The sequence below is a fragment of the Labrus bergylta genome, chromosome 4 (genome assembly GCF_963930695.1).
Source record: "Labrus bergylta chromosome 4, fLabBer1.1, whole genome shotgun sequence".
NCBI classification, from domain to species: Eukaryota; Metazoa; Chordata; class Actinopteri; order Labriformes; family Labridae; genus Labrus; species Labrus bergylta.
This window is the reverse complement of record NC_089198.1, coordinates 25,450,181-25,522,269: the sequence shown is the minus strand read 5'-3', so window position 1 is coordinate 25,522,269 and position 72,089 is coordinate 25,450,181. Positions and strand designations below refer to the sequence as shown.

At 38.8% G+C, this 72,089-nt stretch overlaps 2 protein-coding genes across 7 annotated transcripts; one reads left to right on the top strand and one right to left on the bottom strand.

Moving 5' to 3' along the window:
* The first annotated feature begins 11,404 nt into the window (after positions 1-11,404).
* LOC109985001 (pituitary adenylate cyclase-activating polypeptide type I receptor) lies at positions 11,405-44,413 on the top strand. 6 transcript variants are annotated; one of them, XM_065954226.1, is made up of 15 exons: positions 11,405-11,641; positions 15,672-15,831; positions 20,298-20,394; positions 29,665-29,775; positions 29,879-29,979; positions 30,065-30,162; positions 31,055-31,187; positions 33,063-33,216; positions 33,420-33,480; positions 33,913-33,982; positions 34,108-34,199; positions 35,338-35,421; positions 36,975-37,104; positions 39,318-39,359; positions 39,662-44,413. In XM_065954226.1, the coding sequence occupies exons 2-15, from the start codon at positions 15,790-15,792 to the stop codon at positions 39,884-39,886; spliced, it is 1,440 nt and encodes a 479-aa protein (XP_065810298.1). In that variant the 5' UTR covers positions 11,405-11,641; positions 15,672-15,789; the 3' UTR covers positions 39,887-44,413. The 6 variants fall into 6 exon arrangements, with proteins under 6 accessions (XP_065810298.1, XP_020490855.1, XP_065810297.1 ...); XM_020635199.2 differs by lacking the exon at positions 11,405-11,641 and adding an exon at positions 11,669-11,829 and having other exon boundaries at positions 39,675-44,413; XM_065954225.1 differs by lacking the exon at positions 11,405-11,641 and adding an exon at positions 11,669-11,829.
* A 224-nt stretch (positions 44,414-44,637) lies between these two features.
* On the bottom strand, positions 44,638-71,640 carry LOC109984987 (pituitary adenylate cyclase-activating polypeptide type I receptor). The gene is made up of 13 exons (XM_020635175.3): positions 71,349-71,640; positions 70,539-70,647; positions 57,918-58,025; positions 56,412-56,512; positions 55,960-56,057; positions 55,249-55,381; positions 54,781-54,934; positions 51,699-51,759; positions 51,491-51,560; positions 50,861-50,955; positions 46,815-46,944; positions 46,132-46,173; positions 44,638-45,892 (listed from the first exon to the last, which is right to left on the bottom strand). The coding sequence occupies exons 1-13, from the start codon at positions 71,460-71,462 to the stop codon at positions 45,746-45,748; spliced, it is 1,362 nt and encodes a 453-aa protein (XP_020490831.1). The 5' UTR covers positions 71,463-71,640; the 3' UTR covers positions 44,638-45,745.
* Positions 71,641-72,089: the final 449 nt, after the last annotated feature.

Here is a 72,089-nt window from a genome sequence, read left to right as displayed (position 1 = left end):
AAGAATGTATATAAAAAGCATCAACAGCACTTGAAACAGACACATTTTTAACGGTTGATTGGCCTGACCTCAAAGAGACCTGATTGTGAATTGTTTGAACAGGGCAGAAACTGGCTTTGAATTCTGGACTACCTTTGCTTTTCTGTCTTGCAGACTGATTCAAAAAAGAAAAAATCTCTGACATCTCAATACTGCTCATAGCCGACAAATACTGTATATATGAAGCACCACCGAGTCTTTTAGTCTCCATGACAACTGAGGACGTTTTGTTCCTTGATTCTTCTGATGCTGTGGGAGCCACATTTATAATGGTTGTGACTGATGGGCTGCATGCTATTTAAAGTGTATGCTTTGCGCCACCAACATGTGGATTTAAAACTGAATACATTAGACAAGAGACTGACTATTTTTAAAACATGTATGAATTGATTTAGCATTATATAAATCAGCCACTTGTTTTAATACACACTGTTTTTCTCACATGTACATCTAAACCTCAGAACCCTGAATGTACTGTTCATAGTCACAGAAACATGCATTTACTGTCCATAACAACAATATCATTTCTAAAAATACATTTATTATAGGGATGCACCGTTCCATCCGTTTAACATCAGTATCACTCAATATCCGCCCTGTTGACAGATTTCAGCGTATTGACAAATCATGTGTCATGAACCAATGTCAGTAGCCAATGTTTATCTGTTGTTTCATATCAATCTAAAGCTGGCGAGCAAATACACCTAACTACTGATTCAGAGAAGAGGTTTTTTATTGGGCAGAGGAAGTCACTTGTTGGACAAACTCTGATATGTTACCGTGGTCAAACATGGGAGACATTGTTGACATTGTGTCTAACATCAAAAGTCATTAAAAAAAACATCGGCATTCTCTAAATTAATTAAATATTCATTTTAAACATTAGTATCAGTATTAGCCCTGATTTTCACAATAAGTGCATTTCTAATTTGTGACATTAGTCATGAAATACATATTCTAGTTCTATATTTATATATGCATACATTTTTTAATACATTCATTGAAGTAAAATCTGTTGACCTTTTTTCAGCATTGTTGTCCTTGATTTAGCTTTACGTCTGTTTTTTCTTCTCTTTTTTTAATCTTCCTGTTATTAATGTTTGGGACTGCACTTCATCTAGAGCACAAACAAATCTAAAAGAAAGTCAAGGCTTCTTGTATGGGCACACACATACATCATTTAGATTCTAAACTGAATCACTACTGAGTCTTAACTTCGATAAGATAGAGCCACAGAGTTCAAACACATAAAATATGCACTGTAAAGTTTTCACAATTCTTTCTTTTTTTTCAACTCTTTCTCTTATCGGCTTGAATGAATTTAGTCAAATCAAATTCACAGACTTGTACTACTAATGTCTGTCACAGGGTTCATGTTGGATATAATTTGAGGCAGCCTTCAAATCATTTCTTTGAAGATAAGCTTTGATTCCAATGTGAACTTTTGGATCGTGTGCCAACCTTGATCAAGCTTATAGGTTAAAAGACCCTTTGTAATTGACAAAGTATTAGTGATGAAAAAATCAACAGGCCTATATTTTAAAATCAACCAAGACGACTACAAAGATATGTTTAACAGAGGATGACATTTCAGACAAATGAATGGTAGGAAATCTGCATGAAGAGAAAGTTAACAGTCATTAAACCATTTAATGACTCAAGAGACTCTAATGATTACCAGCATGGCTGCCTCCTCAAGTCTCACTCAGGGTGAAAATGTGACAAAATCATAGGTGCAGTGACAACCAGGAAGATCAAATCTGCTCGAGCTGTTGAATTTGAATGTATTTACTTGATAGTGACGATAAAATTTAACATCAGACAAGGCATGAAGCTATTGTTTTGTACGGACAGTTAATAGCTTTTGCTCATTTTCAACTCTGCAGCATCCCTAATTGGCCTTAACATACCGTTTAGTTAATTATACAGCATTTAGTAAGAAAAACATACAACACTAAAAATATGAAGACACAATAAGAGTGATTTAAGTACAGTGTCAGAAACGACGACATTTTGGAAAGAAGAAGAACTTACATTTAAACATGATTCTATAGCCATGCTATAAGATGCTGTAAGACTTCATAAAGGCACTTAATGCTAATGCTAGCTCGCTACAAATGTGTTACAAACCCATTACAAAGATACTGTTATCATGTTTACCATTGTCCTCATTTAAGTTTAGTATGTCAGCATGCTAACAATTGAGGCCAATAACCCGGTCTTATTATGCGAAATGTCAATAAATTGGTCAGACCTACTTTTATTTGCTTGTTCGTGAGTGATTCAAATACAGTCCCTAATAAAGTGCTGCTCTATTGGCCCATGCTAACCCCTTCCAATTAATTTAATGACCTTTAGTTGTTTCTTCATCTGCTCAACAAACGAAGGCACTGCCAACAAAACCTTCTTGGTTTCTTTCAAGAATTTAGCCACAAAAACAAATTTTTAAGCCAATGATGGCGGTAAATAAAAAGTAATGGCATGACCAAAATTATGAGGGGGAACCTGAATCTCCCTGTTACAGCTGTGGCTAGTCATACTTTTTAATTCATTCGTTATAGTTAAATCTTTGTTGACCTATTTTTAATCTCAATTAAATAAAACATGAAGGATATTTGATGTAACAATCACAGATTTATAAACAAGCCAAGAAATAGCTGCTGAGATATTATACCCAAACTGTTGACTGCCTATTTAAAGGTTCCATTGAAGAAAAAAAGTCAAGGGATCCCAAATATGGTTGATCCTCTTGGTACAATGAATATTTGTACAAATTTTGTTAGGTATGTCCAAAAGTTGATAATTGAGGTTTGGACAAAGTGGTGGACCAACAGAGAAGAACCTGACCCACTCCAGAATTTGTAGAAAAGGAAGGAGCCAACATTTAACAAAACACAAATCAAACAGACAGTTTTTCTAAATATGTCCTTTAAGGAATGGTCAACTGATAGATATCTCATGAGGATTGTTTTATAAAAGACGATCGCCAACAAGTAGCACCCAGCAGTAGTTCAGTATTATAATCTCAGGAGCTTAAGGAGATCTCAGTCATCAAAGGAGGCTGAATGGTCATTGTAGCGTATTGAATGCTCCAGCTGCTCGAACAAAGCCCGTAGGTCACGCAGCTGGCTCCAACTCGCCTTATAATTAGTTGTCGGTGATTACTATGTTGCACATGGCAACCATTTATCAACCGAACAACTGCATAGTGATCATTGTGGCTGAGCCTACTCAAACCAGTTTGACATACAGTATATCTGAAGATGCAGTGAATGAACGTCTTGAATAACCAGTGTTGTGGCACTCTTGACAAAAATGGAAAAAGAAAGTGACCTTCTAACATGTACCACTAACTTAGGTCAGTTAATTCTAACACACATTGCAATACAGCAATAGAAAAGACTAGCTTTCTGTTTCCATTCTCCATCCTCATTCAGGTGAATACTGCAGCACCTGAATCAGGTTTCTTCGTAGCTCCCCACCTCTGACTGGAGGTGGAGAATTACTCGAAATCAGTCATTCTCTCTTGGTTTTAATGTGTACAGGAGATGCATGCATAATGTTCAAAACAAACCATTAAGTGTAGGCACAACCTGCGAAATGACATTTGGAGATTTTGATGTTGTTTCCTGCCATCATTAGTTTGGTGATGACTAAGAAGTGAAAGTCATCGTACTGAAACAAAGACATCAATGCCACTCTGAATATACACTTTAAGTTATTCGAGAGGTTCTTCTAGTCTGAATTTCTTTTGAAAACTGCTCTGATGAGCAGCGTTGCATATATTTCCGCATCAATGTCCTGCTATTAATTTATCTCTTTGTTTACTGATGGCACGTTTTGGTATATTTTTTCTCAATAAGCCATTCAAGCTGTTGTTGAGTTTCCATACAGTAGGTGATAAAAAAAGGGTAGATGTTGTTTTCTTAAAAGATGAACTTTGGTTGTTATTCAATGTGAGTATTTCATGAAATATCAGAGGCACAATCAACCATAACTGTACTTCTCTCTTTGATGGTCCATGTAATGTTTCAAATCACAACAGTGCAGAGAAGAAGAAGAGCCTTGGGCCAACTAATCCCTCATGTAGTGGTTTATGTATTTTGGCTCATAAAAGCCCCAGATCAAAGTTTGTCTGAGAGAGATCAATTCAGCAAAACAAAAAGCTGATTATGAGTTTTCTAAAAAAAAAAAAGATTGTTACAGAGGCCTGTAAAAGATTGATCACTTTGAATGAGCCCAATATGCAAATATTGCATTACAAAAATAGCCATTATTAGGTTATTATTATTATTAGCAGTCATCATTGTCACAACAGAAAGAACCAAGGCAACGTAAATCTGTTTCGTAACTCAGTGTCCACTTGTTTTGAAAATGGTAAGAGTCCTGGCCCCACATGTCTTAAATACTAAACTAGCAATGTGTGAAAACATGGTAATAGAACTGGAAGGGGATGTGTGTGTTTTTGCCAGTAGCCAAATAGCCAGACATGTATTTCCTAATGTTCACGTTTAGAGTTTAGGCACAAGCTTCGATACCAAGTGGGAACCTGTTGTAAAGGGAAGCCAGCTCAGGAGTGCCAAAACTGCAGTTCCTCGAGTGTCCACTTGAGGCTGGCTCCCAAAGACCCGTAAGTCCCATAAACTCACGCAAAATATATTTTTTTTGATTTGGGGCAAAAAAGATCTGACTTTAAGCGGGTGCATTGCAGCTGTTTGTCAGGAGGCTAAAGGCCTGCCTCGGTTCCTCCTCGTTGACTAACACCGAACTTCCACCAGATACGTGTGCATTGCGTGTCCGCTCCAGTCTGTTTCGGCTGCGTGCACCCCCGTCCGCCAACACCCACTGGCTGCGTTCTCCGTACGGAGAGCACAGCCGTCAGCTGGAGTGCCGAGACAAAGGAATTCCAGTGATAATTAAACAAACTAACTGGCGACAGTGAGCGATAATACGATGCATGTGGTATAAAGCTCTATATAAACCTTATAAAAACATAAACAAACACACAAACGGTCATTTTTCTGAACACGGAGTGTTTTATTTTGAAAATTAACCGGATGTTTTAATGTTGTATCGGTGTCTGACTTCCCGTCCCGCTTGTTCTTTTATGTGCTAAATTGATGCAGCGGGATCCGGCATCCTGCAAAAATAGAAACCTACGTATCTGCTGCGGAGGGCACCGGACTGCCGGAGCTCAGACAGAGCTGAGACGCAGCGCAGCGGACACAGTGAAAGCACACACATTGAATAAAATTAAAGCCTATCACCTCCGGAGCGCAGACGGACCGGACACGCATCTGGGGGAAGTTGGCCGTATATCTTGACCGAAGGTTTTGTTGAGTTTGTTGTTCCATTTCCAAAATGGCGACCCTCTTTATTGGGCATGAAAACTACACTTCAGAAACCAATGGGCGACATCACTGAGACTACAACCATGTTTTAGTCTGTGATTGATATGTATAAATCAGATTTAAGGTGGATTTTTCAGGGGCACGATCATTCCTACAGTCAGGCCTGACCAGGACTATCTATATCCCAATGCAAGACAATACTTCCAGGCACAGCAACTTTTAGCAGTGCAACCAAACAAACTTATGTTGTTCTAATAAAGACGTCAGTTAATAGTTAACCTTTGTCCATAAACAATGATTCGATTTTGTGCTGCACATGGCACAAATGGATTTCCACATAGCAGGAGACCACAGTTAAAAGGGGCTGGTTGTGTTTGCAGAAGAGTTAACTTTGTTCTCTCAATCCTCAAAAGCCCCAATTGGCTGCTCTGTCCTCTCTATTAATTTGTTTAATCACTGATTGTTTCTGTTCCTGACAGTTACAATTTTTTTTTTGTTGGTCTTTGTTTGAGAAGTCAACATCAGCTCTTTAATCAGTCTTTATTTCCCCTCGTAAAAGCTGCAATACATGTACACAGTATCAAACAACAGAAAGCGTTGAAACATTGAAGCACATAGGCTCTCACACTCATATGCACTCACCGCTCCCCTGCTGAGACTACTGACGTGGGATTCGTCATCCTCCTCTCCCACACTGTTGAGAACACTTTGTTAAGCTGCTTTTCCCGACATCCTACAATTATATCAGCATGCTCTGAGAAGTCACTACACCATGCCAGCCACACAATCAACAGTTTTTTAGACATCAAGGACAGCATAAAAACACAAGGCCTCAGAAATACCCTTGACACATTTCAAACTTTTTACTCACAGCATATTAAATCCTTTTCAAATTATTATTTAATATCTTTGGATGTGTCTTTAAGGAGTCCAGAAATAATCTGATAAAAACAGTGTTCAGAAACGTTACCAAAGAAACCCCAGCATTCATGGATATGTGTTTATAGCAAGTGTGTGTGACCAATCTCACGTTAGTGATTTAGAGCTGGTTTGTGCTCATTCCTCATGAAATGAAGAACACATTTCGGCATTTTATCCTCCCCGCGACTCACTGGCACATCTCCATGTGCATTTTGTTTTTAAAGAGCAAGAAGGAGGGCGAGAGCTCATAACTGTGAACTGACAGTTTTCCATCAGCCTTTTGCTCATCTCACCATCTGCCACTGCGAGAAAATATTAGCCGCTTCTCTTCAGGAAGATCAGCAACCCTCCTCCTCCTCTTCCTTCATTTTTTGTGCCATGAAGCCACCCAGCAGACTAACTGTGAAATCTGAACCCTGCAACGTACAAACTGTAATGAAATGGCCGGGTGGAAGCTGCCAATGGTCTTGGCAGCAATTTGTTTGTTTTGGGTATTAATGTTAATTTATCCCAATCAATGATTTGTAAATGTTAAAATGCCAAACACTGGACCTTAAATATTTAAAAACACTTAATATAATGACCAGAAATGCAGAATTGGGTCTGTTTTTGAGTGACAGTTGTTTTTCCACTATCATTGCCGTAAAGTACAGTTATTCTTCACTTTTGTATTCTATAAATAAAGTTAATTATTTTACAAGGTCATTACAGTAAAACTCCAAAAGAATTGACTCAGGCTTTGCAGATTATTTGTTTCTTAGCAAACACTAATATTCAGTTACTTTTAATATTACATTCAGTCATTCGACCCCAGTATGATTTGGTAAAAGATAAAATTCCAATTTGTGCTACTGCCCACCCTTAAAAGTCTCTATTTAATTTCCTGCAGCGAGGATTAACTCCACCAAAATGAATTGATACAAGAACCTTTGTCTGCATATTAACACGTGTATCTTCACTCCTATCTGCAAGAAATCCAATCCCTTCATCTACAGCCAGTTCTTTATATCACAGCGTTAGAATAGTTCGACTGGCCCAGCCATAAAGCCTGTGAGTAAACTAAGAGGCTAAGGCAAATGTTGCAATTCATTCAGTTTGAAAGCTTGCCCTTTTTTTTTAACAACAGAGCCAAAGAAGTAATGGTGGAATGCACTCAGTGGAAGAAATCAGTAGCTCCTGAACATTAAGGGGTAGAAAACTTCACACATAGCAGTAAACACTTGTAGCACTGGGCAGAGTTTAGTTTGTTGTAAAACATATTTCAAATGTATCAAATGTATCAAATTGATTGATTGATTGATTGATTGATTGATTGATTGATTGATTGATTGATTGATTGATTGATTGTTTGAAATGTATAGTCTGAAATTTGTCTTGCATCACAGCGGCTCCATTTGCAAACATAAAAATTAAGAAAAGATACAGACATTCAAACACCTAACAAATGATCAGAGGCCTTAAACTTGCTTTGAGATTCAGGGGATTCTGGGATTCAGCTCTGCATTTAATTTTAGAATTGACTGGTCAGTCTGACCTTATCCAAACGTTGGACCCTGTATCTCTGGTTTGATGGTCATAGTTCATGACTATTAGTTTATGTTCCTACATAGAGCATTTGAGGCAAGTATTAATTTTTTTTCTAACTGTGCCATTGCATGGTATGTTGAGGTATATTTCTTTGCATGTTACCTGCAACAACAAATGAATGAATGATATGTTATCAGTTGCAGGAGTATCCTCTTGATATGTGTGTGTTGGTGCATGTGCACAATAAAAAAGGAAAAACTCTAGAAAATATTGATTAATAGGCAATAGATCACAAATTAAAAGTAGAGCTGTATTTTGTACCCTAAAGTTTAAAAATCATCTTCATTGTGACAAAATGAAAGTTCTTCACAAGTGTCTTTTATTGCTGTTATTTAAAGCCAAAATTCAGAAAAAGTAGGCAAGATTGAGAGTGTCATATTTGCTTAGATGTTAAACTGGTGACACTGACCCTAGATGTCCATGTTCAAAACTATGGCAAGATTTACATGAAGTATCCTTGTGTTTGAATCAGTAGACAGCTGCATGATATTAAAAGCTTTGTGTAATGCAATGACTTCCACATGTGTTCATGTCAGAATGAACCATATTTGCCCAGCATGAGAACACACACATGAAGTTTTTATTGTTAAACTTCCTAAACTGAAACTTGACCTCAACCACAGGGCAGTGATTAATTTTTACATTTAACTTGTGATCATTGTGCATCTTCTTCTTACAAAGTACTCTCTGTGTCTTTCCTAACGTGCACAGTTGATTGATTCATCCCCCATTGATTAGATCCTCAGTGGGAGAGCGATCTGTGGGAGGAGGATGGAGACGTAAGCTGAGGGGTAAGAAGGGAGGTCTTGCCTGGTTCCCCACAGTGTACTCCTTGAGATCAGATGGGTTTGTGGGTTTCTCACTCGACCACTTGGAGCTTCACTCCCACATTCAGTGGAAAACGAGTCACCATGGAGATCCAACAGTGTGATTGGTGTGTGATGGCAGAAGTGAGAGAGACAGACAGAGAGAGTCAAATGTCCCGTGGAGAGCCTCATTGAGTGTTGGGTGAGTGGAGCATACACACCTTCAAGAGACTCTGTTATATCAATAAAGCACTGGAAGCATGAAATCCCTTCTTTTCACAGCTGTATTTGGCTCATTTTCAATTTCCTGACACTCATATTTGCAATCATGTATTGCATATAAGTAAATTGTTTAAAGTGTACAGTTTAAATATTTGACAAAGCCAACTGTAGTTTTGGATTTTCATTCAACCTTATTCCACATGAAACCCACGTTGCCTTTGGGTCAGAGAGACCATTTTAGGTTTGACCCTCTCAGGCATTTCAATTATGGTTCCCGGCGTCAATGTCATAGTGTCCTTCAGTGAATGCCTGAAACGCTGTACCGATAAGTTTATGCTGCGAAGACAAAATCAATGAAGACATTACAAAATACCAAAATATAGAGACATGGGAATTACAACTATTTTTCTTCAGTTTTTCTCACCTTTACGCTCCAAACAGTCTAAATGAAATGTTAATTATCACAGCAGTATAATACAAAAATAGATTATAAATTAGAAGTCATAAACACTTGCATTATGCAGCTGTGTGTGTACCATGGAAACAAGGATCTAACAATTGTCTTCCCTGTACTGTGCTGCAAAAAAAAAAAAAAAAGACCTACAGATCGCTTAATGCTATAGCTGACTCTTTTTTTTTTTCATTTCTCTCAATGGGAGCATTTTCATGGATGTCCTTGAGGCAAGATCCAGTAACAGCATTAAAATATTCTGGGAATTGCAGCGAACATGCGTCACCACCCTTCATCCAATCAGACGTTATATTGATTTTTTTTTTTTTTCAACATTTAATACATTTTGATTAGGACTGGTGTGTTCATGGATGTTATTATGGCCTCTGCTTTTTCTGTTCTGTTCTATCTGAATAACCACATCACATCATTGCAGGCTTTAATACTTTTTTATGCCTCATTGATTTATTGCCAACCCATCAAAAGACCCGAGCCCGGTGATCAATCACTCCTGCACCCCAAACACAAGCCCTGCATTGAGCTGCAAAGGAAAATAGTCTAGCCTGGATCCAGGGGCATGTCTAGGAACTGAAGGGGAGACCACACTTGGGCATCAATTGCAATGATTTATGCAATGACTCATGTAGTGCCCTGGTTTTTAGCATCCGTAAGCTATACAAAAGCAATTGTTGCATTCTTTAATCAGCATTATAAATGATTTTAAAATAAACTTTTCATTTGAAGTATCATTAAACTGCCAATTGTTATTCAAAAAAAGGTGACAGCACCTTGACGAAGAGACTAGTAGTGACTGTGTGCCTTTCGCTCTTTGAGGTTGTAATCGAGTCTTTGAGGTTGTTTCACATCTTCTAGAAGTTTCTGTGTCTCTATTGGGTTGTAGTTTTGCATTATGTTGTTTTCGTTTCCAATCTCTTCATTATTGCCTTGTGTCTCTTAATGATTGTTTTGCATGTTTGTGGTCATTTTGTGTTGTATGTGTGCGTTCTAGCTGCTCTTCATGTTTGTTTGAAAATCATGGTTGTTTTCTGTCTTTTTGCGGTGAAATTCTGATTCTTTGAAACGGTTTTGAAATTTCTGAAGGCTTTTTGTGTCCCTTTCCTCCAGTAGGTGGTGTTTTGTCAATTTCCTGATGGTACAGTGTCACAACACTTTACATGTGTTTTGTGTAATTTTCAGTTAGTGTCTTTGAAGTTGTTTTGCATCTCAATTTTTTATTGTCTCTGGTTGTATTGCACCTGATTGTGGTCAAGCTGTGTCTCGTTTATTATTTTTTCTTCTCTTTACTTTTTTTGGGTCTACTCTGTTTGCAGTTCTTCTTTCTGTCTTGTTGTAGTTGTTTTGTATGCCTTTGTAGTTTTTGCCGTGGTTGTTCTGTGCCTTTTAGTGGATTTGTGTCTGTTTGTGGTAATTATAGCTGTTGGTGTTTGTTCACATTGTGTTGTAGTTGCTGATTTTGTAATCTTGTTGTGTTCCCTTTGCATCTATGTGGTCATTTTGTATCTTTTTTTTTAATGCTGTGTCTTGCTGCTGGTTTATACAGACCTTGTTTTAGGACTGTTTATGAAGTCACCCCCTGCCTGCATCATAACAGTCCTGTTGAGATTTAATTAAAGCAGTTCTTAGTATTCAGACAGAGGAGGTTGATTATTTGCAGTTAAAATGTTGTAATGGACTTGGGCTGAGGCTTTGCTTTGCTTTGAGCCATTTGGTGCCCTGAGGCGATTATTCTGTCGCTGTCCGTGGTGCTGAAAGTAAACAGGATTGCCAGAGGCCACACAAGTAACCTCCATGGGATTTAAGCTGCTTTTTGGACTTTAAAGCACTCTGGTAGTGTACATGCGGGAACTCGGATGTTTAACTTCTCACTAAAAGTGAGTCATTCACATGACGAGGTCTCACAAATTATACCCAGCAGGGAACAGGATTCTGTGCCTCGAAGAGAGTCTGGTCTGCGCATGCGCAAATGTCAACTAGTTTTCTGAATAGTTTCAGTTCTGCAACAAATTCCCGCGCCTGCGACGCGGAGACATGGACGATGACTTCCCTCCAAGCCTAACATCCTCATTCTGAGATATTTTTTAAAAGTCTCCTCCTCCAGCTGCATCTATAGACTAAACTGTGGCCTCACTTTGATGCCTTTTTGTCTGACGAGGTGCGAATCCCGAAGGAACTGACACACTCCTCCTCCGCCTCCTCCTCCTCCTCCTCCTCGTCGTCGTGGTGCCGCAGCAGCAGCCAGCGCGGTGAGTGCGTCCTGCAGCAGCAACAGCAGCAGCACTAACGGCACCTGTCGTTTTCAGTGCGATCTTTTAACCATTTTAGGAGTGAAATAAGGTGTTCCTTGAAATAATTCGCAGCCAGACATGGCAGGGAACCATGAATACCGATGGCTTCATGTGTAGATATTCGCTCCTCTGAAAATTACGCATCGGTAAGTTCATATGACTTGCTTTCCACGCCGACTGCTGCACGCTTTCCCACTCATATCTGCGGTTTATCAGTTAAGAGGGTTTTTTCACTTTACACTGAAGGCTATATATGGGGGAATGCGCGTGACTTCTTGAATGACAGAAAGCTCGCTGGAGCTAGATTTCGCGAAAGACTGATCAGCAAATGAACGATTGGTTGGCGCTTTTCTTGCTGATGTTTTCCATGTGCAAAGCGAAGGTCACCCACATGTATTGATGGATTGAACGTTAACGTATGCGGGAATAAAATGGAAAAGAGGCTGGGCTAAATTAGCCTATTGATTCTGCACAAGTATGTGGGGAAAAAAAAACGTTTGTGTTGAAATTAAGATTGTTTCGTGTTTTTCTTTCTCTCCCTCCTACATGCCCCCCAAAAAACCGCCTGACATTTACCTGGAATTTAAACTGTACACATAGACTGATACGCCTGTCATGTAGTCTATATAATCTGTGTGACTGTGGCACAGGAGCATCTTCACAAAGCTGCTCAGACATAATGCTTTTGATGCTTATGTTGTTGCATTCTGATGGACATGCAATCCCCAGACATTAACAGACTTGCATTTGGGTTAAAATGAAAGCTCTCATGTCTCACTGGGATCCTTTAAAGCTGAAATTGAATTATTAATGCAGCACAATGTTCAGAGGAATTCACAACACACATAAGGAGGAAGCTGATATGTTGAGACAGCTCTTTAAAATTCTCTTTAAAATGGAGATAAATCATTTAAAAGATGGTGCATGCTTTTTCACCACGTTTCTCCCTATCTGTTGCATCTTTGAACACCTACACACATTATTCATGTGTAAGCACACTCAAAGGTGCTTGCAGTCGGTTGACAACCTGATGATGCATGTGCTAATTATAAATGATGGGGTTCCCAGTTTTCCTTTAGACTGAAGTTACTCTGATTATTTTGGGGTTTTCTGGTCAGTTTTTGGTCAGGTTCAGTGCCTTAAACTTGATTTAGCTTTTTTTCAAGATTTGTAATCCTCACAAAAGCTGCTCTTTGATGTTGTTACAGCATTACTTATTTAGTGCGTACCTTGCTCCACTTGTATAGACACTGAACTGAATACCACTCCAATTTTTTTCCCTTCACAGTTTTTTAACATGTCTCATGTTTCAAATGTTAAGCAGAGCAAACACTCTCCTGCTTTCTTGCCCTCGGAATACATTGATGTTTCACCCTTCCTGCTCAAGTGCTTCCCTCAAACCAAACCAAAGCCATGGATTTGTTCCAAATACCGTGTACTTATGTCAGTTTTACAACATTGTTCAGAAACATGGCTCCTGTTACATTTTGCGTTAAACAGAAGGAGACAATTTGGAGCGAATCAGTCCCATGTCTGCCAAGATGTCACTGTGTGTTTCTGTTTTAGTCTTTCTTAAGTCTGATTGTGTCTTTTGGGGGTCTAAATGTGAATCTCGACAGTTTTTCTCAGCCCTTCTTGACTCATGTTATCCCTCCTCTTTATCTCAGGGTTTTTCCTCGGAGCACGGTCTGTCTTGTTACTTGATAAAGCATCCGAGAGAGAGAGAGATGCTTTAGAGGTAATTGGATTCGGGACTAGAGAGAGAAGAGACACAGAATGGAATTTGTCTCTGTGTGTGCATGAATTAGCTAAAGGAGAAGACATGTGTGTGTGTGTGTGTGTGTGTGTGTGTGTGTGTGTGTGTGTGTGTGTGTGTGTGTGTGTGTGTGTGTGTGTGTGTGTGTGTGCCTGCGTGTGTGTGTTGTTTATGTGATTGCATGTGTGTGTTATGTGTCTCTGCTGGTGCAGGCTAGTGTGCTTTGTATTTGCGGTGAATCATTGTGTTTTCAGGAAGCAGTGTGGATGAGTAAGTCATGCGGGGAGGGGATTCGGGGGGGGGGAGGGGTTGTTTTAAAATCTGAGCATGAGGCACATCAGTTTTTTAGTCCTCAAGGATGAGATCCTTACAATTTATTTCCATTGGTAATCAACCTCTCCTTTATAAATCCCGTCTGTGTCTCATGCCTCTGCTTTATTTGAGAATTCAGGTGATGACATGTCCTCTGTAGAAGAGAACAACATCAGTGGAAAACAAATGTCGCCTCTGTGGTTTGGTTCAGAAGGTTTTCATGAGGGAGAGTCTGTTGGGATAACATATCAAGTGATACATACCCACAAAGGAGGTGTGTGATGGTTTGACACAAACATAGTTTCAGTATGTCATGTAAAAAATATGTTTAGCTTCAGTTTAAATACCAATTTGACCAAGAAGTATAACTGTTTTCTGTCTTTTAATCCTCAAACTCAAAGGTCAAACAGTGTTAAGTTTCAGGTTCATTTGAATCAACTGTGTCCTAAGGGTGAAAACCATGAGGAACAATTTTGGTTGCCCATGGTTGAATACTAAAAGTCTCATTAATTCTGTTTTCATGCACATCATTGATCAGCATAAGAGTCGCCTGATTGGATCATCCAAATAAAATATTAACAGCTGTGATGGAAAATATGAGATTTCTTTTTTCTTTTTAAAGACAGAAAGTTGTCTAAAAAATCTTGGTCTAATGAGCTACAACTCTTTTTCTTCTTTTTATTAAAATGGTCATTAAGATTTGTTTTCAGGCTTTTTTATGCCTCTACTTTGGAGATAGGACTGTGGATAGAGTCAGAAACCAGGGATAGAGAGAGAGAGAGAGAGAGAGAGAGAGAGAGAGAGAGAGAGAGAGAGAGAGAGAGAGAGAGAGAGAGAGAGAGAGAGAGAGAGAGTGGGGAGTGACATGCAGGAACCACAGGACGGATTTGAACCCGGGCATCCTGCTCTCGAGGACTATAGCCTCTGTACATGGGGTACGCACATTAACCGTTAGGCGGATGCCCCAGAGCTACAATAATCAGAGAGCTCAAAATGTTGCTCCATCATGTGAAAGAAGACAATAAAGAGTAAATACATTTTCTAATTTGACAGTTCATGGTTTAACTGAAATCAGTAATAAACTCTGGTTAACTTTAGATACACTCAGCAACAATGGTAAGTGAACAGACAATTGAGGCAAATATGATGACAAAAATTGAGAAAATGTATTTATTCCTTTTATAATATTCCCTTGTTTATTTCATTGTGTAGCAGTCACACACTACGGCATTATGTTTACATTATCTATTTTATCTATTAATGTTTTTATTTCACCAGCACAGATGTATCAAACTGATTTGCATGAAGGCAAAAACAAAAAATAAAGCAGTGGAGCAAAAGTCAAACTATATTGGATCTTTCCAAGAACAAGTCTGAACAGCCAATAAAAACAAGACGCTTGGTACTTGAAAGAAGGGATTTGTGGAGAATATATTTAAAATAGAATTGAGAAAGTCACAAGAAATAGGCCTTTACATGATGACCTTATATGTTAAGTTTATTTACAGTCTATGTCCTATATCATGGTTTGTATCATTGTCTGAAAATGATTTCTTTGACATTTTGGTCCCATTGCTCACCCTCATTATCCGTGTTTCCATACTAAATAACACTGAGGAGGCATTAAAGAGGAATAAGTTGATATGAGAGAACGGAAAAAGCAAAAATCACTTCTCCCTCTTCCTCACTTCTCTCTTAGCAGCTATCATTTTAATTACTACACTTAGTAATCATTTCTAAAGCATGTCATCATACAGTATTAAAGTTAATTATTCCACATGGTGAAAGTATGTTATATTTACGAACATTTTTGTTTGATTCTTATATGGCATTAACTAGTAGAACAAATGAATAGACCGATATGTTCTTGCTCTTTTCCTGCTCTGACGTAGCTGTTTTCCTCTGTGTGTTGTATTTCAGAGCCCTTCATGCTGAAGTGTGCTGACGCTGAGGGACAGCAATTTCAGTGCATCCCTCTGAACACACACTCACACACATACTGTGGAGCCTTTAGGATCTGAGCTCTTCACTGGAGACAATGAGAGGCTACCTGCTGACTGCAATCTTTCTGCTGCCCTTGGTGAGTAAATGTGCATGTATGTGTTCACATGGGTAGATGTCTATGAGAAGGGATGTTCAGGAGCATACTGGAATGTGTTACTGTTTCAGTACATGAGGGATGGAGTGTATGCACATGTCTCAGCCCCCTTGTGTGTCGGCTTCAGCTCTGGTTATTCACCTCTTGATGGTCTGTTAATGACAGGGGCTGGAAGGGTAGAAGTCCCCATATGCCGCATCAGCACATCAGTGTGTGTTACAGGTCCTGAATCAGTTCAGCGTAAGGGTGACTGGATGCCCGTTGGAACGGTAACAGATGGCCCGGCTGACCAAAGAGCTGTCTATCCATCTGCTGTGACTCACTTTTATTATTAGTGGTCTCATTGAAATAAAAAGCAGAATGGACAAGTTGTGCAAGATGTGTGGGAGGAATTATATTCAGCACAGCGGTGCAGCACAGCAGCAGTTTCCTTGGTGAAGCCAGGATACATCTTTTTTTTGTTTATGTGAAATGAAAGTATCATTATGTTGCTCTGACACCATGGGTATCATCTTTTTTTTTTATTATTATTTTTTTTTTTATGATGATAGCTCTTTCTTTTTATAATTGCCCATAAAAACAGGAAGAATTCCAGCCTGATAATGGCTACCATGGAGACTAAAACATCTCCTCTAACCTTTCGGTTAACACGGCCCCCGAACATGTATGAAGTGTTCCTTCAGCCTCTGTGCACAGTCTCAAACTGACCTTCAGCGGTTGATGTGGCAGATACGTCTGTGGTGATGCACTTATTGTTTGTTAAATGGGTTTGTACACTGGACCAGTGGTCTGCGACGTCAAATGAGAGTTTTATTATCTGTGCTGTGCGTCGCAGTGGGAGCTAGTGAGTTATCCGGCCCCTCAAAGATAGCCTTGGGGAGGGAAACGTGGCTCTGCAGCTTCAAAATGGACAGCTTATCTGGACAGACATCTGTTTGAGAGTGAGGAGAGGAGTGATTGGGGAAAAAAGAACAAGAGGCACACTTTATTGATCTGTCCTGACAATGTTGTTAGAGTGCCTATTTTAGATTCCAGATTTTAAACCTTCAGTCATCTTCAGTTAGCCTGGACTTAGTCGCACCAGTAAACCATTTACCTGTTTTACAAGTAAGCTATATGAGTTTTTTTGTAGAAGCTAGTTTCAGTATGAATCTCACATCCATCTGTTAAAAAGGAGCTAAAGCCAGATTGATTGCTTAAAAGCAGAATCATCTAAAGGTAAAATAATCTTCCTACCAGTACCCCTTAATTTAACATATTAAAGTATTATGTCTGAGTTCAAATTCAAAATTAAAAAATGACTATTGTCTGGTCTACAGGAGTTTGGGGTTGGTGGGTGTAGGGGACATTTCTTAGTTGGATGAAAGAAGTTCCTGGAATCTCTACCAGTTGCTAAGCAACACAATTGTCTTGGAACAGCCAAGACATATACTGTACATAAGCCTGTTAAAAAGGTTGTTTTTACACTTAACCTTTTTACAAGTCATACTCAAAAAAATGCTATATTTAGTGATTAAGCATTTAAATGTACTGGCATGTGTTGCTTCCTATTGGAGAGAGACAAGGCTAACTGTTTCACCCTGTTTTGAGTCTCCAGCTAAGCTAACCTGCAGCATTTAAAATAATAAATAATAACAATTGAACCTAGTGCCGTTATTGGAAAGGGCACCTGAAGAGTGACAGGAAATGTGTGGAGAGAGAGTCGGGGATGACATGCACCAAATGGTTGCTGACCTCAAGTCAAACCAGTGACCTGTGTGAGGAGGTGAATCCTCTACACATTAGACGCCTGCTCGACCAACTGAGCTAAACCTGCACCCCACTAACCTAAAAACTTCAGAATGATGTTGATTTCCTCATTTAACTCACAGCAACTTAGAAACAATTCATTTGATAACATTTTATTTTTCAAAATGTCAGACTTTTCCTAAAAAGCTAGTAAAGGCTTGGGTGTTTTTTATATTGTTAGCTAGGGACTGTCAGCTAGAGCTGTCCACTACTTAATAGTGGACAGATACAAATACAAATTACTCTAGCTATTTTCCCAACTAATGTTTTGGTCAGCCAGCAACAGGTGCAGTTGCTTTTTGGTCCTGCGCACTCCCCAAGGCGAGCGCAGCGCACACCTTGTCCTATCTGAAAGGCCCTTTACATTTTATGAACTCTATAACTTCATTTTCAATGATTTTTGTCATGAATTACCAAGCTAACGTTAGCTCTGTCTGTTAGCTTTGTCTGTTAGCTTTGTTAGATACTCAGTGGTTACACCGTTCAGTTGCTAGCAGAAAGTATTTGGTAATCTAATCTTTTGGGAATGAGCAGGTTCTTTGGTCATTTAGTGATGTGTAAATTTCCACTTAATCACCACATAACATAATCGTTAAGCTAATGTTTAAGTGTACAAAGAGCCTGTGTAAAATAGTCCAGAGCTTTGGTGTGAAGTGTGTGATTTCGTGTTCATGTCTGTTTGTTGGTCTGTTTGCTACCTGAATTCATTTTATGACTCCTCACGGTGGGAGGCGTGAAACAATCACACACAAGAGTGTCTCTCTCTACAGCTATGTATGTGGGTCTGTGCGTGGTTGGTGGAGGTATAAATGCATGTGCCTGTGCCATCCTATTAGCATAGTAATACGAGTGTAACGACCAATCTTAATCATTGTAAATTAAAAAACAAGGTGCTAATCCATCAACAGGAACATGCATTACCTGCTGTAAAGGATTCAATATAAATAAACTAATACAAATCAAATTTAATACTGTCATCTTACAAGCCTGTCTGCACTCATGCCAAACAGATATTAGTCATCTGCATCCAATTATTTCTCATTTCTTGGAAGCCTTGCCTACAACATGTATTGGCTCCTGGCTGGTTACCTGCTGCTTAGCAACATGGATGCTGGCTTTTGGTACGTAGAGGTCTTCCTTTCAAACAAAGCCAGTTTTTCATATCAAACACTACAAATGAAGAAGCGAGTCCTTTTTATATGTTTTGTTTTGTTCACCCATCATTGTGAGGCAGAAAATGTTGACTATCTAAGAAACTAGATAGAAGTTACCTCGAATGAGGTTTCCCATTATTCATCAGTGTTTTAATATTCTGCCGGCGTGCAGAGCGATAAAGAAAGGAAGTGAATCTGAGGACGTCTTCCCAGTCGTTTGATGCCCTATCTTATCTAGGCAGTGAGGCCTGAAGTGAATTCATATTGGAGGGCAGTGAGATAGAGTGATGAGTCAGCCATGGCTCAGAGGGCTGGGACATATTACACCTATCATTTCACTGTGAAGGAGAAGGAGGGGGCTGAAAGGGAGCTTAGGGGGCAAAGCAGAAATTGGCCCCTAAGAGAGCAAGAGGCAGAGTTATACTGTAGAGACATAGTAAGTTTACTACCTCGGGGTTAACTGTTTCCCTGACTGCAACCTTGAAACTACGCATTCCTTTGTTACATCACAGTGCTTTCCTTCTTGGCTGGTTATTGTTGCTGTGAAATGGCATCCGGGCATCATAAATTTCTGAATTTGTTGATTTTACTGAAGTATATATGGTTGCAGAAGACAACTTGATGGATTGAAAGAATAGAATTACGAAGGGATTGGATTTGGTCGCTCAAAAGTTGGTGTCAAAATAGTAATACTCTGCAAAAACAGAGTTTGGAGCCTTAACTCCAGGACTAGTATACCAAAGTATACCAATATACTTTTTTTTTAAAGATAATTTGTTGGACTTTTTGGGTGTTTATTTGGAGGACAAGAGAGTGGATAGAGCTTACAACAGGGATTTGAGAATGTAGGATGACAGGCAGTATATGGCCAAGGTTTAGAGTCAGGTCTAGGGCTGCAATTTAGACTCTGTACTAAACATGTACAATACTCTGTAAAATAAGTAAATGTTGACATTTGGTTCGGCTACACAGAAACACTAGTCACCAGGCTGAAACTCTTCTGCTTGTTTGACCCATCAATCCAACTAGACAACTTACTGTCTCCACATTTAGTAAATGGATTAATTGTAAATGAAAGTTGGTATTAATGCACATATTAACTTTACATGTTTTTACATGTTACATTTTTCCTGCTGGAAATTAATTTGATGAGTTTTGAAAGTTCATAACTTGTTAAATATAAAAGTTGTCAACCTTGAAATCCCATTTATTGGGGTTCTCATTTGTCCTTGTGAATGCCTGATATTATTTTCCGGTGAAAGCCTTTCCCACTTCAAATCAGTAAAATGAGTCTAAACAAAAAGACATATAGAGAAACTTTTAAACTCAACATATTTAGTATCCTTGCAACTCTGGCAGATGTAACTGTGGTTCTGCCAGTTCTCTTTGACAAAAGCTGAAAGTGTATCAGGTTTCCAAGCTCTTAAACACTTGATTTCATGGGGCAGTGTGTCAGTAAAGTCCATATTTTTGGTTGAACATGTTTGTTTGTGCTATTTTCTCCAGGTGGCTCCAGAGTCCGAGCACTGTCTCATCAAGCATGAACATGAGAAATGCATGGAGAGGATCATGCTGCACAATCCCAGCGATGAACTTGAATTGGGTAAGGGACGCAGAGTCTGGGGGTGTGCGTGCGTCTTTGTTCCTTGTCCTTCTGTGTGCATAATTTGGCATAAAGCCACCAGTTTTTATTTGTCTGCTGTGGCTGAATTGTTTACTTCTTGCTCAGTAAACTGCTGATGAAAGTCATGCATCTCCTTAAAATCCTACTTTCCAGGAAGGGATAAAAAGCAGCGTTGTTTGTATACACAATGATGTGGTATTTTTCAGTTTATACAGTGGAAAGGTCAAAGAGGGACGTGTGAGGATGACAGATGACTGCTGTTTTCTATCTTGTTGATAGAACAAGTACATCCCCTCAGACAGCCACTCACTACACATCGCAAACCCCGACACCCATCCTGTGATATACAGCTGTCTGTCTGTAACGTCCCGCTGTGCTGCTTCACATTTTTCTCTTCATCCTTTTTTTTTTTTTTTTTTTTTTTAACAAAAAGCACAGGAAGCTTGGTATGTGATTCCTGGAAGCAATTATTTTCTTGGCCATGGACGGTGGTTTTCATTAGCGACTGCTGCAGGTCTCCTGCTGCTCTAAAGTTGCCCAACAGATTGCATCTCCCAGACTGCACTGTGACTCCAACTCACAGCTTCTCTGAAAGCCAGTAGTTCCTTGGAAAAATCATGAAGCATAACGATTTAGAGAGCACGATAACACGTTTAAAAGAGCAGAGGATCTGGAAGTTCAGCTCACTTTTCATCTGAAGATGTCACAGGTTGTGCCTGAAGTTTTTGACACAGAAAACTAGCGGTAAATGAGCTCCCAAAGGTTTCATTCTGTCCTAATCTCTTTATAAAACATGTTATGCCCTGAGGAAGGTGTGAACAAAGATGTAGTTTAAAATCTGTTTTGATTATACCTTTCTCTTGCATTTAAACACTCTCCTTTTCTATGTTATCCCTTCTTCTTCTGTGACATAGAAAGTCTGTTTTAGTATTTAGTTGTACATTTTCAGCAGTATAGTTACACATGCTGCCCCTCTTTGCCCCTTAACTGATCCCTGCTTCCTGCTGTGCCTTTATAAGGAAACGTTTTGTCTTTCTGCTGACTGTACATCGTTGGTGAGAAGGAAATAAAAACGCCTGGTTTGCAGAAATCTTGCTCGGGGCATGTGAAATGTTTAAAAAAGAAGGCAAAAACAAAAATGAGAACAGGGAAATAATAAACAAGAGAAATCAACTCTATACTGTAGGTTGTGGTGTATTTTATCAGGCCAAATGGTCTACATGTGATTGATCTAGATCTTATTCTGAAAGCACATTTAGCTGGATTTAGCCATGGCACAATGTTAACATTAAATGATCGTTCCAGTGATCATTATTTCAACAGGCAGGGTTGGTATTTTTTTTAAAACTGGCATGATTTTGAAAGTAGCATTCCCTCAGTGCGCTGTCTACACCCACGCCCTCCCCTCTGTGCTCCCTCAAAAGCCAAGTCACTTACATGCACAAGCGCCATTGGTCCAGAAGCAGATGCTTTGAGTGTGGGCTCGTGCATGCATGGGGTAGAGAATGAGCAAGGACACAGAGAGGTGTGATTGGTTCATCAGATTGGTACCACTTGGCAGACATTGGTCGAAATTTTTACAGGCTAACAACTGCTACAGATGACAGTTTTTCTTGGTTCCTTTTTCAGAGCACATGAGTTATTAATGTCTGACAGGACCTAAAGACAATTTCAACCAAAATCTTAAAAAGTGTATCAGGATAAAATTACCAACCCTGCTTTTAATTTGTCTATGGTTTTACCCCTAATTGTGAGGTTAACACTACAAAACAGGTCTCCTAGGTATACATATTAAAATGATTCTTATTTTATATTCTATGGACAGAGTACATCTCAAAGATAAGAGATTATTCTGATGTATCTTTAAAGTTACACAGAATATAAATAAGTTATATAATAAAGAAAATAATCAGCAGAGAGAGAGAGAAAATAACTTGCATCTTGTTCTTGGCCTTTGGGTGTTTGGATATTACTTTTAAAGTGTGGTAATCACTGAAGCCTGCCACTGGAAGACTGCTGCTATCTTAAAACTGTTTGTAAACATCTGGAGCTAGCCATGTCTGTGTGTACGAACTGCGAACATCAGTACTCACAGTTAAAGGACGATATCCAACGACTTAAGTCCGAACTTCGGAACAAAGACCATCTGATTGAAGGCTTTGTTTCCGTGGCTGCTGCACAGTCAAAACACATATCCTATATGCAGTCCTCGAGCCTGGCGGTCCGATCGCCATCCGCACCACCCTCGCCGGCATCAAAGCTGGTGTCTGCCTCGGCAACAACACCGGCCCCGTCAGGTAACTCCGAGGGCGCACGTGGTACGCCGCAGGCGGAAGACGGACCATCTGGCCCCTCCGCAACCCCAAATGACCCTCCACAACCGCTTCACGCTGCTGAAGGACGGGGCTCCGGTCGGCCTGGGACTGGCGGTGGCTTCTGCTGCCGCTGCGCGTACTCCTGCACCAAACGGAACTACTCGCCACTCCGCCAGGGCTCCACATGGACTTGCCACCTCACCTCCACCTGCAGCGCGTTCTTCTGGTCGGGAGGCCCGCCACTCGGCCACTGGGAAGAATCGCCGGAAAATGCTGCAGGAGGCCGTCACCAGACGCTCTGGGGGTCTTCCTCCGGCTGAGCCGCGGCGGCGGTCCGCTTCACTGCAGTCGCCTCAACATGACCCGCCCGCTTTACCGCAGGTGGTAACGGCCGAGCGCCCGCAGGCCGATCCAGGTAGCACACACTCATCACCTCCTTGCCCTCTTTTTCCCCCCGACAACTCTTATCATTGGAGATTCAATCACCAGAAATGTCCGCTTCTTTAATGCCACCACACACTGTCTTCCCGGCGCCACTGTCCCCGTAGTCCTAGACAAACTCCTCAGTCTTCTGCCTTCACTCCCACTCTCAATTAAGAGAGTCGTTTGTGCCCACGTGTACAACGACTCTCTTCCCGGCGGCAATCTGAGTGCACCAAAAATGATTTTAATCTCCTTTTTAACGTTTTAAAGAACTGTGGAAAATCAGTTTTTATCTCTGGACCCATTCCAACCTTTGATCGTGGTCCTGAGCGTTTTAGCCGTATCCTCTCCCTGCACACCTGGCTCCGGCACGCTTGCAATTCACACAACCTAGATTTTATTGACAATTTTAACCTGTTCTGGAACCGTGCTACACTTTTTAAAAGCGACGGGATTCATCCAAATCCGTTGGGCAGTCAAATGTTGTCCGCTAATATCCAGCACGCTGTCCAGTCCTTAACACCTGTATGACATCCATCTGAGCACACACCCACTTCCAATCCCCTCTCACCTGTTTCACCTCAGAACAATCTACTCACAGCAAGCCCCTCCCCCACTCCTCACACCTGGTGTCACTCTTTTTCTCCTTCTTCTCTGTCCTCCAATAACTGTCATACACTCTCTACTGTCACAGACCACAGCACTGAATTCACTATCCCTGTACACGTCACCTGTCAATTACTGTAACCACTCCAATCTCACCCAAGTACGCCTCCAACCTCTTCCACAACCAACCTTTAATTGCACTTCAGCTAACTTTGGTCTTTTAAATATCAGATCCCTTAATAATAAATCTTTTATCTGCCTTGATTTTATAAATCATAATAATCTTGACTTTTTTATTGTCACTGAGACCTGGTTGACCATGGGAGATTGCAGTCCTCTGATTGAAGCAACCCCCCCTGATTTCACTCACCTTCATCAGCCCAGGATGTCAGGCCGGGGAGGGGGGGTTGCTGTTATTTATAGAAAAGATTTTAAATGCTCTCCAATTATTCACACTCATTTTACATCATTTGAGCATCTTGGTTTTATTGTTAACTTAAAAGATCCTGTGCTAATTTTAATCATCTACAGACCACCCAGACCTAACAATGTTTTTATTGCAGAGTTTTCAGAGTTTCTATCACATTTTATTTCTAAGTATGATAAAATCCTTGTTTTAGGTGATTTTAACATACATGTCTGTTGCCCCTCTCAGTCCCTTGCGGGTGATTTTATGGATATTCTAGAATCTTTTAACCTTACTCAGGCAATACAGGAACCCACTCACTCTAAGGGCCACACACTTGATCTTGTTTTATACAGCGGTCTCTGCCCTAACAACTTTGAGACAAAGGATATCTGTGTGTCAGACCACAAACTGGTTTTATTCAGAATGGTTCTATGTCAGCCACCTTTTATTAGCAAGGCACCTGTCCGCAGCAGGGTTTTTAACTCTACGTCTGCTAGCAAGTTTAAGGAGCTTTTTATTTCTGTCTCTTCATCTGCCTTTTACCAACATTTTAACACAGAGGAGCTGGTCTCCTCTTTTAATCTCACCTGTCAAACTGTGCTGGACTCTGTTGCTCTCTATAAAGACAAAAAAAACTAACAGAGTCCCACAGCCATGGCTAAACGAACTGACTCAGGATCTAAAAAGAGACTGCAGAAGGAAAGAACGAAAATGGAAAAAAACAGGCTTGCATGTATTTTATGAAATATGGAGAGATTCAATGAAACAATACCAAAAGGAAGTTAAAGACGCAAGAGCAGCATTTTATTCTAATCTGATTTTAGTCAATCATTCTAACCCCAGAATTTTATTTAAGGTTTTAGAATCAATCACCACCCCCTCCCCTTCTTATTTTACTGATCCTTCTCAGGATCTATGTGAGAAGTTTTTAACTTATTTTACTAATAAAGTCAAGGACATTAGGCAACAAATCATCCCCCCAGACCGTATTTTAGACACCAGCAGGGAACTTAACAGTTATTTTAGCAGTTTTGAGCCGGTGTCCTTGACCTTTTTATCTGAAATTTTAACCCATATGAAATCAGCTACGTGCAGCCTTGATTTTATTCCCACAACATTTCTCAAAGAGGTTTTTAACACAGTTGGACCCAGTATTTTATCCATTATTAATAGTTCCTTGACGGAAGGTGTAGTCCCCTCTGCTTTTAAACATGCTGTGGTCCAACCACTTTTAAAGAAACCCAACCTTGATCCCACTGATTTTAACAATTTTAGACCAATCTCAAAACTTCCATTTTTATCAAAAGTTTTAGAAAAGGTGGTTTCAACACAACTTTTATCTTTTATGACTGAAAATAACCTCTTTGAGAAATTCCAGTCCGGTTTTAGAGCTTGTCACAGCACAGAGACTGCCCTCCTCAAGGTAACCAATGACCTTCTTTTAGCAACAGATAGAGGGGAGGGCACAATTTTAATTCTTTTAGATCTTAGCGCAGCTTTTGATACTGTTGATCACACAATTTTAACTGATCGTCTCAGACATTGGGTTGGTTTAAAGGATACTGCACTTAGCTGGTTTTACTCTTATCTTTTAGAAAGAACCTTCACCATCGGTAACTACTCCTCCTCTACCTCTAACATTACCTGTGGTGTACCGCAAGTTTCGGTTTTAGGTCCCATTTTATTCTCCATTTATATGCTGCCAGAAATCTAGGAATAACATTCGATTGCAATCTCACCTTTGAATCCCATATCAAAACAGTTGTCCGATCAAGCTTCTTCCATCTATGCACCATCTCCAAAATTAAAACAATCCTAACCCAACGAGACCTTGAAAAGATCATCCACGCCCTCATCTTCTCCCGACTTGACTACTGTAACTCCCTCTTTTCCGGAATCACAAATAAGTCACTGTCTCGCCTCCAGCTGGTCCAAAATGCAGCAGCTAGGCTTCTTACTGGTTGTAACAGACGACATCACATCACTCCAATTTTAGCTTCATTACACTGGCTTCCTGTACGTTTTAGAATCGATTTTAAGATTTTACTCATTACTTTTAAAGCACGGACGGGGCTGGCTCCAAGCTATATAACAGAGCTACTGACACCATATGAGCCAGCCCGCAGTCTTAGATCCTCGGGTGGGAGCCTCCTGGTCGTTCCAAAGTCAAGACTTAAAACTAAAGGTGACCGGGCCTTTTCAGTCAGGGCCCCTCGACTTTGGAACAACCTCCCTGAGGAGATAAGACTTGCAGATTCCCTCAATTCTTTTAAATCCCTTCTTAAAACATACTTTTACAGACTTGCTTTTATGTGATGTCGTCTTCTTAATGTCTTCTCTTACTGGTTTTACTATTTTTATCTTCTTCTACTTCTTACTGTCTTTTATTTATGGTCTTATCTCATATTTATGCTCATATCTTAACTCCTCTTGTGTTTTAACTTGGTAATTTCTTATCTTACTTACTTTGTGTATTTATGTTTCGTATTTATAGTTAATTTTTATTTTTATTAATATTATAGTTTTGGGTTTTTTGATCCTTTAACCACTTGTTTTTATTTCTTTTACTACGCTTACCTTCTCATTGCTTTTTATTTGCTTTTATCTCTTAGTTTCTTACATCTTTTTAAATCTTTGGTCCTCTTGGTCTCAGCTCGTGTTGTTGGGTTCTTGTGTTCCTGGGTTCTTATGATGGTTCTTATGATGGTTCTTGTGATGGTCGGGTTATATATGTCTGGTTGTGTATCGTGCACTTTGGGTTCTTTTCTGTTGAATTGTATTTAATTATTTTTGGTATTTTGCATCTGTTATATTCTTACTGTTGTTTATGTTCTTCTGTGTTTGCTTTAGTTTGCTTTGTTCTTGTTTTTGCTGTTTGTCAAAGCACTTTGTAAACCTGTGTTTTTAAAAGGTGCTATATAAATAAAGTTATTATTATTATTATTATTGTTTCTCTCTCCAAGCCAAATGTAACGGTCTTACAAAAGCGATGGCTCTTCCCCAGATGCAAATCTTTCTGTGAGCTGCATGACATGTTTTTGCTTCCAGACCAGTGTTTAAAGTTTAATGGAGAATGATGAATGAATGCTCTTTGGGTGGTTGGTTATATAGGTGGACGATCTGTGTTCAGTATTACTATACAGCTTGTGGATCTTGTGTGAGATATCCTTCAGTGCAGGCAGAGTCCTTTATTAAACCGGTTACCTCTGCATCTCAGTGTGGCTCATTTGGCTCTGATTTGCCCTTTAAAAGGTAATTGGCTTTGTGTCCGGCTCACCAGACAGACCCAAAACAGATTAGAGAGATGGGCAGAATGCAGAAAGGTCTGCAAACAGACATATATGTCCGAGAACACATGCACACACAGATGCCTACTCACACTCACCAGTCCACATGAAAAGCATGCGAGGGAACACACACACACACACACACACACACACACACACACACACACACACACACACACACACACACACACACACACACACACACACACACACACACACACTCAAAAGTACCTGCTGCTGCAGCACTATAAAAACCATCTGAGCATAAACAATGTAGTAAACTGGGAGCGATAGAGACAGAGGGAGGGGAGGTGCTGAAGATGAAGTACATGGAAGCAGAAAGAAGGCATAAAAAGGGGAAATCAGAGCAGTACTGAAGAATACAGGAGATGAGAATAAATGTGAGAATGAGTCAGGTAATGATTGAGGCAGATGTAAAGAAGGAGATCAAATCCAAATAAAATGGAAGATGGGATTGGGTTAGTTTTAGCTTCAACCAGTTTGTGATAGTAAATGGGGGGGGGTAATAACAGAAGTAATTGACAAATCAAAGATGAAATTAACTGTCAGGTGAAACACTAGCTTACATATGTAGGAATCCAATGCAGCAGCCCTGTATTCAAATACAAGCTTAATGTTCCTTAAAAACAGTAAGAGGTTAGAATGTTACAAACCGTGATCTTTCTATATGTATGTTTCTTTTCAGTCTGTTTAAAGGGGTCTATCTGTAATGTTGGAATAGATAAGTTTCTGTTTGACAGGTTTGTGTCATCTGAGGAAGTTTGGGGTGATGTTAAAGTGTGGAGGAGGGCAGCTAAAGTTGTTCTGCAGTCAGTCAGTCAGTCAGTTGGTAAAATAATTTCAAGGTGAGGCCGAAATGATTGAATGACTTTGACTGGTCAGTTACAGGGTGGAGGGTATAGGGCCTATATTAGGGCTGGGCAAGATATCAAGTTCATAGTTCTTCAAATGAGATAACAGGTAAGACCATATGGTTGATATGTTACCTTTCATCCATAGAGCTGCCAGTTTGCCTGTTTCTCCTCTCACTGTCTGTCCCTCTTCACCCTGCTCGGCCTCTCTCCCTCTCTGAGCAAAACTTAAAAACAGATAGCTTTTCATGTACATGTTGACACCATGCAGCTGCCTGTTAATAAAAGGGCCTTTGTGACAGTTGCCATTTGGCCCATGAAGATTTGACTTTTGAGTTATTCAGCAATATATTGTTTTAAATTACAACAATGACATTCTCGAAGCTCATAGGGATGAATCTAAATTGAATAACAGTATTATCTGACTCTGCAGCTCTTCTTATAAAACAGACATGTATGTTGAGTTTCAGCTCATTCTTTAGCTCTCAGGTGCTTCATATCTGCTTTGGTCACTCTCGCCTCTGTAATGGTTTTGCTCTCAGCTAAAGAAGACATGAAAACCCACTGCACACTTCTCGCTCAAACAGCAGATAGACAAAGTTTGGAGGTGGTTATGATGGTGGAACATTTGTAGAGCCAAAAATAGACTCCTTTTTGGGCGCACTGGTGGCGCAATGGTTAGGGCGCGTGTCCCATGCATTGAGGCTCTCATCTCGAGCAGGAGGCCCGGGTTCACCTCCACCCATGGCCTCTTTCCGCATGCCATTCCCCACTCTCTCTCCCTGGTTTCCAGCTTTATCCACTGTCCTATCTCTGCATTAAAGGCACAAAAAGCCCAAAAATAAATCTTAAAAAAAAAAAAAGACTCCTTTAATAGAGAAGTTAGATGACCAAGCTACTAGGACACTCCACTCCTCATGGAGGTTAATGTTGCTCTGTGGGTATTGAATGTATCATTTATTATCTTTCTGGAAATGGGTGGCAAAAAATGGTTAAAAAAGTCAATTCATTCAGATGAAAAAAATCAAGGAAAAAAACGTAAGACTTAAAACAACCTTGCTAAATAACGTGCTAAATGATCTGATGAAATGAAGAAAAGTAAGACGATACCTCCGTCTGAGCAATCATTTTAACCATGGAATGTCATGAGAATGTGAGATATCTCAGTGAATTAACCCCTTAATGCCTCCAATTCATTTACCTTATTTAGGATTTCATTCAGTTCAGTTCAACTCAATTCAATAAGTTTCTGTTTCTGTAAATCATACCTGTATCAGTAAAAATTCTGATGAGGACTTACACTGACTGGTTGCTCTTCTTCTTTTCGTCCCTCTCAGAGTGTCCGTGGATGTGGGACAACCTGACCTGCTGGCAGGCGGCCAGCATCGGAGAGGTCGTGGTGGTCAACTGTCCTGAGCTCTTTCATGACTACATGGATCCTGACGAGGGTGAGAAGATCAGATGTGTCTCTCGCTGTATTTGATCTCATTTGTATTCATGCATTCATTCAATATTACCCAAGTCATATCTGGAATATAATTTGTCTCTCAGAGATGGGGAAGGTCAGTCGTAACTGCACCGAGTACGGCTGGTCAGAACCTTTCCCTCAGTATGAGGTCGTCTGCTTCTTCTATGACAACAACACAAAACCTGTACGACCTTTTTCAACTCATACACATTTCCTCTTACCATTTAAACTGACACTCACAAGACTAACCCTCTGTCTCTTATCATTAGGACACATACTATGCCTCGGTCAAGGCTCTGTACACCGTGGGCTACAGCACATCGCTGGTGTCTTTGACCACAGCCATGGTCATTCTCTGCAGATTCAGGTGAGGCAGGTTTTTCAAAATTTGCATACAAGATAAACAAGTTTCCATAAATGCTTGTTTTCTGGTTGTCAATAACCAATAGGATACCAAAATAAAAAAAAACTTAATGTGAATGGTAAGAAAACATTTTTTTTAAAGGTTACAGTCTCCGAGGTTTCTGCGCTAATATATTTGTGTGGGCTTGATCTACGAAATGACAATAAGCCAACTTACCTGACGGCCTACCTCATGCTTTCCTAACCTTTGGGTCCTGACCCCATGTGGGGTTGCTTCAAATACGGTCGCCTGGAATCTTTATTTATTGATTGATAAAAGATATAGTACATTCAAATATATTGAACACAGGCTACTGTGGGCCTCTCTCTGTCATCCCAGCCGTCTGTCCACATTAATGTACATGAAAAAGCCTAAATGTGGTCCAACATGAATGTTTACTTTGCTAAACTATTACATGATTGAAAAACAAATGATTTCAGTAAAAAGTTGTGTTTTGAATGTCTGGGGTAGCCAGAGTTTAGACACGAGTCAAAAGAGGTTTGGAACCACTGGCCAGTACATTGTTTTCTATCGTCACATTATTGCATTTAAACTGTAATTCTACCCCCAACCCGAAAGCAAAATAAAAAGTTCTAATTCTAACTTCTAATTTTTGAAGCATTTATGAAAGTGATTGTAAATTGTTGTTTGGACAAAATAATCCAAAACGTTTCATTAAATTGTTAAATTTAATGGCTGTGGCTCAGCTGGTAGAGTTGGTCGTCTCTCAATCGGCTCAAAAGCTCAAGTCCGTTTACCATTTACCAAAATCCAGTTATTTCAATGAACTTGATGATCACATGATAGAAAAAAAGACAAGATGTGTTTTTAGATTTTGCCTCTCTTCTCACGGCAGGAAGCTCCACTGCACCAGGAACTTCATTCACATGAACCTGTTTGTGTCCTTCATCCTGAGAGCCATCTCCGTCTTCATCAAGGACGGCGTGCTGTATGCTCAGGAGGACAGCGACCACTGCTTCGTACACACAGTCAGTAACTACTACTACTTTATTATAGGTCCTGATAACTAAATAATCTGTTACTGATAAATTACTGCTTTTGAAGGTTTTCATAATCAGAAAAGAAAACAACAATGAGTGTTTTTTACATGTGTGTTTGATTAAAAAAATCAACGGGCTACATTCAGTTCACAAGGTTAAATATTTCATTAGTTTGGATTTGAAGCAGATAATGGAAAAATGATACATTATTGTTGTAAATGATCCTTTTTCTGACAAAATAATTGCTGTCAGGTTTTGAAAAAGTTTGCATTGGCAGTTGCAAGATGTTTTCAGTGTTATTAGTTAATCTGTTCCAGGGAGGTTTATAAAAGGGAATCGTGAAGGTGCAACCTCTCGTTCTATAAAGGGAAGCATGTGTTGTTCTTCTGTTTGAGATATAAGGAGAGCTTTGTAGACAGAGGGCTTCAAACACTTCTCCTCAAGTCTTTCCTGTTTGATTTGCACCTTTGAAAGAACTACAATCAAATGCAAATTTGAACATAAAGCAAACACTGTATTAGATGACTAATACTCCTTGATTACAGATGCAGAACAAGCTTTTAGCCTTTGTCTGCTAACTACACATTGCTCACTCTTGTTAAGCAGCCATGATAAATAAACCTAATTAGGTACGCTAATGGCTTCAGCAAGGCCGGTGGAAATCTTCTACTAGAGGCTATTAACATATCAAAGGGTTCTTTGGCCTTTTTGTCAAAACCGCTGCTTTACTGTTGTTGCTATGGCGATCACAGGTCAGCATCGTGGCATTGTGGTACTGGGAATCAGATCCATGCTGTAATTGGCTGACCCCATTTCAAATATGGACTCTTTAATTAACATGTCATTTGATTACACTTCCCCTGACATGCATATGTGCGTCTTTGCAACTGTGAACTCATGTTGAACCACTCATACAGTAGCTGCTAAATGCTGCATTATGGGGTAATTCATCCTTTTGCGCTTTGTGCACTACACTTTGATTTACAGACATGAGGATGTATGTTAATCTGACATATATTGTCTAAAGCTCAGAAAAGAAAGACTAACAATTAAATACAGATCTTTACTCAGGACGTTCCTAGCAACAAATCCCGATGTCGATTAAACAGATATTTAAAATTAGGCTAGTCAACTAGTCTAAAGATAAGGAAACACTAAACAATAGTTTTAATTGGGCACAACCTATTTAACACGTCCAATTTATCATGTAGTTCATCACATTCTTCAGTAGCGTAACTGACAGCTATTTTCAAAAATGCTGAAACAGGTGGCACTTTGTTTCAAATGTGATTGCTGCATGTGGCTAACATTAGCAGTGCTAGCACCAGCAGCATTTTGTCCTCGTTGGCAAGGCAAGGAGTCCTTGCAGTTTAATGTCCATATGCCTGTGCTAAATGTAGTTACACGTGACTCCACTGTGCTGTTTACATCCAGGCAGTAGAGCAGTGAGAGCCCATTAACTGTATATACAGCCGCAGCTAGAGACAGGTGGTCAGTTATAGCTTAGGCATAACATTTATCAAGCATTGTGGGCCTACATTAATGAAAAGACTCATAATTAGTTTAAGCAGCCAGTAATTCTTGAGCTGACTTTAATCATTTAGCCATCTAATCACGCACATCCCTAGTTTTTACATTCTGCAGCTGGAACAAAATGCTTTATTTTGGATTTCAAAAAAGGCAAAAAAGAGTGTATTAAAATATACCTTTTAATCTGTTTAGGGTTATGTAAAATGTTAGCAATCCCAGTTTCCAACATCAACAATCCCGGTGTGAAATTACTCATAAAATCAATGTCCCCCTGTCCTTGCTCTAATAATGTCCACCCCACCCCCACCCCCTCTGTGTTTCCTCGCTGTGCAGGTTGCATGTAAAGCCATGATGGTTTTCTTCCATTACTGCGTTATGTCCAACTATTTCTGGCTGTTCATCGAGGGTCTGTATCTCTTCACTCTACTGGTGGAGACTTTCTTTCCTGAGAGACGCTACTTCTACTGGTACACCATTGTTGGATGGGGTGAGTATGGGGTTATGTTATTTCAAATCTGGCATGTATATAGATAGACTCTGTAATAATAGACTTGCAACCACAGAAATAGAAGGTATTTTTGCTTAGAGTTTGCATTTGAAATATGTACTGAAAATACCCACATCTATGACTGAGTATTAAAACATCATCTGCAGTAGATTAAGGTATTGATTGTTACTATTTTATTACAGGAACTCCAACCATCTGCGTCACTGTCTGGGCAGTTCTGAGGCTCCACTTTCATGACACTGGGTACAACACCTTTCTCAACTTTAGATTGAAATTCATTAAGTGGGAGAAATGCAGCTTTAATTAAATACCAATGTTAAGGCATAGAAACCCCTTAGAGAGGGTCAAAGCTCTTAATGAGTTTTGCTGAGATTCTTGCCTCCATACATAGAATTTATAAAGAACACTTTATGTTTAAATGTGAGGGCTAGCATACAAGCTTTTTCTAACACTAGTCAATGTAACCTTTTTCTTCTTTTGTTTAGACTGTTCCCTTTTTAAATTCTCCATTCCTGTTCAACCCACTTATCAAGCCCCCTTACTTTGCAAAAAAGATACTTGATGGTCAAAGAGCATGGCGCTATGTATAACAGAGTGCCGAGATAAAATAAAGCAGAGCAAGTTGAATGATTATTGAAACCCACTGTTCCTCTCCTCCTCCTCCTATTTCTCCAGGTGCTGGGATACAAATGAGAACACTGCCCTCTGGTGGGTGATCAAAGGACCAGTCGTTGCCTCCATTATGGTATGAAAACGTTATTCCTTCACTTTCTCTTTTTCTATCTGTTTCCCAGTCATTTCTCATAAACTGGATTTCGCTTTTCTCCAAACTACTCACTACTTATTTGATCTATGTGTCAATTTCCTCAGATCAATTTTGTCCTCTTCATTGGAATAATAATCATCCTGGTGCAGAAGCTGCAATCGCCTGATATCGGAGGGAATGAATCCAGCATTTACCTGTAAGCTAAAACCAGCAAATTCACAAACAATTATAATGCACATCTTCTGAAAAGAGAAACATATTTTCTTCCGTATGTTATAAATACCAATTCAGAAAGTTTTTAACATGATTTTAGGACGTGAAGTTTAGGGCACAGGAACAACCCTGCCACTGTTGCTTCAAGTTTTTCTTAAAGTCAAGAAATCCCACCCTATCTCAACTACTTGAATTACAAGTTTCCTAATGAATTCATCCCAATCACAAGTACCTCCTGAGTAGACCATAAGAAGTCCATACGAATCCTTTGTATAAAAAACAGAATGAAAACAACACGTAAATTATCTCCATGGTTGAACCAGGTGATACTATTCTCCTTTATGAAAAACATGGAGACTATGTTTTAGGTTAATCTCACATACTGATGCTATAAACAATTGAAAAACACATTTGCAGTAGATCATTTCCTCATTTCTTCCAGTTTGAGTTACGCTTATTAAAACCAAAGCACCCAGCTGTTTAAAGGGACCTACTAAGACCTTTATGAAAGGTATATATCTGACCTTTTCATGGTCTTCATGGGCTTTGATGATGATCAGAAGGATATAGAATAACACCAGCTTTGTCCTCTAATCAGCTGCTACATGGCGTCCTAGACCCAAGAAAAAAAAAATCCTTCCAGGTAAACTCTGGCCTACATTAACACATCTGTTTTTTGGTCTGTGGATCGGTTGGCAATGTCCCTTAAAAAAACGATCTCAAACTTTAGATCTAGAAGAAGAACTCACATTGAGGTGCCATGCATTTGTAATTGAATTGCGTTGTTGACTTAATTGTCTTATTTCACGTTTATATCATTAAACCTCCGATGTGTCTTTTTAGACACTTATCAGAATAAATGTTTAAATTGGTGCTACCTGTTGGCGGGAAGCTTGAGCCTCCTCATTATGGAGCTGTAGCCAGACATCACTCCTGTTCAGCTCCCACAGGAAGGCGTCTTTTGAGGCCCTGCAGATAATGTCATTCTCATCTGTTGCTTAGACCTGTGTGTGCGTGACCAAGTGTGAATGTGTGTGTGTGTGCGTAGTGTGAGACTGTGTGTCTGTGTCCCTAAAGACATTGTCTTTGTTGTATTGTTGTGTTGTCTTTGTGCTGTGTAGCAGCTGTGCTCAGAAATGCTTCAGTGAGCCCACACAGGCTGTTCAGCATTCGTGCAGGATGTCAGAGTTATCCACCATCACACTGTAAGTGTGTGTGTCTGTGTGTGTTTGTCCGTCCACATGTGTTTGTCTATTTGTCTTGTGTACACTGTATGTGTGTGTGTTGATGTGTGTGTGTTTTGCGCCAGTGGTTCTTAATTTTCAAAGGCCTGGACTCCCACATGCATACTTTCACTCTCACACACGCATATAGTTTCCTTCTTGTGAGGACCCTCATGGACATAATTCATCCAACATAACAAACCCTCACAGGCTACATGCCTCCTTAAATTAAAATGAATATTTAAACGAAGTCTTAACCCTCATACAGCAACGCTAGACATACAAGAGGACATAAATGCAACTAAGCATACACACTGAATTCTCTGCTCATTGTTTTATGATTTGTCTATGAGGATCTCTGCAGGCCACTGGACTGTACTATTAAAAACCACTGTGTTGCATGCTTGTGTTCCTTTTTTTACATTTCATTTGTCGTGTTTCCATTTCTTACTTGTAAATCAGAAACTAAGTTTAGGCTGCTTAAATGAATAAAACTGTGTATGACACATGTCAACTGTTGTGTGCCTTGTCTTGTCCCTGTCTCAATCGTTGACAGGGATTGTTTTACTAAATCTTATTTCAGTTTAGTCGGATAAGGCTGTTGTGACACTACATTTTTTGTAGGGCTGGGAATCTTTGGGTGTCTCAAAACGATTCTGGATTCATTGATCTATGGATTCAAAGTCGATTTATGAATTAGTGCATACTTCAGGATCTACTCCAGTCATCTGTGAGACTGGCTGAATTGATTGTTGCTCTATTTAGCATTCTAGTGAGTTAAAGAACCAGCCTTAGCACTTAGCAGGGAGTGACTGATCTTTCCCACCCCTAATTTTTGTATTGTCAATTCATCCTATAAAAGACCAAAACTAATGACTTTCTGACTTTCCTACATTTACATATATTGTAACTGAAAGTTAAAAGTTTAAAATTTGTAACAAATTAATAGTTCATATTTTGACTATGGTTCTGTTCTGTCCTTAAAAAGACAGGCACTGTTGTTTTTAACATACAATATCACACAGGAGTAATTCATATATTTGGAATGATTTTCAGCTACAGGCTAACAAATCCTCAGTGAGTATTTGCAAGAGGAGAAATGTTGAATTGACTCAAAATGATCCACAGTGCCTTGCTTTGTTGCAGTAACGAACAAGTCAAGCAGTGAGATGAAGAGACTTTTTTTTATCAAAATTGAGCTTTTTATAAAAAGATTTAGCAGTGCTATATCTTGCTAGTGAGCTAGTAACGTTGTTGGTTTTTGTTCTTTTATTACAAAAATAACAAAAACTGTCTCCAGCCATATCCTTAAATGTAAACACTCCTTTCTCATTCATGTCTGATATAAAATTTGAGAGCTGTTTATGAAAGACTGTGTTCCAACAGTACTCAGAAAATGTGTCATAGCATTGCATCAGTGGCTCTGTTCTTGCATCACATCCACCAGCTGACCAGCCCTCTTTAAACATCACTTTGATTTGCATTTGACTTCCAGTTCACTATTTAACTTTGTGTGTGTGTGTGTGTGTGTATAGGCGTCTGGCGCGCTCCACCCTCCTGCTGATCCCCCTGTTTGGTATTCACTACACTGTGTTCGCCTTCTCACCTGAAGACGTCAGCAAGAGGGAGAGACTGGTCTTTGAACTGGGACTTGGATCCTTCCAGGTATGATTCTAAAGCTCCTGAAGACCCTCAAATGTGCTTTCTAATTAAAGAGAAGTACCAGATGGGGCGCTGGTGGCGCAGTGGTTGGTGCACGTGCCCCATGTATGGAGGCTGTGGTCCTCCAAGCGGGCGGCCCAGGCTCGAATCCAGCCTGTGGCTCCCTTCCCGCATGTCGTTCCCCACTCTCTCACTCCATGATTTCCAACTCTATCCACTGTCCTATCTCTCCATTAAAGGCACAGAAAGCCCAAAAATAAATCTTTAAAAAATACCAAATAACGACCGAGAGGTCATATTGGGATAATAAATCATGTTGATAAACAAGATTAGACGTTCTAGGAGAGTGCAAGACTGAGTTTATATGAGCCTATCGTCTTCTTTCACCATAACAAGCAACCACGAGCTACACACTTCAAATCAAGTTTTATTTTGTACTGTATTTCATTCACATGTAGGTACACAGTGAGAGGAAATTGTTTTCCTCTAGGACCATGATGCTACATAAGACACTGAAAATCATGAGGTAGTAGCACAAAGTTGAATGCTGAGACAAGACTATAACTGCTTGTGTCTTCTTCTGGTACAGATAAGCCGCGCTGCAACTAATGTTTGACCAATATTTATTATTTTCTTTTTGTCAGCAAACACTACATTCTTAGTTAAAAAACTAAGAATGGAATAAATACAGACACAAGCAGAGTCTCCTTCATCTGTGTCCTACTGTTGGCTGTAGCTCCTGGCAGCACATTTAATTGCTTCAACTTATCATGTGAAATGCTGACCACTCAGCGCAACACACAATTTGACCAGTAGGTGTCACTAACAGAGCATAGAATATGAAAAACATTTCAAAATAAGACATTTTCTCTGTAATTACATCAAAAACCTGTTTAAAGAAACACAATTTTCTGTGACAGCTACAAAGACAAACAGGTAAAGTGGCAACAAAAAAAAATGGTAAAGAACCAGTAAGAGGGACATAAGAGTGCCAGAGGTAGTTTCAAAACAGTCCAGCAGTCCAAAACAGGGCTGATCTGTCAGTGCCTGTGTAGGTTCACAGTCTTCCAGGTCATGGTGAATCCCAAAGCTTGATCAAAAGGCAACAGCAGGTCTACAACCAAGTCCAGTTGCATTTGGATCAAGCTTTGGGATTTACAATATGTCCAGTGTATATAGCATAACTATGTATTCCACTAGGTGTTCAAGGAAAGCAGTTGGTATTTGACGTTTTATTTGAAGTAACCGAGTAAACGTTGTAAAAATGACACACATGTTCTCTCATAGCAGGAGGAAACATTGTATCACCACAACTGACTTCAACTTTTTGTTTAAAAAAAAACATTGACAGTTAACACAACAGTTAAGCAGCAGAATGATATTGTCCTGTATTCTGGCTAGCTTAGTCAGCATTGCGGAAAAGAGGGGGGTAAAGAACGTACCTGTCTGTCAACATATTCTGTCTTTTCCAGCTCAGATCAGAAAAAAGGATTCATTAATGTCAATTAAACTGTAAACGACTTGCAAGCTAGTTCAGGCAGTCAACTGGAGCTACTCTGATTTCACACTTGACATGCGTCATCATCCACAGTCACCTGACATCCCCTCCCTCCAATAGGCAGTCATTGTAAGCTGCAAGGTGTATGTTCTCTCCATGTGCTCTTTCATTGACAGCTCTTACCTGCAGCAGCACTGCACTCTTGATCAGTCACACCAGCATCCACCTGTAGGCTCTGACTGAGGGCTTTAAGATAACCCCCCATCACTCCTCAAATTTCGGCATGTAAAATAAAACTGTGATGCGGGGTGATGTCGAAACCTAGATGCTAAACACAAACTACAGTATGCTCTGCTGCTGCAATAAATAGTTGTTTTATTGCAGCAGAAAATAACTCAAACTAGTTGTCTGTGTCACTTGCAGAGATGTCCAGTCAAATTCTAAGTTATGGTTTAGCAATGCTCCTCATTCTAAAAAGTGTTTTTAAGTCAGACTTGCTCTTTTTTTTCCCCTATATTTTTCTAAAATATTTTGAAGAACATCCGAGCTTTTGTCATTAAACACTGCTTCCAGTAAACACAATTTGCAAAAAAAGAAAAAAGTCAGGCTAATTTGATACTACTTGAGCCTTCGCTAATAAGAATGCCAATCTTTTTAAAATGACATTTCCATCTCAAGCTGATTTATCTTATTATTTACGTCTGTCCTTCCCCTGCAGGGCTTTGTTGTAGCTGTCCTCTACTGTTTCCTCAACGGAGAGGTAAGATTCTGTCTCAGTATCATTCACAGTCAGATTTAAACTTCTAATTATTGTGTTAAACTCATGAAGACACCGAGCTTAACATGTATTCTTCACCTCAAAATAGTACAAAAATGTACTAACTAGTTCTTCTTTTCTTTAAGTCACATTTTCAGGTTTGCGTAGTTTTGAAACAGAGTTTAAAATATGTACACATAGAAATAAAATAGGCAGATAAAGAGTAATCCATATAACTTGAGCGTACTGTGCCTTTTTGATGAAGCTAGTGCAGCCTTAAGTTCATTAAAAATGACCTTGTGAAGTTTCTCCCTGAAGGTGCAGTCAGAGATCAAGAGGAAATGGCGCAGCTGGACGGTGAACCGATACTTTGCTGTGGACCTGAAGCAGCAAAGACACCCATCACTGGCCAGCAGCGGAGTGAACGGCGGGACTCAGCTGTCGATCCTGAGCAAGAGCAGCTCCCAGATCCGCATGTCGAGCCCGCTGGCGGAGAACGCCAACATCAGCCTCCCCACCTGAACATCTGACTGGCGGGAATCGATTCAAGGTGCCGTTTCCACTAAATGTACATCCAGACCAACCAGAGCAGACCAAAGTGACCCCTCACAACTCTTAGTTTGAAGTCCATCAATTGAGGTATTTCTGAAAGCATTACTGGAGATTCATTACAAGTTCATAGATGACCTACATACCTGATTCTCTAACTATCAAATATAAAATTAACTTAAATTATGTTACGTTTTTATGATTAATAAACGATTTAAACGAATTAAAATCCATCCATTGATAAAAAAAATATTAAAATTAAAATATTCTTACAGATACTTTTTTTTTTACATCATATATTTAGCCCCTGCTGTAGTTTGCCGTTTTACTCATAAATAACATTAACAGAGTTGATGCCAAAATAAAATACAATTTGTGGAAAGGAAAGTTCAAACAATAAATGTAAGGGTCAAATTCGGCTGTTGGTTTGTACAGTAAATGTGCTTCAAAGTGCCAAACAGGTTCCCTGACTGGATCTGATCTTAGAACAGGTCAGAGGTCAGGAACAGCCAAACGTTCGCCTTGCTTGTACAAATGCTTATCGTTTAAATGTCTCATCTTGAAATTTAAACCTTTTTCTACAATCAGCCGTAAGTACAGAGTATGTCAAAAGATATATCGAAGAAAAAAAAATACAACTCATGGACTTTGTAAATAGTTTTTTTTTGTGTCTGGATCAGAGTTTTCTTTGACATAATGCAGTATTGTAATGACCTTTTCAAACGAAAGGAACTGGAGCCCAAATCTGTAGACTTAGGTATCATTAATACAGAGGATGGATGAGATCCTGCCCTGAAATATTTACCAGTATTGTATTTAAAAAATAAAAAAAACACAGTATTTTCTGATTTAGATCAAAGTGCCAAAATGAATGAGGGGTGGTGATATTTCAGTCACAACAATTTAGACATAAAGAACAACATTTTGTGCTCCATAGATTGTTCTTATATTTTGAGACATTCATTTAAAATATTTATTTATCTGGCTTCTTAGGATATTCAAGGTAAACCATCTGAAGTGCTCACAGTTGATGACACTTTAGTCTTTTTAAAAGTTCACAAGAAAGGGGTAACTGTAGGAACTACTGCTGAAAAAGAAGAGCAGAGTACAAGAGGGATTATTAAAGTTGGATTTAAAAGAATTGAACAACACTGAACTAAATAATTCTGGCACCCTATGCTGGTGTACATCCTTCAGTTACGCTACAGCAGCTTCTTACAGCTGACTCTCACAGACTCGCCTGTGATGATCTTACAGACTGTGAAATGTAACATAAATGTGCCATTTACCGGATGCTTTTATTCTGAGCTCCTCATAGTGCCATGGGTTTATATGTACAGTATTTTATTGTAGGCAATGAGAATCAAACCCTCCACATCCTAATTTCTCTGAGCCTCAAATCATCTTGCAATATTAGTTTGTTTTTCATGTAAAACCTTTTATTTCAACATTTCTCATATTCCAAAGTGCCTCGTCAGTCACAAATAGCTATCACTTTTATTTACAGTAGAATAAACAGATATTGCAAACGTTTAGGCAGAGTCATTTTTCCTGCAAATAATGTACAGAGTCATATCATTTATTGTTGGTCTCAGTGCAAAATGTTTCCATTTGTATTGCTCTTCAAAAAAATTAAAATATATATATATATTTTGGTTATTTATTGATGAAATTCTGCATTTTCTCCTTTTATATCACTTAAAAAGAGCTCTACTGTGTTCTTTTATTTTTAATCCTGATGATTTTGACAAGACTAAAGTAATAACCGCAGAGTTACTGCTTTATTTATCCTCTTGGTTGCAACGATCACTCATTCAAGATAACTGAAAGTCTATTAGAATTGGGCGCCGACATCCAACACAAGGGCCGCTTCAAAAACAGAAATATTACAAGTTGCTCCAGTCTTAACAAGACGCTTTAATATGACAGCTCTTGACAATCGCAGAGTGTTGCCCATTCCTTGTGTTTGTCTTTTACTTTGTGCACAATCAAGCTGACAAACAAAAACTGTGCAGATGGTCAAATGTCATAATAGGATGAAATGTACAGGAGGATACATCCACAGTAATCACTCAAGATACTTTTCACTTCTTATCTGTGTAGATTACATGAATGTAGTATCTTTAAACAATGAATTGATGATATTGTTGAACAGACATGGATGTATATTTATTTTCCATAATACAGTGATATGTGTATTTACTTAATGTGCAGTACTTGTGCTTTCTCATGTGTAATTTATTGTATGTGTTGTATGATTTCATCACATTGAGTGATATTGTCTATTTTTTGCCATGACTGGATTAAGCTACATTTTGGCACAGTGTCTCATTACTAATATTAAAAGAAAAAAAAAACATACACACAAACGGGAAATTGCATCCAACGCTGCAGAGGAAATGATGAGAGATAAAACACAGATAAAACCTCTGAAAAAGCAAGCCTAGGAGATGTGTTATTTGTAGCATCTGTTTGGCTTCTTTTGGTAAAACAGTGTGTGACTGTGAGATAAGACACCTATCAAGGGAACTAGAGCTAGAGGTAGAGTAATGATTTAATTTTTTAGTTGGGAAGAGTTCAGGGGTGGAACAACTGCGACAGATAAAACACAAAGTGCGTAAGAGGGTGTGATAAAAACCACTCCGGTGCTGCTGCTTACGTGTTCTATCACCAGCCGTCACTCTGAGTCTGAATCAGCTCAGATGGAAACGACCATGTCTCAAAGCTGTTACTGTGTGTGAAAAGAAGAGTCAAAAACTCCTCACTTCACTGTGTCTGTGCTGTTTATGTGTCTACCACAAGGTGGCAGTCATGTGTTGCATTTTTGTTTGATAGTTTCATTTAAAAAAAAAAAAAGAAGTTTGGCTGGCATTGGTTTGCTTTTGGAGATTTGTATTTTTGGGGAAATAGAGGTAGGGTGGGGCATTGAGACACATATATGCCACATGCTTATCACTCCTCATATTTTCTTATTATTTTACACATAAATCATAAAACATCCTTAAATTAATATTATCTAAATTAAGCCTGATGCACAACATTGACAGTTAGGGATTTTGGTTAATTCACTTTCAAACCCAGAATTAAATTCAAACTCACATTTTGAGGGTAACAGAGTTGACTCTTTGAATTTTAACTCAAACAAACTGACATCAGAGGTCATTTTTTTTAAAGCTAAAACTAAATGAGGCAATTTTGGCTTGTAAATGATCCTCTCTCAGAGTTATGTGCATTTCAGCAAAACATTTGAGTTTTTTTTTTTAAATATATATATAATGTGTCAAAGAAAAGCATTTGACATGTATTCCTATAGAAGTAGTCTAACATTTTTGCAAACATGTCCATTCACTTTCCTACTCAAAGTTGGATGAAAAGCCTGAGACCACATGACACTGGGAGAAATATTAAGCTAGCAGCTGGCTAATTCAGCAAAGCACAAGATTCAAAGCAATGGGAAGCAGCTAGCCTGGCTCTCTCTAATGTAAACCCATATGAAGCTAATTAGTATACAGTAGCGTACTACTTTAAAAAGTATGTACACCTTGTTACACTTAGTTTTGTACAAACCAATTAAACTAATACAAGTTTGAAAATGATGAGCATCTAGTTAAACCTCACAGCTTACTGTTACAGAAGATAAAGCAGCTAGTTTTTAAATATTTGCAAACATATAGCTAGCTGTACCCACAAAGCTACATAATGAAACATACAGCTAGCCTATAGGTTATAGCTACAATTAAGCTAGCAAGGTGTTACCACTTATCTAAACAATAAAAGTCAGCCAGTAGATGTTAGCCAAACAATAGCTAGCTTGTCCTCTAGCTAGCTAAAAAATATATCATATAAGTCCCCACGTCTAGTAATTTTGACATTTATGTCCTTATCCAACTCTGAGCAAGAAAACTGTTTTTGGTATGTCACAAAATGTCAAACTAGTCCTTTTGAATTTAACTATCCTTGATGTGGCATGCCCCTGTGTTTAAATGCCTTTCTCCGATGGTTATGCGTGTTGAGCCAGTTTTATCAAGTGTTAAGCATATGTGTGAGTTTGATTGCCAACGCCTTTTTGAATGTACAGATGTTTCTCAGCTGCTCTTAAATGTCGCCTGCTATCAATTTGCCATAGTGTACAAATGATGTCTTTCCTTGATTATATATACAGTTCTCTGTATATTTTTGGCACACAGGTAGACCTCTTGACAAAACCTGTACTGTTTGTGAACGTGTTTTTGTATGTTTCTGTTCATGTAGCCTCACTGTTTTCAGAATGTGAGTTTGTGTGAACGTTTGGGAGAGTTAAAGCTGTATGCATGTGTATGTTATGATGAGCATTCATGAGGATATAAGTAACTTAACTGTCAAAAGATAATCTATAAATCTTCAACTACATTATGTTTTACCTGTGACAGTGGTTTACTTGTGCAACATGTGTTCTGGTGTCCAACATTCATGTCCCAAGTTGTGTAAATTTGACTGCAAAATAAATCTATCTGTGGTATGTTGTTGCATTTTGTCGTCAAGATTTTTTTTTGCTCAGCTTTCCTATACATGGAGATATTGCACAGTGGGTTGTAAAGGGTTATGTTGGTTGTTCAAAACACAAAACTTCAATGAAGGCTACATTGAAGGTTAGGGTCAGTAAAATTCAATTTAGGTGTACATAAAAAAAAAAAATCCTTCATTGGTATTTTCTTATAAATAATTAATATACTATAACACAAAACCAGTGCTGTTTCTTATCAAACCTCATATCTTTTATTACTGTGTTTTTCTTTCTACACAAGCCAACTCCCCAGATCCAGGATACAATGGAAATACAGTTATACAATTAAAAAAAAACCTCCAATGTTAAACCTTTATGCGTACTGGCATTGACAGCTGAAGTGCTTGATTTTACATTACAGTGCATTATTTGTGGTCTATACAGACCAGAGATACATATAAATAGAACAGGGATGAACAACTCTGCCTTTCTCTAAATCACTGCCATGAAGAAATAGACAAATCATAAATGGGCTATGAGCTTAAGAGAAACTGCAGACAAACACATGAATGTTAAGACACTGTTTCTGTTACAATTGAAATGCTTAGTCTCGCTCTACCGTACCATTTAAGGCAGTTTACCATGAAATCCTGGCATCTTATTATTTATATCTTATAACCTGCTGTGTGAAATATGTATCAAACAACAGTATAAAGACAAAAACTAGGTGGGGAAAAAGAAGACAAAACACATCACACACAACATTAAATACATTCACTCTGGTCCATCTGAATCTTCATGTTTAAAAAGTCTGTAGCAGCAAGTTAATTGTTGAAAAAAAAAAATCCTTTAGGATACTGAGTCAAGATCAGTCCTGCACATACTTTTAAACATGACTTTCTGTTCAGTGCAGCACAGAACATTTAGATAAGAGTTACATAAATTATCCAAGCAAACATGTCCACTGTTTCCACTGCTGTCCCAATGTCCCAAACATTTGATCATTTTTGTGGTCCAAACTGTAAGCACAACCTTTTAAAATCATCCTCATGCAAGCTCAGGGACAGCTCTGTCTTTAGTTTGGTGTCATCTTTCCAGTGTTACCCCAACATCTGTACAAATTTGGCACCAGGCATTCTTTACCCTTTTGCGTTTGCTGTGATGCAGCCATTCACTAATACGCTAATATACTGCATCCTGATGCAACATTTCCGCAATCATTCACCAGTGCTCTGCTCATTATTGTCTGCTCACAGAGGTTTTGTATAATTAATGCCATCAGTGAGTTGAGCATTTGCCTCTGATGTTTTGCCTGACATTTCCACAACATCTTTCTGTCATTGAAAATTTCCTAAAATCATACTGTAGAGATGTTGCCGCTAGAAGGAGGCCTCCTGAGACCCCCACGGGCTCGAATCGTGATCTGTGTGATACTTTGCTTTGCAGGGGTGAGATGGTTTTGATTGCGACACTTCCATAACCATCTGCGCAGCTCTGTTTGGACCTGCAGACAAACACATGTGTAGATGACTAAGGAGTCTGGGGGGACATTGTCAGAATTCAAGTTACTGCTGGTTCTGTTCTCAGACTGAGCTTGACATCAGAGAAAAGACAGCCACATAGTGGATATAGTAAATGCATACTGTTAAACTTGTATAATGGCACATGTGTCAGCTTAAGATTCCTCCTTTTTTCCTCCTAGGTAACTACCTATTCTTCTTCTGTTGTCACCTGTTCACCTACCTCTCCATTCATGAAGCAGTAAAGCAATGCCACCACAAAACCCTGCAACACAGACAGACATGGACACTGTTTTAAAATCTAAACCATTCAATCATACAAAACTCATTCATTCAAATAATCAATAAATCTAAGAATAAAAGTGAAAATGTTTTATTATGACTACTTTTGCACGTTCATTTTTCAGTGTAAGCATTGATGAAACATCATATAAAAACATTTAATTACACCCTAAAAATGTTCTTTCTTCAATTGACATTTAAGGCATCAAACTTTTATGGAGTTTTTTATGGTGTCAGGCTCTCATATTAACCAGCCTGCCTTTAAGGACCTTTTCATCAATATGAATTTGCAAATAAATGATCATCTATAAAGTTTTGATCAGACAGCACATGAAGTGAATTTTCTACTTGCCAAACTTAAACAACAACACAGATGCTTCAGAGTGTTTTGGAGTATACCTGCAAATATTCACCCTGAATAGCCTACAGTAGTAGTCCATTAAAGATTATTTTTACCAATATGACTTGTCCACTTGACACTAAATAATGAGTCTAATATAACTGCTTGAGTTTCAGGCCTTTACAATCCACATATGATCTTAGGTAACTTTAATGAGCTCTGTCTTAATTAAGTTTGTTATTGTGCAGACCTGATGTTGTGTATTGCTCTTCATTGATCTGTACCTGAAAGGATCCCAGCCCCAGCTCGATGTAGAGTCTCGCTGCCACTCCAGTGTTCTCAGGCAAGAAGGCAAACACTGTGTAGTGCATCCCAAACAGAGGGATGAGGAACAGGGTGGATTTAGCTAGCCTCCTAAAGAAAAGAATGAAAGAGGAAAAACGAATCATAATTCCACATCATATTAAAATATCCAAATATTAAATTATTTGAACGAGAAGGTCCCTTTTTCTGAATCTTTTAACTTTAGCCCGTGACAACGTGAAAGCAAATTTCTCCCAGGAAAAGAACTGTTCAGATTTCATCCCATGAGAAATGTCTGTAATTTGGTTTTAATCTGTACTCTTTTTAGTTATTTGAAGTGAGTAGAGTCTCTATTTAGAAATTGTGAAGTAGCGTAAAACTGTGCACCAATAGGATTTTGGGCTTTTTTAATCAAAATGTTAGGGCATGTTGTGCATTGTTCACATAAGTTTCCTGGCCAGTGTCATTCAAAAATGATCAAACCACAGTCTCACAGTCCAGGTTAAACAAAGTTCTTTGAGTATTGAATTTTAAAATGAATAATAATTACTCAGGTTTTTATCTTTTATCTGACTTTGATTATTACTTATAGTATCTCATGTATCGTCTTAGCAACAAAACTCCACAAATGCATTAAATATAGCCTTTCAGAGTTTACATATACAATTCAGCTTCATCAGTGTCAGGCTAATGATGCTCTAGATTAAGTTCAGTGGCGATTCTAGGGTCTGTTGGGGCCCTAGGCAAAAATGGGGGGGGGGGGATTTATTCTGTTGACGCTCAGAATTGACATTCTCCAAACACATCAACCACCCCATAGAGTCCAAGCGCCAAAGACCTTCTGTCAAGTCACATTTCCATGTTATCTGTTGTACTAAATCATTTTCTTGTCTGTCCTGATTGAAATCAGTGTTGAAGTTTTAAATGCCAGAATGCAAACTCCATTATTCTGCAAGGTGTAATCAGACTTAGACTGTATGTGGCAGATATCAAAACTCTCAAACTGACCTTTAAAACAATATCGTCATCAGGCCAATCAGAGGATCAGATTGAAAATGTCAAAACACAAAAATATGACGCATTTTCCTCTAAGCTTAGTCTCAATCAGATATCTCAAAAAAGCATAAATGTTTTTTATTGCGGTGCCTTTACATCATTACATGATTTTGCCAGTTGTCACTTTAAAGAAAGATAGCTCCACGTCATGTCCCACAAACAACACAACTAACACTGAAGCCCCCCTATTTGATTTTCATAATGAAGATGAAGATGGTGAATTACCGGAGCACGTTTAAAGATCAAGATTACAGAACATAATCTATCACAGTTCAATAAAAAGGCTGAGTCTAATCCTGATAAAGATGTCCGCACGTTGCTGATTCCTCCGATGATAATATCAGTTTCAAAGTATCTCAGTCAAGTTGTAATATGTAGTAAGACACAAAAACAGTCATCTGAATATTCTTAATAACAAAGATACTCACTCTGATCCGAAATAACATCACTGACTAAGCATCTAAAAAAAAGAGATTATTTTCAAGCCTATAATAGGATTGTGTTTGTCTTTTGTCACAGCTGGGATTGCTGCTTCTGTGTAAACTTCACAGATCCGTCTGAATCAGATTGGATTTCGAGAGACGAAGGGATGAAGCCTTTGAAAGATCAACAGCCTCTGAAGTGACGGAACAATCCTGTCACACTCCTCGTGATGAGATGATATCTATTTCTGGTATCCAGGTGCTATTTTTAATGTGCTGCACTCATTCTATATTGATACAGCTGAGCAGGAACCTGCACCGAGAAACCGCATCTGAAAACGGAGGGAAAGATTTGTTCCCAGAGTAGATTTAGAGACATTTTTTTTTTTTCTTAAACTTTTAGGAAGAAATATTTTATATAGGGATTGCGTCAACGAAGTTTCCTTTCCATCATTACAGAAAATTCATTAGAGAAACAGCCATCCCTCAGTTTTACCTACACTTTGAACACTTGAGCTTCATCGCTTAAGAAGCAACCTGTTTCCAAATGTATTGCATTAAAAAAAGAGACATAACTATCCAATTTTCCATGTTATTTCATGTTTATTCGTATAGGGACAAGTACAGAGCGAGTAAGCTGACGCCACACACTACTGCATTTATAGCCTAAGCTCATTTGCAATCCTGTGTCCCTAGATGGTCCTTTAAAATAAAAACAACTCAACAACAGATACACACAAAAAATAACAGAACCAAACAAGCACAACAATAAAAAGACAAATCAGTACAGGACACTATAAAGCCTCCTTTCTCTGTAGGGGATTTTTTCCACCTCGTTATTTATCTGCATGTGATGATTTTCTATAAATAGTTAATGCCATGCTGTGATACTCTGTAGCTGCAGTGAAGCGCTACTATTCTTTAAACTGCATGCTAACATCAATATGTAGAACCAACAACCCTTATGCACATATGATCATCAATATGTTGAGGAGAATGAGAAGTATTGGCATGCTCACATTCCCTAATAAACTTGGATACAAAGCTTACCCTTCCCGATCTGAATGTCAATAGTTTTATACTTAAGTGGCTGCCCTGTACACAGCGCTGTCATGTATGACATGTGTATCTCGGTGCAGGTGACGGCAGGAAACATCATGTTGACACTAAATGAGATGATTCACCACACACAAGAGGGCTGAAAGACGTCTTCTTTTTAATTCCACCGATAAGCTACAGTTTTAATTTGTCGACTACAGAGCTTAAATGGAGTGAAAAAACATGATTACATTTACTTTGACTAAATACAACATACCTGTTTGGCCTGCATGGCTTCATCAGGTATGTTGTATTAGGCAAAGTAAATGTAATCATGTTTTTTCACTAAATTTAAGCTCCGTAGTCGACAAATTAAAATAGTGGCTTATCAGTGGAATTAAAGAGAAAGTCTGGGCATCACCAGGATTATTGCACTCAATTCTGTGTTGGACGTTAAACGTCTGTCACAGTGTAAACAATCAAAAAGAGGTTTTGTCATACTGGTCATAGTCGGATAGTGTTCTTTTTCAGAAGCTCTGAATTCTTGGAGGGAAACTAGTGGTAGGACCTCACACATACCTTTGTAAGGTGTTGTGTCCGCAGGCAGACATGAAAGAAAAAAACTACCAAAGGAAGACTACCAATGTGTGGCCTTCCTTAATCACTTCTTTGAATATATATTGTAAATCTTGCCCATACCAGAACCTTTCTTTATTTGAGATTCAGACCTTTTGGTGTTTTTTTTACCTTAAAAAGCTTCAATTTAATAGTTTTTGAATCTTACTTTTGTTAGGTTTATTTTTGGGCTGTTCATGCATTTATTTGAGAGACAGGACAGTGGAGTCGGAAATTTGGGGGAGAGAGAAAGATAGAGAGAGAGAAAGATAGAGAGAGAGAGAGGGGAATGAACCGCAGGTTGGGTTCGATGCCGGGCGGCCCGCTTTGAGGACAACAGCCTCTGTACATGGGGCGTGCAGACTAACCACTAAGCCACCGACGTCACCAAATTCAATTCTTAAACAGTCCCAGTTTGAATATTTAAATGAAAATAGGAAGGAAGGTGAAGTCAAATGAATGTCCATACAAAGGACTTTGTTTGTTTCAGGCAGCGCTCTAAAGTCGCGCCTGCATTAGCTGATTGGCTTTGTGTGCTTCCTTCAACCTTCGCAATCAGTGGTCCCTTCATCAGCTGCCGGCTTCCTGCTGTGAAACAACATCTAATCTCATTGTCAGGAGTGCAAGTCAGCTTTTACAGCCCGGCACTTCTCACTTGTAGCTCTGCTGCTACACTACTAACTGCGTCTCAGGTTTTAAGGTCAATGACTTACGGAAATGTAACATTCATGTATTCACAACGTTCCTTCTCGGGTTCTCCGAAAGCTCTTTCAAAGACGACTGATTGTTCTGATTGTAGAGCTAACCATTTTTAAGGTTTCAAATGTTCCCTAAGGGACTCTGAAGATTGTTTGTTTCTCTGTACAACTTTAAGGTCCAGTTTGTTTGAGACTCACATGAAATGTCCGGTGTCATTGTTTCCCGCCATGGCTGAAGATTTGAGCTTTTGAACCAGAATCCGGATCACATTGATGAAGATGACGATGTTAACCTGATAGAAAGATGATCACACATATGCTTCATTACCCAAGAGTTATTTACAAAACGCTCAATATTTTAATAGACAAAAAAGATAGCTACTATCCAATTCCATCAATAAAGACTTAAATTCAGTTTGAGTGATTTGCAGTTGATTAATCTTGAAACTTCTCCGGAGAAGAGATGGTCCAATCATGGATTCATAAATTCATTTGTAGTTAGTAGAACCACTTTTCTGATATAAACAAGCATGTCTCTTATTTAAACATGTGTTCTAAATCAGAATGATTTTTATCCACAAGAACATTTTAGTTAGCAAAATTATTACTGTTATTATTGTTCAGGTCAAATGTATATTTTGGACATCTTTGAACTCTTAAATGAATAAGAATCAATTGTAACACCTGAGAGGTAATGCCAGGAAAGATTCAAGGATAGAAACTATTTACAAACATAAACCCAACTGTGTAGCTTAACTGACCAGTAGCCTCAAAGGGCTAAGCTAACGGTCAGTTGGAAGAGAGGCACTTTACCTGATCTTAACTCACCAGCAGAGAGGCTGTTATCGGCCCTTTAATAATCCACCAAATAGCAACATTTTCTGTGTCATCCCAGCAACTGAAATTGAAGCCAAAAGAAAAAAATAGAAAATGTAACAATCCAATCAAAGTAACACACACAGCAATAAAAACTACAACTCGTATTTCTGATGTTTAACACTGTTTGCCAAGCAGTCAGAGGCTGTTTGTATCGTACCCGCTGTCGTCAAAGAAAAATCTGGTCAACACCCAGAGTATAAGAACTGTTGACGGGAGTCCTACAAAAGAAGAGCAGAGATTCATTGCTATGCATTGTGTGTCTGCCTGGATAAAAAAAGCTTACATGTTCACTGCATGTTGGAATAAAACATTTCTTTAAGCATGCATTGTGTTTATCAAAAAATCAATTTCCTCTCCACACCTCCATGTTTGAAGAAGAAAAATACAAAGGTTAAAAGAAGGCTGCAGCTGAGAGAGTAAGCTAGAGTTCAAGCTGCGAAGACACTGATAAAATACATCAGAGCCACTATGCATGATGGGTAAACATGGCAGATGCAAATAAACACATAAACATAAACCACGGGTTGTAAATTAACCTCAGGAATGACACATTGACGTCCAGAGTTTACTTGGATAACAGTCCATAATCCTGCTGTCATTTTGCAGCATGCATTGCAACAGCTTCAGGATATACTTTGTCACCTTGCATGGATGCAGAAAAAAGTTTCCAGTAGTGTAGGGTTAGGGTTTCTGTTCAACTACAAAACAGCATTTACTGTCATTGCACACAGAATACATTACAGACAAAAACTCTGCATCAAGCAAGACATTAACTCATCTCCTCTTATTTATTTGGCTTTCTAAGAATCAGCATGAAAAACCTATATGCTGCGTTGATTACATGTGCTTCCTTTGGCCAGTGGAATGATTTTTACAGAACTTCAAGTTTAACATGGAGGAGAAGCTAGAATACATGTGCAGAGTGCAAGAAAAAAGGGTTCAGATCTGCTTATGGGTAGACACATTTTGTCATCTACTAACCTCAACAGAGGGCTAGGGTTAGGGCAGAGCATGCCAGTAAGATTCTGCCCCAAAGTAGATATATTTCAAAGATTGAAAGTAAGGGCGTACATTGGTATCAACACTGGAAGGGTTTGTTATATGGGTTGTTGAAGAAATGGAAAGACAAATTATATTAATTCAAATGATGTAAGAACTATGACAAGGTATTAATGTATAAAAAGAAGTGTACAAGGCTGTGGTGATAAGAATTCCTCCTCTGCCTTCTGAATCTTTCCCTCTACCTTTCTACTTTTGTGTCTGTTATAAATAAATTGATGGATCCCATTTCTAGGACCAAAGCACCTCCACGCTTGGCCAGGTCTACAGTGTGGCTATCAGAGATGTGCTCTTTTCTTGTGTGCAGCCATGTAAGCATGAAACTGCTGTGATGTAACTTTTCTTCAGGGACTGTCATATTTTTTTCTCCATTACCTACAACATGTAGGCACAGCTGCAGCAGATTGCCATCCATGGCAGCCATTCAGAAGTCAGACTAATCAGAAAACTGGAAGGTCAGATTAGTTCAAATGACAGGTTCTATGATGCATATAAATGTATACAACGCAGATTAAAAGTACAGGGAAATATTTTGGCCTGCAACAATATTCCAGCTGCCATTGTTTGTAATTACATAAGAGTTTTACTCAGTAACGAAAAGCTCTGAAGTGAACCACAAACAGGACATGCTGGACCAATCATGAGCACTAAAAACTGTCTCAAGTTTCAACTCCCTTAAAAACTATTTTCTTCTTTGGGTGCTTGTGGAACAGTGGTTCGTCTGGCACCAAATTTACAGAGGCTAACGTCCTCCAAGCAGGCCGTCCAGGTTTGAATCCGACCTGTGGCTTCTTTTCTGCATGTCATCCCCCACTCTCTTTCTCCCCGATTTACAACTCTATCCAAAGTCCTATCTCTCCAATAAAGACCCAAAACGCCCAAAAAGTAAATCTTTAAAAAAAAAAACTCAGCTTCGTACTCCCGAACCTTTAGGAGGTATGCTGCTGCTTCTCACATTCACTGCTGCTCTAAATGGATTTCATTAGAAACAAGTGCTTCAACATCAAACTATGCAGGAAACAAAAAAGACAAAGGGGTAGCAACAAGAATCAGACTATTGTAATCAGTTAACTGAGCAACTCATAATAACACAAAGCAAAGGTACCTTAACATCTGTAGAGAGTTCAAGATCCAAAAATTAGGCCAACATCCCAGATAGAGGCGATGAAACAGTGCAGCTGTAATCACGAAATGCTTAAACAAGACAAAAGCTAATGTTGAATCAATGTCTAAAATTAGATTACCACCTCAAGGCGAATATATAATGTGGTAAGAGGTAGACTTAAAAACCGTAAATCATTCAAGTGTCATTCAGTGTACTGTAATCAAAGAGCAACAAACAAAAGACTCAGATTACCATATGAATCACAACCTGTGTGTACAAAGCCTCACAAAGAACAGCTGTTGTATAAAGTACACTCTTATGTGGTTTTCTTATCTGTTCAGATGAGTGAGGTGACAGCACTTAAACCAGCCACCCATATGCTCAAGGTAAAACAAATGCTTAATTTGATGTCCTTTTTAGTTTCTGTGAGGTGTGTCCAGATAACAGAATGCAAAGGGATTTTAGAGGTGTTTGCATATGAAGTAAATAAAAAGATCTATTTGAACGCTGGGAAAAACAAATGGACTTAGAAACTGGTCAGAAACTTAGTGTCCAAACATTTGGTACATTTGTTGCTTGGTTTGAATAACTGAAAACACTGCAGTGCACAAATGTGCATGAATGACACAAGGTACATTCAAAGATGACTTTCTCACTTTAAATGTGCAATATTTCAGTATGAAAGGCAAAGGAAACTGCCCTCAATCCCAAACAAAACAAGCACATTTAATTTGAACATGGTCATGATAGAAAAGCAAAAGAAAAATTTCACAGAGTAATACTTGTAAAGTTAATATTGTTCATGGATTCTGATATAGAAAACATATTGCACATGATAATGAACATAATATAGTCCAATATTAAAAGTAATATTTCCCACGATATTAAATAGTAATTTTTTTGAAAAGTAGTTTCAACAGTTTGGATATATTATGAGTTTTGTGGATAATTAAATTAGATATTTTTCTTCTGTTTATGTGTGTCTATGTTTTTTTTAGTATCATATTCATGTTCATATCCTAGTCTGTCCTGGTCTTTCCTTCCTCACAGAACCCTTTTCAGAAATTCTATTTACCCCATCCAATCAGGATGTACCACCAGAAGTATTTCCTCTGAGAGACGAAGGTCAGGGCCAGTAGCGTCTGCAGATACATGCCCTCCACCAGCAGCCAGAAGTAATTGGCCAGAATGCTGAATTGGAAGAAAGCCACAGCAGACTTGCACACTGCCTAGAGACGACAACACAAAACACAGTAACTAATGATGTAGGGGTTGTACTCTTAACATTTAACTCACACACATGTTCAGTTGCACTTCAAAATTCAACCCGCCTTATAAAAACATACATGCTTATAACTATTGTTCTAAAAAGAATTTGCCAATGTTGTTGATTAGTACATGTTTTTTTTTCCATTTAGTATTAGCCACATGTTTTTCCTCTCTTTGACTTGTCTTCCCTGTCTTTTTCCGTCTCTAACTCAATCACACAGATGTAGGTATCCGCTGTACGACAGGGACATGATTGGCTAATGAGCGTGCTCACCGTGGACACTGAGCAGTGGTCCAGATTCTCATCAGCAAACAGCACAGTGTCTTTGATGAAAACAGCGCTGGCTCTCAGGACGAAGGAGGAGAACAGGTTGACGTGGATATAGTTTCTAGTGCAGCGAAACTTCCTGAAAGAAGCACAAAAAAAGATTATGTAAAACAGCACTCATTTCCATTGTATCAGCTTTTAATGCAGCGTTATGTTAAATATCCACTTGCAGCTTAACTAATTGGCCCTTTCTAAACTCATCTCTGTGTGTGTGTGTGTGTGTGTGTGTGTGTGTGTGTGTGTGTGTGTGTGTGTGTGTGTGTGTGTGTGTGTGTGTGTCAATACTCTATGGTTGGCTGGTTAGAAAACATTGTATAAATGATACCTGCCTGTGGCAGACTCACAGTGACAAAATATTTTTAATTAATATCTCATTATACAATCACAACTGTAAAGTATTTACACTTTGAATCCTCAGCCTTACAGACATGTTGTCGATCAAACTATCTATATCTGAATGATTGCTAAATGATTGGATATTTGCGCCCCTTTTGAAATGTAACAAGCTGCAATTTGAAAAATGTTACAGCTATAAACTCCTCTTAAAGCGTCAGTGCAGTACCTTACAGCATTAATGTTGGAGTCCTAGTTGATGTCTATGTTTTTCCACTGTGTGTATGTGTGTATCAAGGACAGTGTGTGCTTCTCTGGTCTTACCTGAAGGCTGTGAATACCACAATGGCTGTAATAAGAGAGATAAGTGAGGTGGCATAGCCCACAGTGTACACCTGTCTGAATGTAGAGAGGTAACTCGTCTGGAGAGAGAGAGAAAACAGAGTGGGTAAACATGAAGGAACAAATAAATGCTTGGGTGAAATGTCCCTCACATTACCATCTATGTAAGTGTTTGACTTGTTAAGTAGCAACATTACAGCAAGCAGGCTTTGTATACTGCACACTGCAGTGGCATGTCATTTAATCCATGCATTCCACTTATTGACATTATTCTCAATTATTATTGACCAGTGTGGCTCCAATTGAGAAAGTATTCACTTAAGCAACGAAGGAGTCAGAGGTACAGTAAAGGAAGCTGTGGTGGAGGACAAAGTGAGAGGAGACAGAAAGATGTGATTAAGGTTCATTGATTGGTCTGATTACAACATGCTCACCTCAGTCTCAGGCTCGTTGTCGTCACTGAAAGTGCATGCCTCCTCGTAGTGTGGATACATTTCAGACCAGCCGCCCTCTGTACAGTTTCTGTAAACATGCCCTGTGAGGGGAATGTGGCGTTGTTCAACCATCGCAAAGATTTCACAGAACGTCTCACAAAATAAACTCAGAAAATCAAAACAGAATTTGTTAATTATTAGCCCCAAAAAACTGCTATAATGACAGCTACATGGATTTAGAAAGCTGTCATTCTTCCACATTTGAATGGCTTCACTGGCATTTCCTCTTGGACCATTACACTCCATCAGTTCATCCAGTCAGAAAACGTTTAACGCTTTTATGTCATCGTGTTCAAGTCCTCTGACAGTCAGTTCTTGTAAATGTCCATTTGATAGCAGAAGGGATCAGGAGAAAGTTGTGAGTTTCGTGTCTTCCAGCAGTTGGGTGTTTGGGGGATTTTAACATCTTTATGTTTTCGGAGCAGGTAGACCATTCAGGCTAAAACACAAACACACACACACACACACACACACACACACACACACACACACACACACACACACACACACACACACACACACACACACACACACACACACACACACACACACACAGAAATGGGTGGCAATGGATTTTTCTCTGTTCCCTCTGTTCACTCTCAGTCTGGTCTAACGGAGTGATCTGCAATTCAGATCATAATGAGCTACAATTTCCATCAAGGTTCAGCCTGACCCCACTTCCCATAATGATAATGATGATGATGATGATGATGACGATCATAATGACAATCCTAAGACAACAGGAAAAAACAGTCCTACGTTGTTTATTTACAGCCTGCCAGTAAACGGGAAGACCAAAGGTACCAAGATTTTTTTTTTTTTTTTTTTTTTAAATACACTAGCTTTCTAATAAACACTCAAATGTGACGAATTATTGATAAAAGATTACTTCATACACAACACTTAATTATTTTCAACCATGAAATTATTTTTCAGATTGAAAAGACAACAACAAAGACGTTTGTCCAAAGTCAAACAGGACATAAACTCAACTCTTGATATGAAACGTCCCGATTAAGAAAACATCTTTATGTCCTCAACAATCATGTCATCAGAAAGTGTCTCTTCTGGTGACATGAGCGCAATTTTTCTCGATCCACAAATCCTACAACAGCCCGAGAAGACGTCAGACTGTGATGTTTCAAAGCCTGTACACAACATCTCACGTCATTTCTTCAGCCAGAAATTTCCCAGGTCATATATAATCCTGCCAACTAACAAACATGAATATTTCATCACTGTGCGCCTTCATCAGAGAGACTCCAGCTTGCAACAGCACTGCAGATTACACTCCGCTCATAAACTCAGTGGTGGAGTCACACTGCACCAGCTGAAAGCACGACTCCTGTATTCTTGAACTATTCTGTTAATCAAATGAATGGAACTGAACATAAGTTCACTTTCTTAGTGGATGTTGGGATGTTGTGGAGAGACGTGGGAACCAACCTTGATTGCTGGAGAAATGCTGGAAGACTTCAGAGCAGGAAATGTTGACCACATGTCCTACATCAGCTCTCTGCCAGCAACCGATGCCGTCCCACTCTGTATTACATCCTGCAAAAAACAGACGAGAGAGTGAGACAATGAGTCTGTTTCTAATCACCTGCTCTACACCCCTTTGAGTTCACATGAAAACATACCTGAGTGGGAATTCAGGTAGTACAAAATGCACTCGTTAGAGATTAAAAAAGAGAGGACTTTATGTCTTTATGCAAGTGAAAGACTTTAACATCATAAAATGTTGAAAGTGTAAGTTAAATATTTACATATTCAATGTTTTGTGCTGAATATACCGCTGTGGTTTCTTACATTTCCCTAAGCCTCTGACTGGACTCACTAACATATAAATATAAGTAAGTTTCCTTTATGAAGCTATTTAGAATGGAAATCAGTAAAGCCATTGCAATCCCTTTGTTTCTTCTTGTAAGATTGATGCAACTACCACATATTAAACCCTCATCAGATCCCTTATCCCCTGTGGTATTAGTTAAGATTGGCTGGTTGAATATCAGATAAACACATGCCTGGATGTGTTGAACAGAAACATCCGATTTCTGGTTATATTTGGTCATAATTTAAAAAAACACACTCAGAAAGAACGGGTGCACAGAGCTGAAAATGCTGAGGATTTAATTAAAAACGGCGTTCTCTAATCCATCTCAACTTTAAGTGCTTCTTGACCTCTAGCAGGCAGAGCAACATACTCAAAGACACACATTCTTAGTTCAATTTAATGCTGAAATGAGCATGATTCTTGCCATTTGGCTAATGAGATCCAATGTTCACTCGCACTCACCGTCTGCTCTGGTCTACATCATTTCCTCAGAGAAAAATCAAAGAGGCTGCTTATAATTGATGCACGCTTTCTTTTGGGGGGGGGGGTTTGGCTTTCATTCAACGCAAAAAAAATGAGCTAAGAGGGTTTAGGAAGTGTAAATTTGTCCAACTGTATTTGCAAGATTGACATTGTAGAAAAAGGATAATCTATTAAGTTCATGCAGATTCTTCATAAAATATGAAAATAAATAATTCTTAAGACAATCAGAAAACCAAACAACTGCACTGATTTGCATGTGAAGGACTCTAAACTACAAATTAGACTTCACATACATCCTCTATTATCTGGTTTTCTTCATTTTTACCTAGACCTTTTAAAGACCTCAGGATTTTATCAGGGAGACAACATCATACTCTTCATACCTTCAGGCTTTGTAAAGGGGAGGGGGAGAGGAGCGGGGGGACCTTCCACAAGCTATACGTACACGTGTTCGGAAATGTGATTTCTGGCCAAAGTTCATCGCCCTCAATGAAAGGATAAGGATCAATTGTTATTCGGCTAACCTTTTAGTAATTCATGTCCTGTGTGTGTGTGTGTGTGTGTGTGTGTGTGTGTGTGTGTGTGTGCGTGCGTGTGTGAGTGTTTTGTTCAGCAGCTCTACCCATTCAGAGCAGACACTCTATGCTGCCAAGGGAGGGCTGTCACTAGAAAACCCTTATGATTATCTCCATGCATACCTTCCTTGGTTTGGCTTCTTTTATATCTCATCCCTGTAGAGTTCATCCTGTCAGGCAGTTCTGTGTCTGTGACACACTCAAATCAGAGGATTTGTTCTGTCTGCTGGACTGAAAGCGTCACACACAGAAACAGGAGACATTGTCATATTCTCCCACTTCTACAAGACCCCTGACACTGGGTTCTCCTAAAGGGCTTTTCTTTCTTTTTTCCAGTCTGTCAATCACATTGGATCCTGAGACAAATCCCTTTCCAAGGTTTGCTTAAAAAATTCACACTTTGTGATTCCCTGACTTTCCTCTATGAATCAGCCAAGCATTTTGTGAACACTTCGATTCTCCTAACTTTTTATTTCGCATCATCATAAAGTAAAAAAATAAATACTTTTGTAGCCCTGTAATTGACTGGCGTCCAATCCAGGGTGCACCCCACCTCTTGCCCAAAGCAGTACTAATAATGGATGGATTAGTCTATTATTGCCTAGAAGAACTAACATTTTCCATTAGCCTTGAAGTTACTGTATTTTAGTTACTTTCAAGGAGCAAAATAATGTAAGATCACTCCTGAATTAAAGCATAAAATGACCTTACTATATCATAAGACATTAAGGAAACATGCTATGATGAAGTCCCTGCTCGTCTGACAATAATGCAGCAGCCAGCATGTCCTCGTTCTATGTTTCAGTCCATTCAGGACCATTCAGGACTGGTATGGTCTGAATTTGTTTGGACCAGAGAAGGTAGACTGTTTTAAGGCACCCCACACAGCTTTTTTGGACGCCCCTTTTTTTGCTAGATATGAGACCAGTTATCACGGCAAACCAACAGGTTTTGCAGCGATGGCAAGTAAACTGGTTCAGATATAACAGGTTCTACCCGACCTAAAAAGGCCTCTGCATTTTTCAAATAATCTCCACGACCAGAAACGTGGTAAAACTAGTATAAATATTGGAGATGCTTTTGAAAATGGGGAGAGGTTAGAACACAGAAAGGTTTCAATAACAAAGCAGAGTTGGCTAAACGCTGAAGCTTCAGTGTCCCAACATGGCAATCTTATCTTGCTACTGTTTTGTGATCATTTACCTTTAAGCGCTGCTGTGAGAACAGTTTCACAAAACTGCTTGCTTTGTTGTAGAATTTGAAATAATCACAAGGTACTTGAGACCATTAGACTTTTAATCCAGTTTCAAACATTAGGTGTTTTCTGCAATGTGAGTGTGTTTGTGGATGATCAAAAGAACATTTTCTGCGGCCTGTATTCACATTCCCATAATCTGCTTAAACAGACAATTACTTTTTCTGGAAGTCTGACATAATTTTGTAGTAAATCTGCCTAAATTTCTCTAAGGAAAAGACGATTTAGGACAGTACTATTTATGAATCAGTCAAGTGCTTGACATTTTACAGTGCTCCTGACATGCTCTGCAAATTTCAGAAGGTATTACAAAAGAACAAGTTTCTCAAATCACCTCGTATGTCCTGCTGCTATAAAAAGGTGATATGATGGTCTTGTGTTATGTAACCGAAAAGGGATTTTTCTTTCAAGCCTGTCCTCATGGATCCATCTAAGGACATACAAAAACAGCCAACAGCCATGTTTTTCCCAGTTACTGTTCTTTATTTTCTAGATAAATCTGGGATTTCTTTACAGTGTATAATGGATAATTCCATATGTTTGAGGTCATGGTCTCAGGAAGCAAGGTGACAGATTTGACAGAGACACTCCACTCTGACACACCTTAATCATTGTGATAAAAGTAAACACACTGTGTATTGCTGCAAATATCTGCAGCCATCACAGTGGGGGAATGTCAACAGCAGTGTTAAATCCTTTAAAAAAAGTCAATTTATTCCCAAAGGCTGAAGCCAGACCAAAAGTCAAATACATTTTCAGACGAAAACCTCTCCTCTGCTAAAAGGTTTCGACTGCTCCGACACTACACATTTTAAGGAAAATGAAACTCTTTCAAGGAGCCCAGCGGCATTTTGGACTCAAACATAAACACAATCTACCTGCCTGTAGAAATTGGATCCACACTCCTCACTCAGCAGGATGTCGATAAACAACATTTCATGCTGAGGTTGTCATATATATTTCATCATGTTTATTCAGCCATTAATATTATATTTCTTCTTTGGAGTCAGGTTAAATTACATTTTAATGTAATCAGCACAGAAATGAAAAAATGGCCTCAACTGAAGACCCAATTTAAAGGTATAGTTTGTCACATTATCTGCCTTGAAATATCTAAGAAACACACAAGATGTAGTGGCTAATATAAGTATTTTGTATAGAAGGGAATTATTATTTTCTCTAAGGTTGAATAAATATTCAGCACCAACAAATCCTGAATATTTTTTTAGATTAGTGTTGCATTGCATTTGGGGGCGTGTCTTCTAGTGTAGAAAGGGAACACCAAACGATTTGTCTACAAGTTGGGAAGGAAGTCGTTATTGTTTACATTATTGTTACTAGCAGCCATTTCATTAGAATAAAAAGACAGGACATGAATAAACATGACTAAACATAACATCAATCAATCTAATTGAATAAATCACTTTCTCCTACATGAGAGTTATTTCACATCAAGAGTCATGTCACATCGATTTTCATCAACAACAATGGTGGTTGTTTAAAATTTAAGACAACGACTCCCATGACCCCTGGTTACTTCACAACATCATCAAACTATGTCTTATGTAATGGCTTTAATTCAAACAGAAATGACAGTTGAATTTAATTAATTAAGATTAGCCTCTGATATGCTTTCTGTTTGATGCTAATCAGCAAAATCTGTTGGGATGCTATTCCAAAGTAAACAGGTGAAGAGACTAATCATCATTACTGTAGTTTCAGTCTGAAAACTCTGTAAGCATGGCTACTATACCCTTAGTCTTGTTTCTGAACATTCAACATTGACTGCTGCAGGGACGTCTGGCAAGTAGGGCTAAGCTCTACCTTTTTTATGCAATAAAGATGTGAAAATGATTGTTTAAATATCAAAAAACAGGTTGTCTCCCACCAACTTTTCACCAATGACACAACTGTAGCATTACAGACTGTAGAGACGCTAAGAAGCTAACTTAGCATGCCTAAGCTAAAGAAAGAATCTAGTTACAGTAACATTCTTCAGTAAAAAATAATGTTGGTTAATTAAAATAACTGCATTCAAGATGCTAATTCTGTTAGCCTGTTAACAGCAATTTCTTTTATGTGTTAGCATCAAGCTAACAAACTAAGATAACTCAGATTTGCCTTTATTTGATAGTACAGTCGACAGAGAAGGAAATTGAGATGAGAGAGTGAGGAATGACCCATACATGGGGCAGCGGCCTAAACGCCAGGCCTTCTGCTGCTCTTAATCTTATCACAATAAAGAATCCATAAAGTGAAGTCCACTGGTAATTTCTCAGACAGCGCAGTGATCAACAGGCTGCAACCTCTCAGTTTTTTTTGTTTTTTTTTTTATCTCAGTGTCTTATTTTATATGACATTAGTGTAATTTATCCGCAATGCTTTTTTATACTTATTTCTGTTTTTCCCTCTCTCACAAAATAAACACCTAGCGCCCAATCAGGTGGTCTAAAAAAAGTGATGTCACCTCCAATTTACCCCAAGGATACAACACTTGGGCGGAGGTGTGTGCAACTATTCATGGAGCTCCTGGGAGTTGGATGATTCACATCAGCGTCTCCTTTGATGCTTTCAGGCTGACTCAGACAGAAATAAACGTGAAGCGAAGGATCCAGGAGGAGCAGAGGCATCATTTAGGATGCACTTTCAGTTCTCAGGTCAGTCATTTTACTGAGTGTAATACAATGAGTTGTGGTCTCACAGGTAGTAAATGAGCTGTGGGGGACTATGTGACTCATGCACAGTATTGGACACACCAGGACTTCACATTTTACTCACAGCACCTTAATGCACTCCTTCTTAAACATGATTTATTATTAGTTATTCAATTACTATTTCTTACTCTGATTGCTGATGGAGCAAATTCCCATTTTGACGCTTTACAAAAATCATGATTTTCTGACAGATTTCTAATATATGTGGCCTTTATCATGTTTAATGCAATCACAAAAATATGATTTATTTTCAACCGTTAAGGGCTGACCTAAATTCATATCAAAAGTGACTGGTATAGTTTGAGTTACTTTACCTGCAGATGGGATCTTTTGGTTTAATTGGTATCCTTCCTCTGAATGTCAATTTTCTTTAGTGGTCTGTTTTTTCCGTCTTTCTATTTGTTTACTTTCTTGTATGCTTGTTTCTGTGTTGTATCCTAATCTTCTGTTACAGCCCCAGCCTCCAACTTTAAGATTTCGTAAATAACCTAAAAACATTGTATATCAATCTCTGCCCCTGTGCATTTTGTACAAACTACTGTTATGTAACAAATGATCAATATTGCCCAAAGAACAAATGTTCATAAGCTCATTTTGATGACAATTGATTTCAAGTTATATAATGTATATTAGGACCATTCTGTTCTGTGCTCTATTTATATACCACAGTACCTATGCAGTCAAATCTCTATTGATATTTATGTATCCCAAACTGATGTGGTAAACTTTACACCAGTATAGTGACTCTTACAGTTCATTAGATATCATGAGTCTTATACCACACTTCCACAGAGTCCAAAGCAGCAGAATCAACTTTTCTCCGGTCTGCACAAGAGAATAACTTCCCAAATTATGTTTCTGTTTGTTTCGAGAAACAGCACAGATGCTTTGTCAAAGCTTGGAAATTAAATTGTTTTCTAGGGTAGTCACAGCAGTGTGAAAGTATAAAATATTTATAGATATATATTTAGCTTAGGGACTACATTAAGGCATGTTTTTGTAGGAGAAGCACTGGTGTAGTTATTTTCCAGGAGGTGCAGTTAGTGCTGAGTGGAAATTTGTGTTACTCCCAGTTCTGTTTGTGATCACTGCAAAGTTTTCATTAAAGCAAGGAGAGTTAAGCATCCATGTACTCAGATGCTCATTTAGAATCAAAGTCACATCAGGCTCTTCGCCTGTAGTCTGTTTTTTAATTTCAAAATGTTAGGCTCCACATTGCGTGAAGCCTCTGGATGCATTGATTGAATAAAACGAATATGATATTGTTCTACAGGGCATGTATTGACTGTTTTATTAGTAATGGGAACATGGTTGAATCATACTTCCAAACCCTGAGCAGCAGCCTGGAAAAATAATTGGCATGCTGTCAGCGGTAACCAAACTGAATGTGCGCTGTGTGTTTGTAAGTATGTGTATGCATATGTGTGTGTGTGTGTGTGTGTGTGTGTGTGTGTGTGTGTGTGTGTGTGTGTGTGTGTGTGTGTGTGTGTGTGTGTGTGTGTGTGTGTGTGTGTGTGTGTGTGGAAGTGTAGTGCAGTAGTGGGCCACTTTGTGTTGGATTTAACAAATGTGCTAAATAAGCTGCTACAGTCCACTTTCTCATTAGTGAGACAAAAAGAAAATGCTACTCTAATCCAAATTGAACAAACAATAACTGCATCAGTTCAAAGCCCAGCATTTCTTTTGAATGTTAAACTGGTTTAAGGAGCTGCCTTTCCTGCTGACAGGTAAAAAGTCTACTGTGACAACTGCTGATTCTCGTCATCTTTAGGGAGCTAACTTGATAGTTTTGAGGTTGGTTTGTTAGTAGAAGTTTTCCTTTCTGACGAGGGCGTCCATCATCACAAAGCTGCAATTAATAACTCACCAGCACAACAATGCTTTTCAAACTGTTCCCTGTCAAAGGCATATTGTTGTAAGGGGGACAAATCCATGTGGATACCAACAATAAAAATGGTAGGGAAGTAAATGGTTTGGAAAACAAAAGATGCTTTCAGTTCTTAATCAATCAATCCATCAATCAATCTAAGAGGGGTAAGATGTTTTTATCGCAGAGGGAAACAGCTATAGTATTTTCATGGCAGAGACTGTGGCACATTTTTGGACTCTTTGGTGGGTGGACAAAGAATACCAAACTTTAGTGGTATTTTTACATACCCAGCAGCGGAACGAATTTAACAAAAAGAAGGAAAGCTGAAGGTAGACCTGATTTCATTACTGAACATGCTCTACAAAAGACAAACAGGCAATCTGTAGGATTGGATTAGACTCATGTTGGAGAAGCCGACAACAAAGCAGCAGATTAAGCCAATACATTTATGAAAATCCTCACAGGCATGGAACGTATAGTGAAAGTTCACAGTTGCTAGGATAAAGATCCCGATATGGAATGAAAATGTGTTAAAATTGCTGCTTGCCTGGAGAGCTGATGCTCACTGACATTAGGAATAAGGACGGCCCCATATTCTGACATGTTGACAGTACGTGGGCTGACATAGACAATAATAGATGTGGGTGTCTTGAAGTACATCCCGTGCTGTCTTTGTGTATTACCCTTAATTTTACAGAGAAAACACAACAAAGCTGGTCATTTTTTAACAGTCTCTTTTTTTTCTTGACATGAGAAATATCAAGCATGTGGTTTCGTTTGTCTCATACTGTAGAAGAGTAGCAGCAAAAACAAAGATGTAACATCTTCTTTGCCAGGAATACAGAATTTGTTTGTATGGATATTTTTTCAACTCATCTTCTCTCCATCCATCCACATCTTCTCTTCATCACACACGCTTCATCTTTTTTTTGTTTTGTTTAATGTTAATTATTATAGCTCTATATCCTTTTATACCATTGTCAGTCAAGACTCCAAAATCCACAAGCTAACTTGCTTCCACTCTTAGTCATCTGTCCCACAGTACACTCTTTCATGCCAGATTATTTGTGTTACTTTATACAATTGCAACACAGCTTTTTGATTAAGGTAAACACGGCACCTGAACCTTTAGCCTGGATCCTTGATCTGCCTGTTGCTCAACAGACTGGCCGATTCCATCTATTGAAAAGAGTCTAACATATTCCTTATGTAAATTTACCTTTTCATGAATTTCAAAATTCCTTAAAAGAGGCAGCTCTATACAAAAAGGCTTTTTTCAAAGGTCCTTTCCACTGATGTGGACTAAAGGTTAAGGTTTCTAAGACTGTTTCCATCAAGCTGACTGTAGGATTGCTTACGCATTTGATTTCTAGCAAGAGCCAACAAGTTTTATTGTTCGTCAAGAAGTGGATGAAATCATGCTAAAGCAGGGAGTCCCTGCTCAAAGATAAGTCAATTAAAAATATCAACATACTGACATGAAAGTTAAAAGAGAACTGTGGTGATGGTGATGATTTAGCCAAAAAAAGAGCCACGGTTGCGTGATCTTTTAGAAGAAACATTTGTCCTCATTCATGTAACAAAAGCCACACTGACTGTAGCGAAAACCATAAATTATGAAACATATACTTGTCTTTGGGCGTCATCACAAAGGGGATTTCAAACTGTCATGGGGAGAAAACCATAAAGTAAAATTCCCTGACGTGTCAAACAGTTTGAGTCCACAATTAACAGTCATGCCACATAGGTTGATGACTAATTTCAATCATTTCCTCTCAGATAAGAGAAAAGGCTTTTCCACCCATCAGGCAGGGCTTTTCTTTCGCTGGCCTTTTTCAACAGATGGCTCCAGAGGAGGCTATACATTTAGCTGCTTGAATGTCACCTCATCAAGGATTAACAACAACTTGAGAAATTACTTTGGACACCGAGTTACCGCTTCCAGACCACCCCTGAGGGAAGAACCTGATGATGTCTTCATTTATTAAGCAGATTCCATTCATTAGACTTCAAAGGAGGATGTAATGTCTCTAGGAAATTACATTTTTATCTTAATGGGTATCTTTTTTGGCCCAAAATTTGAACATTATTAATTATCGTGTGACAGCTAGGCAGAAACCAAAGACAAAAAGTAGCTGGTTAAGATTTGACCAAAAACAACACATCTTACTGCAGCAATGACATCTACCTGGACTTATCATCTTTCAGGAGTGAGTCAGTGATCAGTGTAAGTAATACAAAAAAATCTAATCTAAACTCTGCATGGCTCTCTAGCTCTGCATTACAACAGGACACCTGAATGGTTGACATCACACTGATGGACTCACAAACACACTTACTCCGACAGCGAAACTCATCAGCATACAGTTATCTTTGTAATGAGCAGAGGATGACAACGTGGCTCCAAAGTGTTGTATCGCTCCAGTTTTGGGAGTCGTCAGGGGAAATTAGGATCACATAAGTCTTGCGGAGGGGAGTTGCCATAGCGTTTTTAGTCTGGGGCAGTTTCTATCCTCAGGAGACGTCAGGTTCATTTTAAGAGGAAGTCAATGACTCCGATATTAGAGGACACACAGGTGAAGCCTCAACAAGATATAGAGCGAGTGTGTATCAGATCTTTATGATGACAGAAATCCATATCAGTCTATGATTTCAGATGTAAAGATCAAAAAAAGGAATATTCAGGGGAATTTTAATAGGTTTTTAAACTGCTATCACATAACAAGTACCCCTTTGCAAGCAAAAAAAGAATGTAGAATTAAATAATAGGCTAATAGAGAAGTAGAAGTTCATATGGACACATACAGGATTTTTGAAATTCACCATCAGTAAAATGTGCTTGGATGGGATTTTTTTAAAATATTATCTAATGTATTGTGGTATGGCATTGTACTGTATTTGTTTTGTTATACTGTATCTTAATATATGAATTACGTTATCTCTGCTTCTATTTCCATTTCTTTCAACACCCACTGATCCACCTCCAGCAGCTAAAACGTTGTAAGTGAAGTCTATTACATTCTATTGAACATAAAAAGAATCAGCAAAAATGACCATGCCCCATTGTTTTTTTTTTTCTATAATTTAGAAAATATGTTAAGACTTTAAAATAGAGTTACAATATTCACCATTAACTAGTCCCTCTTAGCATGCTAATAACTGTTTAATGATAGTATGTTAGGAAGTTGTTGAACATGATTTAAGGTCTAATTATGCTTTTTCTCACTTAATAAGTCATTAGTAGGGTATTGAGAGCAAACTCTTAGTTGACTAGGAGACTACGGTCATGTAGAATAAGGTACTAACTGGCACTTAATAATGACTAATAAGCAGCCAGTATGCTACTAATTACCACGCTAATAAGCAACTAGTTAAAGGTGCAATATTTAACTCTGACACCTAGTGTTTAAAAATCGGTACTGCAGTCCAATTTCAAAATATTGGAGACAGCTGTCTCCCCCGCCCCCTCCTCCCTATAGTCTATGTGCACACAGGTTTCCATGTCGCAGACACGGAAGCTTCAGTGTTTAGCCAGCTCTTCAGTCTTGAAACCTTTCTGCGTTTAACCTCTCTCTATTTTTCAAATTCATCTCCAGTATTTATCCTAGTTTTAACATGTTTCTGCTCGTGGAGCTTGATAGACACATGCAGAGGCTTTAAAGGTCGGGTACAATCAGTTATATCTGAACCAGTACGCTTGCCTGCTTCCATTGCTAAAACACCTGTTGGTTTGACGTTTACCCAGCAAACCGAGAGTGTTTTCAAAACGGCCCTGTGGGGTAGCCTTAAAACCACTTAGTCCAAACAAAAACAAACCTTAATGTCTGATGATTTAGTAAGGTCATTTATGATTTAATTCAGTAAATATCTTACACATTGGGCCTTTAATGGTGAATATTATGACCTAAACCAGTGTTACTTAAAAAACATATCTAAATTTTCATGGTTAAGCTGTATAAAATGACGATTTGCTGCTTTTCTTTGACTTACGATATTTTTGTGAATATTTCTATTCAGGGACATCATCATCTTGGACTCTGGGACTTTTAAAAACGTATTTCTGACCTTTAAAAGACAAAACGACTTATCAAATAATTACTTCTCTTGTAGTAGAAATCAGGGCACAATGCAGATAGAAATAGACTTTAAAACTGAGAGCTAAAAAAAAGTCCTTAAAAGTGAAAAAGGTTAAAAGTTAAATCTTTGGTAGGCTTTATTCAACTTTCATTAAATGTGTGTGTTATCTGGTGTCAAAAAGACAGCTGGGATTTCTGATAAATAAAAAACGACTTAACATTTGGACCTCTTTCAGCCTTTGAAGTCATGTGAGTGTTTTTGTAGAAATATAACGTCTTTGATTAAACTACAGTAGACGGCATAATGGCCCTAAATTTGGAGAAATAGGCTAGATTATCAAAAAAGCCCTGGACTGGTTTTATAACCACTCAAAAAAGGCCCACAAATCATATAATCTAAAGTTTAAAGATACTGTATGATTTTTTTGTCTTGACAGTTCAAACAAAGTGTGACGTTCTAATAAAAAAAAATTATTAAAAGAGAAAATATTTACATAACATAACACTTAAACTTTGCTATTTTTATAAGGCCATAGCCTACATTTTGCTGTTGACACTTTGTTCCTCAAACCTAAGCTTGTGGTCTTTCTGATTTGGATAAGTACCCTCACTTGATAGAAATGTTTAAAACTATGCTCACCAATGGGACAAAAAGAAGATTAAACCGAATAGGCAGTTTTTTCTTGCCACTGTAACATTGCCTAAGTTGAACACTTCTTTTTTTTTCAGAAGTCAGATTTCCAAATTTGCCATAGATGCATTCTTATCCGTTCAGTCAGGCAATATTTCAAAATAAGAGTCATTCTTATTTGTCCTTGCCTATACCAAGAAAGTAAAAGCTGGCTCATCTTACCTCACTGCTCCCTAGGCTACATAATACAGTTATTAGCAGTCTATCTTATACAAACTCACTTCTTCTCACAAAAAATAATTGAGCCCTGTATTTGTTCATGTGTCATCACCTTGTTATCACTCGCATTAAAACATCTCAAGAGCCTTCAGAAAGTTTCAGCAGCATCATTTCGCTTCCATAAAGTTTTTTAACCATCTTTAATTCTCTCGATTTCTTTCCTTCAACTCTCAAACTTTTCCCCTTTTAGATTTAACCCACTTGGCATATACCTGCTATCTAGCCTATTAAAAAAAAAAAAAAAAAAAACCCACGCAGCGCGCCAAAGCTTCCAGGTTATCTCTGAGGTGGTTGTGCGCAGAGAAACACAGCAGCAGTATCAGCATCATATGCATCACACATGAACCCACCGCTTTGCTCGGTCTGGTTTTGCGCCTCGCTCCTCCTCGTCTGGCTGCACACCTCACGAGCCCTCAGGTGCTGCGAGACGATGGCGCAGTCTGGATGAATCGCCTCCGCCTGAAATAAATAAAATACGAGATGACTTTGGTTATCTACACTGAAGCAGGCGCATGCTGCACAAACAAGACGATGCCCCTCTTAGCTGCCTGGTGGCTCGGAGCAGTTGTAACGATGAGTGAGTGGGAGCAGCGGGGATGAAGGGAAGCCTTAATTATCATCAACTGGCACACCTCTTTGCATGAATCCATTTTTTTGGCACTTGTCAAGGTGTAGTTTTCAAGACAGGTTTCCACATTTTTCATTAAGGCTTGACATTTTGCTTGAAGACTAAACTCGTGCATACCTCTTGCAAAATCCATGCACAAACTTCCTACAACAGAAAACTTCTGAATTAAGTATAAACTTGCTGAAAAATCGTCATGTTTTCCCTTATGATTTTGATTTTGAATTTGTGCCAGGCAGATGAAAATAATAAATGCAGGTCGTTAATTAATGCCACCGGCTTAATGAGGACAACTCGAGACAAGTGTGTGCTAGATAGGTTGGACACAGGACAATAACATTAAATTAAACATATCATTAGGCTGCAATTTAGTCGATCGGACACTTCATTGGGAGGTTTTTCTCGTTTGCAAAAGCAAAAATGTTCAAATTCAGCTGCACTTTGAGATGCTTTTAACAAAGTTCATGGGGATTGTAGCAAAGAGAATAAGTAGCCTAGTTATTATAATAAAAAATAATACAAACATGTCACTCACTATATTCCTGCACAGATGAAAATAAAAGATGAAGAGTAAGAATTTGTCCTGGCGTCCTGGTAGCCTCTTGCAACACATTTCCATGTTATTATCTGTCTTCTTTATATTTGACATCAGAGGATAAAGAAGATGGTGTAAATCCAGGTTATTTGTTGCTCCGAGTCTCTTCAAACAGTGACTTTTTTTTTCTTCTTCAAAAGCCCCGGTGTGAGAATTCACTCTGTCAGCCTAAAATAGATGAATCCCGCGTCCTCCATGCATGCGAGCTGCTGCAAACTTATGGGAGTGAAGAGAGGAGCGTCTGTGACACGTCTGCTCTCTCTCTCTCTCTCTCTCTCTCTCTCTCTCTCTCTCCCTCTCTCGCTCTCTCTCCCTGATTCAGGTGAATGATTGTCTCCATTCAGTGAAAGATGTCAGTGTCCTCGTGATAAACCGACCAGCCAATGGCCTGATTTCAAGTCACAAATTACGTATTTTACAAATAATGACTGCCAGACACCTGACATCATGTTGATGAAACAAACAATGATAATATTTATCTGTTCAAATGGAAAGTGTTAGTCATATATGCCAGATCCAGGCCTGGTTTGAATCATGGATATTTGGACTGGTACCAGTTCACCAACCGCTGCCGGGGTGTGCTTAAGCAAGGCGTGTGCAGACTCCTCACTCTGAAATCTCTCCATTTGTGCTGTTTGTTCATGTGTGTGTGCCACTGTATAGCTTACTTTTACTGCTGAA

Excerpts from the sequence above, each read along its gene's own strand:
- LOC109985001 (XM_065954226.1), top strand. The coding sequence starts at position 15,790 with ATGAGAGGCTACCTGCTGACTGCAATCTTTCTGCTGCCCTTG. Across the intron at positions 33,481-33,912 it reads CTCCACTTTCATGACACTGG|GTGCTGGGATACAAATGAGA; the intron begins GTACAACACCTT and ends CTATTTCTCCAG. Across the intron at positions 34,200-35,337 it reads AATGAATCCAGCATTTACCT|CAGCTGTGCTCAGAAATGCT; the intron begins GTAAGCTAAAAC and ends TGTGCTGTGTAG.
- LOC109984987 (XM_020635175.3), bottom strand. The coding sequence starts at position 71,462 with ATGTCAAATATAAAGAAGACAGATAATAACATGGAAATGTGTTGCAAG. Across the intron at positions 55,382-55,959 it reads GTGGTATTCACAGCCTTCAG|GAAGTTTCGCTGCACTAGAA; the intron begins GTAAGACCAGAG and ends TGCTTCTTTCAG. Across the intron at positions 46,945-50,860 it reads AATGACACCGGACATTTCAT|GAGGCTAGCTAAATCCACCC; the intron begins GTGAGTCTCAAA and ends TCTTTTCTTTAG.